Genomic DNA, 72,089 nt, shown 5'->3' with positions numbered 1-72,089 from the left:
GCCTGCTGGATCACAGGCAGGTGTTCCTCATTCCATTAGAGCCAGGTGATTCTCTTTCCCGGCTCTAATTCCAACCCCAAGGTATTCTGGGGGATGTAGTCCTGCTTCCCACTTTAAACTTAAGGACTACACTTCTCCTGTTTTCTCCCCCTACAGTGTATTATGTACAGTTACAATGTAGTTAATGTGTAAACCATATTGCCACAAATGCTCGCGCTTTCATTTTGGTGTATGGATGTTGATCAATCTGGACAACGGTACTTTATTTTGACTATTCCGGTTATTAACTTTTACTATCGTTTGTTCTGTTTTGATGAAGAATATCTGGAAGTAATGAAAAATACAGAAAAAAAGACTAAATCAAGCCCAGGGCCTTTGAAAGCAAAACAGTAAATGGTTGATTTATTAACACATTCTTTACAATTCATATTTATATGGCTTTAGGCTATATCACAATAATGTATTTTGCGCATTTTAGTTTAAGCATAAACACATACTTGTGTTTTGAAGTGGTTTCAGCACTTCTGTAAATCTTAACTATAAAATGCACGTTTGAGCTTGGTACAACTACAGTTGAATTAAACAAGCTTTTTACTAAATACTGCACTCCCTGTCTATATCTATTATATCTATCTAAACATATAGCGGATTTTATAAACATATGACTTCATACTATATATACCCTGCATATATATATATATATATATATATATATATATATATATATATATATATATATATATATATATATATATATATATTTGACAACTTTAAATTGGGGTTATGCAATCTCACAAAATATATATGCACTTTCCCTGAAGGCTGACAGGAGATCATGTTCAATTTAGTCCAGTATAATGCTGTCATGTCATGGTGTGTAAGACTGATAAATGGGTGTATGCACACAGCTAATGCTGTCTGTGCTATATGTACCGTTTATACTCCATATTGTGCCTGTGTACTAATTCTCTCTTTACCTGGGCGGTTATTAGAATAAGAGAGTCGATTTGAGAGTAGACACTAATTGGCCCCTATGGAATCATTCATGCAGCATCAATTTGTTTTTATATATATCATCAAATACTATTGAACGAATGTTCAATTATAAACTGGCTATAAATATAGATTTAGAATCTCGATTTCAAATACAGTAAATTACCAGAATAGCTATATACAGAGTGAGTTTATAGGGAGTCACCTTTCTGCTGTTTTGTTCCTAAAAGCGCTATTTGTCATGTATTTATTTAGTATAATATAATGTATTTGTCATAATACAGTGCTGTAACATTTCAACAATGGTTAGTGGACTAGAAAATGTTTTAGTAACACAAGTTGTAGGAGAGCTACGAAGGCAAGAGAGGTGACTCGCTCCTTGCTCTCGTTCAGATAAGTCAATTACTTGAATAGATTTTTTTCCCCTCAAAAGCTTTTTCCTTACTTTCATGATTTGTATGCATTTTAAATGAGGTATTACAAACGGTTAAAAGTGTCCTGATGGTACAATGAAGGGCGCTGCTGGAAGCTTGTCTGTGCGGTGCGAACAAATGAAAGTGGAGGAATAAGAGAGAATTGAATAAAAAAAATATTTCTGTAACGCTGTGATACGCTGTGCTACGCTGTGATACTATATATTAAGCCAATGATTTACATTGCTTAAAACAGGTAGCAGTAAGTAAATATTCCTGTAAATCTTAATATGTCTTGCCATATTTTCCTATTTGAAATATGCAAACATTATAATAAAATTGAATTAGATTTTTTTCAATGGTCATCTTTTGAAAGCTATTGGTGATTAAAAAAAACAACGATCAATTGATGCATTACACTTAGTTTAATGCTGCACTTCCCCCTCCCCAAATTCTACTAAGAGGTCAAATAAATACGATCAATAGGTGACTCGGAAATCTAGCTAATGCATCAAACTTCTGAAAGTTTCTGTAAAGGAGATAATGGCAGGCATTTTTTTCTGTTTTGAGGGGTTATTATTATTATATTATTATTATTATTATTATTATTATTATTATTATTATTATTATTGATGAATACGTAGTGTGCAAATATATTAGAACACCTCAGTTTTCATTTATATCCTTTGTATAACTGCTGGGTGTGAGAATTTATCAATGATGTAGAAATATTGGCATTTGTGTGAAAATGTTAGAGCACTTTGTAATTTAATCAGACCTCTTACACAACTTCTAAAAAGTCTCATGCATTTGACCATCTCTGGTTACATGTTCCTTTTCTCTTACTGTTTTAAATGAATTGCACGTGCGGCATATGAAAGTCATCCATTACATTAGACAAGGACTAATTTGCCCATTTTCTCAATTTTCCAAGACGTTCAGTTCCAGTGGTTTGATTCGATATGCACAACAAATTAAAACAGAAGCAATGGGATATTCTAATACATTAACACACTGCTGTTTTGAAAACTGTATTCTTAAGAGTGGTCATAGTATTAAACTTAAAGATTGTGAATTGTTTTTCAGTTTACAAGAGCTTGTGCATTTTCAACGTCGGAAATTCAATATTCACTTTAACATAAAGCGTGCATCTAAAACACGAAAAGGTCAGATCTATGAAACCAAGAGAATACATCATGTCAGGTAAGATTTACAGGAATCCTTTAATTGCTCAATGTACTTTCATCTCTTCCCCTTAATGTTTTTTCTTTTTTTTTTCTTTGTCTAATTATTCCTGCCAGAGGCGTATTACCCAGCAAGAGAAGACTCTTCAGGGTGGCATCACTGAAGCACAGCATGCAAAAGGTAATACAAAGAGAAAAAAAGACAACCAATACAGAATATATATCCTACAGAAGCATGACTTCATTTCAACTGAGGTCACAATTCTCTGCAATATTTCCCTGTAGTATTTCAGACATGTCAAACCAAAAAAAAAAAAACACAATTGCCTTGGGTTTTAATAGTCTCTCACGCTGAGAAGGAAATGACAATGCATTTCATCTCCAAACATAACTCCTTTATTTATTTATTTAGTTATTCCAAAGTTGGGTTTTTTTGGGGGTTTTTTTGGAGTAAATATACTTTACTAACTGCCAGTTTGCACAAAGTAAATGTATGTTTTAGAGTAAATTTACATTTTACTAAACTTACAAAGTGATTTTTCAATCTTGTTAAGGCCAATTGTCATATCATTTCAATGTGTAAATTTATACAATTTTATACAAGTTAATGGTGTACATTTACGCTTAACATATAAACCACTGCTGAGACTGGGATTTTTGATCTGTGAAAGGCAAGATGGCTTTGTTGCAAAGGAGAAAACCATACCCTGCTGAATGTTTTTTTTTTCTTTTGTTACAGGTCACCTTTATGAATGCCACCAAATAAGTTTTGAGGCATTATCGGTTTGCTAGGCAAACCCTTTATGATCTTTGTGAATTACTTAAGGTGGGCTTGGAAGCTTCAACACAACAAACCCAATTCCAGTTTTGACCAAACATTTTTGTGGCTATGGATGAGCATAGATGTTTGATGCTGCAAGACTGAGAGAATCCCAGTCTTCAGTTTGCAAGATCATTAATGATATAACTGAAGCCTTGATACAAATCCTGCTTATATTAGATTCCCACTATCAGTGGCTGAGCAACACCAAATTCAATTTAGATGTTTTAGATTATTAAGATGCAGGAATGCCTCAGATAATTGGACCCACTATTTGTACACATGCTGCAATAAAACTTCTTGCAGACTCTGAAGCTGTTTTTAGAAACGGAACAATTCCACTCCAGTTCATCAGCGACGCTCGTTGTCATACCACAAATGTATTTGCTCATTTCCCCAGATCTTGTCATGATTCCTTTAATTTTACTTATGTATCTGTAACTTAGCAATTTTGCAACGTGTTATATGTTATCTGTTGTAGGTGGCGGTGGCTATCCTTTAAAGATGTGGCTTCTGACTCTACTGACTGGTCCAAAAAAAGGGCTGAGGAGAGATAGAAGGCTGCACATAGAAAAAACATGAAGTTAAATCGAACGTACCTTTGGTATCCTTAAGAACCGCTTTGGTTGCCTAAGAAAAAAAAAAAAAAAAGAGAGAGAGAACAGAAGCCTACAATATACACCAGAAAAATGTTGCAGAATGATGCTGGTGTGTTGTACAATACAGCAACATTTTGCAGAGGAACAGAAGACAAATTCCTGCTTTGGAGGACCTAGATGTTCAGCCTAACAGAGATGAGCCACCCATGCAAGCCACGCAAATCAGACAGAGAATAATAGAACATGCATTTTCATAAAAAGCACTTGTTCACAAATAAAACCCACACAAACAACCCAGGTACGTGTACCATGTAATGGTCATTTTTCCTCAAAATATATAATTTTTTTGCCTTAAAAAAAACAAACCAAAAAAATCTCAAATTAATTCAATTGAAATGCACAATGTTTTTTGTTTTTTTTTTTCCAAAAAATGAAATCCATATGTAAAAAAAAATAAAAAATAGATGGCCATCAAACTGGCCATTAAGATTTAAATTGCAATGTTTTTCTCCTTGCAGAAAACAAGGGTGCAAACATCGTACTTTTACAATACACAAAGTACATCTCACCAATACGAGCACATGTCAGTTGTAAAGACTGCTGGACAGAAATGCTAGCAAAACTATATGAAATTATAACATTCTGTCTATTCGTTCATCATCGCTCTTTGCGCTCTGGCCTAAAGACAATGATAAATGTGTCCCATTATATCAAAATGTAATGCCCTTTTACACATGTAACAGGTATTTTATTTATTTATTTATTTTTTAATTTGTTAAATATTGTTTGGATCTATTTTACTTTTCGCGTACAGCATTTCGTATGTGGAAACATCAATCCCATAACACTATGTAACACAATTTTTGTTCCTGGGTAGTAAGTGTTATTTCCTAATTGCTTATGCCTCAAAAGTATAGAAAATGGCTATTATTCCCCACAAACTTTGCTTCTGTGACCAGGACAGTGATATTTCAAAATATCACTATTTCCAATGGGAAAACAGGCAAATGTGTATCTTTTCGTTCATATGTATGTGCCCGGGACTTTACCATTGTTGGTACGATCGCCTGGTTTGCTCTATTTTATTCCACTCCGCCATGGCACTACCATTGCTGGTATCCTAGAGGCAGCACTGTGCAATACCACCTGCCTAAATTGTGTAAACAAATCAGAGCCCCATAGGATACCCTCACCAGTCACAACCCCCTGTGACAGGCACCAGTAAGATTCTAATAAGACTTTTAGCTGAAATGTGTGTCGTAGAATTGTATCACAAGCATACATTTCAACATTATACATTTAGACATACAATATTAGCATTAGTAAGACTGTAAGAGAATAACAAGCCGGTAAAAATAGATAAAGGATTCAACATGATGATAAATTATCCAAGACAGGCCCTTTGTACAAACTATGGAAAGGTCTCTGTCCTACGACTGTAGCTAACATATATTCACATTATAACTCATCTTAAAAAATGCAGCAGTGAATCTACTGTTGAGGAAGGTGTGCAAGCCTTAGAAAAGCTCAAATTACATCCTTCCCTTGGTACGGAAATGACATTTTGCCCTCATCTTCCTCGACAGAATGCAATTCCTTTCTAAACGCAAGCAACTGTAGGAGTTCAGTTTTTGTATATTACAGTACAAGAAAGGCTTATGCAAACCCCAGCGGAAAACAAGATATCCGAAGAAACTTCGAAGGTGGGCTCCCTGACTGGTGCAGAGTAATCCCTATTTAAAAAATCAGGAATAATTGTAACCTTTGGTTCACTTGCCTCAGGCGATCCCTCTCCAACTTCTTCATTTCCTTCATGTTGTGACACTTATAATGTACAAACTTCAGAGAACCTCATTTTAATGATGAAATTTGCTAAAGAGATATACACGGGGGGGGGGGGGGGGGCATGTTTGTGTTTTAAAAGAGTATGTAGCTTCAAAAGCCATTTTAATTTCTTTTTTTTACATATCCTTTACTAATGTATGGTGTTTGCAATCATCCTGACCCATATTAAGTCCTTTTTTTCTTTCTAAATCTGCCTTTACCTGAGTTGGAGCTTGTCTGGAGAATGTTAAGTGCCAGGACTGAACAGCCACCAGGAAGTATTTTTAAGAAGAGATTGAGTTTTAATTTGTTTGTTTGTTTTATGGGATAGTTAGCATGGCAAATAAGGATCTGAGCAAAGATAACTGTAAATAATGACAAATAACACATCGAACTGGATACTAAGCAGGCAGAAAATTAAATATTAATAAAATATAGATGATATAATGCATCCATCCACCACAACTCTGCAGAAACGCTTTGAGGAGCATGGAAAATATTTCAGACATCTTCCATGTCCAACACAATCCCTGGATCTCAATCCAATTAAGCATGTTTACAATGAACTACCTTTCTGCACAGAATGTGTGAAGTATTAATATCTCTCAAGACACCTTCCAGAAACTTGTGGAATCACATTATGTCAAGGCTGTGATCAGGGAAAATGGTGGCCCAACCAAATATTAGGTACAGGTCCTAATAAAGTGTCTAGCAGTGTAGGTCAAAATGAGACGTGCTAGAAAAGTTTTAAAACATGCTGAAACATGTGTGTCTCAGTTGTAGCCAGTGTTGGATCACACCGGATCTCGTAGGGAATTAGCAAACCTGGTAAAAAGTGGATCGCGCATTCAGACAGTTTGATTAAAGGGGAGGTTAACTATATGAATCAACATTTTTTATCTGCTCATCAGATTTTCTGCAGTTCTCCGGCCCCATTTAATCTTCTTGATAGATGCTAGGAATTTTGTCTTCACATTTTCCAGAACAACCAAGGTCATTTCTAATGATACTGTGCATGACTGTGAATGACAGGTTTCTCATTGTGTCCTGAAGGCAGATAAAAATGGTCAAGGTGTCTGTGGATTATAAAAAGAGCTACAATGTTTTCGGCTATCGACACATTATTAGGTATGGGTTCTTCTACTTTACATTATGTTCTGTTTTAATTGCCTCTTAAAGACTTTTCACACTGATAAAAACCATGTAGGTCTGTTTAATAAATCTTCAGTGGTGGAACTATATTGCATGTCTAATTTATTATGGCATCTACCTAAAGCAGCAGAACTGCAAGAATTACAAACACCTTGGGAATGGAGGTTGTTTGTAAGTTTGAAATGTCTATAACTCTGAAAATCAGTTTTCAATGTTTTTACTAAATGTGTTTATTTCTGATTCGGTATCTTGTGTTTCTGAAAAAAAAACAAAAACAAAAACAAAAACAACCTGTGCTAATTAAGAGCATCAAGGCCAATGAGTTAGAATGTAGTAATTAAAACCTGCAGAATGCACTTGGTGGTCTCAGCTTATCTGTGGAACAATGTCTCAGTCTTTGTGTGAAAGCTCATTTTGTGTCACCTGTCACACATTCATAAGAACAAAAATAAGGAGAGGAGAATCACTGAGGTGTCAAAACACCCAAGAATATACTCCTTGCTGTCTCCACTGAACAGAGGAAAGTGACGTTTGCTTTGAAGAAGGAGAGAAAATGAGGAAAGGGAAATGGGGAAAAAAAAATCAAGAGGCTTTGTGAGTGAAGAATGGGGTTCGCAGAGGGTGAGCGATAGGAGTCTGTCGTTAGCCTGTGACAGACAGCAGTGTGCATCAGACAATCACAGTTCAGGGGTCGTGTGTGAGTGTGTGCAGGGAAAGAAGTGTCACACTCTCTCTCTCTCTCTCTCTCACACACACAATCCACAAACTCTCAATTAGATCTGCCGACACAGCAACACTTCGTGGAAGGAAAATTATTTTTCAAGTGAGTCTTTCAGGGGAAAAGCAGTTAATATGGCATTTAAAAATGTGCAGATTTAGTAATACAGTGATTAACTAGAGACAGGCTTTTACAACTGTACTGCTTTTGTTGGTTTGTTTTGTGTGTTTAAACAAAAAACAATACACTAAATAGAAAATAGATTCAGGGGACATGAATCTATTTCCCCCTAGCGTTTGCAGTCATACTAAGTAATTCTGTTGCTGGGGGCTTAATGGGACCCAAAGCCTTCTGCCTTTTTTCTGCCTCCCCATTTTTTCACCCTTACATTAAGTGTTTCAAATTACTGTCTATTTACAAAGTAGTTACTTTGTAAGCACATGTGTACTTACACAATTGCAAAGTGATTTACGCATAGTTGCAATGTTATTAATGTCTACATTTGTTTTGCATGACATAACCTGAACCCTAACTCTAAACCTTTTCTGATACAATTGTGTACTTGCATATTTTTATATATATGAATAATAACATTGTAATTATGTGTAAGTACACATGTATTTACTAAGTAAATACACAGTAATTGGTTCAATTAGAAGTGTTTTGAGAATCCAAGCAGTGAGAACTTCTGCATGCCAGTTAGTGAATTCCCAGGGCTACCAGACATGTAGTGAGTGAGTGAGGTGTCTGACTGACACCATTTTATTTATCCACAGTGGACCCTTGGCAACGTTTACTGCAGGCTTACTCGCTTACTCAGGTTGTCTTGAATTTGTAGAATTGGAATGGAATGGAAACCCACGACTCGGAATGCGAAATTACAAGTTCCAACAAATATGATAGGTACAGGTTTTTCAAAATAATTCAAAGCACTTTCCCTAGGTCATTAATTCCTTTATAAAAAAGACTCATGAAAAAGTAAGGGGCAAAGGCATTGGTTGCATTCAGGCTTTCACAGGAGACAACCTTCACAGCTACATGACTGACAAAGTCTCTGAAACCACATGGTGTCCTATCAATACCGATGGTCACCACTGCCTTTAGAAGCTCTGTATAATAAGGAAATGTTATAAGAAATATTCAAAGAACTCTACCCTTGCTGGTGGTGCTAGGCAACAGGGATATCTTGGAGGAGGCAGCTATATTTAACACTTTTTGACCATGGTTTGTCATTTTCTAAAATTTGCTTTACCACGCCTGGGTTTTACAATGCTTTCACTATGCGCTTTGTCATATTTCTACAACAGGTGTGTATTCAATTGTAAGGAAACTGAGGACATTCTTAACTAAGCACAAGTAATTGAGGATCAAAACACATGAGCGTGTGAAGTGTCTGGTGGTCTGTGTATCTGTACAGCTTTACATAATTCTAGAAAACCATTGTGCAATTTGTTTAGAACACTCTTAAGCACAAGTCATTGGAGGTCTGAGGGTATATGGAAGGTCCAATCTGTATGTTACACTTATTTGTACATATACCTCAGCTATTTAAAAGAGCAAGTATCTTCAAATACCATTTGAATGCTTTCCCTTGATATTTTAGTAAATATGTATGAATCCATATAAATTGAGCATCAATTCAACTATAGTACTCACAAAGATTGCGAAATCAAAGAAAGAAAGAAAGTGTTTAAATGTCACTTAAAAAAACAAAAAAAAGAGTCACCATCCTGTTAGATTGATCGATTAATCATTTAATTAAAATTAAACGGCTAGAGATTTACACTCAGTTGCCTCAACTAACATCTTCATGATCTAGAATTACATATCCCAGCAGTCTTGGCTGACTCTGGTGAATCCCTCAGGTTCCCTGATGAAAGTATTGGTGACACCTGTCAAGCTTGAAGCCAGCACTGACAGGACTTGTACCGTCCTGACCAAGCCTGCAAGGTCATCTTAGTTAGAGCTGCAGCAGCCCTTTTTGTGCATGACTCTGGAGAAACCAGCAGACCACAGCATTATCAGCAAAGGCAGCAAATACTGCATCGTGGTCCTGGTACGTTGTGGCAAAATAAAAAGTGTGGGTGGAGGTAGGCAGTTTCTGTAGCTGGGGTAATCATGAAGAGTATTCTATCCAAGTTTTATACAGTAATGCAATTTAAAATAAGCGTTAATTTCATTTATTCACAGAACGGTACACTGAGGCTTGAGGAGCCGTTATTAATATCCTCAGGGTCATTCTTTGAAGTTTCAGCTAAGATTTATTTATTTATTAACTGGAACTTAAGCTGAAAAGTCTGGATACGTGAAATGTACCCATTGCAATGTATTTTCTATCACTTACAGCAAACACACTAGCTGTTACAAATTCATAAAGTTATCTTTTTCTGTATTTTTGAAAAATCGTTGTAGTCCAATAGAAATAAGATGGTTGACTCCACCTGATCCCTAGTATTCCGTTATGGTAATTTCTTGTTATTGATAACTGGTTATCACCATAATCCCTATCAACACATAAGGCAAGTATGTATTTACTAAATAAGTACTATGAAAATACACAGTAATTAAAGCCACAATGGAAAGTGTTACTGAAAAAACATTAATATATAATTCACTGAATTGCATTTTTTTTTTAAGCAAGCATCAATTTAGCGTAGCTTCAACGCTTACTCATTTTAGTGACATTTTTAAATATTTATTTGTGATTAATGCTAAACTTGGGTGAGGTATGAATTACTTCCCATATCTGCACTACATGCTTAAGCAAATGCAATTAGTTGTGAACAAGAGTGTGCAATACATTACAATTAGAAAATAATGGGGAATATTACATTGAATAACAAGAGAACCCGCATCTCTCACAGTCAGTGTGTCTCAAGTGTATTTTTGTCTTTAAAAGTAAAATTTCAGGTTTAATCCTCATGAAATATTTAAAATGATGTGGTAGTTAAATGCCACAAGGTTTTATAGTCATCATCGAGATGAATGCTATGAATAAAACATCATAAAACTCATGGAGATATATGTTGCAATACTAAAATACATTTATCAAACTTAGAATTCTTAGAAAACTTAGAATTCTTAGAAAACATTTTGAATTATTGCATCCTGAAACTGTGGAATGGGTAAATGACACATTGTGAACTATTTTTGGGTAACACTTTACATTGTCTCATTGTCTCTAATTTAATGTTTTAATTTGAAATGTCAAATCTTTCATTTTTTGTCAGTTTTTCTGTTAGGTATATGGAAAACTACAAAGTGGTATGTAATTTAACATGTTAATTCAACATTATTCGGCAGGCTTCATTTGACTTCATGAAGCAAAATTAGTCCATTCTGTAGGGTGATGCAAAACATTTGGTCACAGCTGTACTTATGTTTCTGTACAGATCTAGACTCTCTAATTTCATATAAAAAACACAATATAGTAAAACTTCTGAATGAAGAAACTGACCATTTGTGACAAGCATGCTAAAGACACACTAGGCTGCTTATACCAGCCACATTACACTTCTTATTGGGTCACATTTTCAAAGTCTTAACTCCAGTCTTTAATTAGCTCCTACTTTCTGAAAGAGGGAAATCGTTTGTTAATTAAACAAAACTAGAACTGAACAACAAAGTTATATATTTCAGGTCTCTTAGCAGTCTATTTATGATCATTTTGATGACGATGCAGCTGCAGAATATGGCGAATCTGTGGATGTCTGCGAACTCCACGGGAGCCTGCAAATTCTGAGATTTACAAGGAATTACCCATTATCCACAAATTTGCCCAAAAAGCAGACAGATGCGCAGAAGTTGCAGTAAGCCTCAGGATTTATTGTGAAATCTCCAGGATCCTTTGTTGATTTATAACTATAGGCAGGTTGCAGGCACACACAGACAGTACCATTTACACATGACCCATCACCTTTACTGGTTGCTAAATACAGTTGCTGCAATCCATCAGCTGCTCAATGAGTACTGTTCTCATAGCGGAGTGGTTACAAAGAACACCTTAAAAGGCACAGTTCAGCTTGATATATAAAGGTTCATTACACTGTCAGCTTTTAGGAAATGTTACTTCTCACATTTCTTACCGATACATTTCTCACATCGATTAAAGTGTCAGGAGCCCTATTGAGGCCATGGGATTGTTTCAACCTTCTGAATAGGCTTTTGAGAATATCTTGAAGACCTGCTAAGCTAATGATAAACCAGCATTCCATAAATGTTACACGGAATGTCTTGGCAGCACTGTGAAGTTCTCATATCATGCAGGTTGATGGAAATATACTTCAGGGTAAGTACATCATTTACCTTTGATGTACCTTTATAGTCATTCTTTATTTCAATTTTTCCCTTTTTATCGGAAATGACTGGATAATCGTGTTATCGAGATCTTAATTACATATTTCTCACCTGGTAAAAGGCCTGACCGTATGGTATGCAGGGGAAGTCATACACAGTCAGGGGAGCACAGGTTAGCCTCCTGGCAGTGTGAAGTTGCTGATTTTCGCTGGGGATTTCAAAGGTATAGGGTTGATATTATTGAACAAAAGAAGATGTTACCATTTAAAGTTTCAACTGTTTTTTATAAATTAAGTAAAAAAAAAAAAAAAAAAAAAAAAAAAAAAAATACAAAAACTGCCAAAAAAGTTCAATATTCATTAAAAAAAAAAAAAAGTTAGAACTGGTGAAAACTAAGATAAATTTTGAGGATTCACTAGTAAAAGCAAAGATGGCAGAGCAAAATGTAAGAGAGTAATAATGTGCAACCAATCGCCATTAATGTGAAATCCGGGCCTGCCTGAGTAAGTGGAGTGGCTTGATCCAGGGTGGAACTAAAGATAAGGCAACTCTTAGGTCCTGATCCCTTGACAGGCGCTTCTGTTCTTTACATGTATACATCTTAGTACAACACAGTTTTGTGTGTGTTTGTTTGTTTATTTATTTATTTTTGCGTTAGCGGTGTTTTCCTTCACAGTCAAAAAACCCTCCCAATGCGCGGACTCGGGTTGCCATGGGCGACCATGCAAAACATAATATGGTTGGGCCTGCGTTGTGGGCACGTTGTGTTGACAAGTTTAAAGTTCTTTGATGGAAACAGAAATAAGGTACAGTATTTTTTTTTTGGTACCTTTTAAACAGTCACTTTTTATGACATTTGAACAGGTTTCCATATAATAATAATAATAATAATAATAATAATAATAATAATAATAATAATAATAATAATAATAATAATAATAATAATAATAATAATAATATTTTTTTATAGCGCAATTCATACAGAACATCTCAAAGCGCTTTACAGTTTAAAACACACAGTGATATTTAAAAATGGACACAAAGAGGGTTACACATTAAAACAAGGACACACAACAAGTTAAGCCCAGAAACATAGGGGACACAGCACCAGTACTGTACAACACATAAACAGCCAGCCCTACACAGACTCAAATGCCATTTTAAAAAAAAAATGTGTTTTTAGCTGCTTTTTAAAAATATCAACAGTATTTGAATCTTCTATTTTCTGTGGGAGAGCATTCCAGAGCTTGGGTTCATAGCAACTGAAGGTCCTATCTCCCATAGACCGAAGCCTAGATTGTGGCACTGTTAAGAGGCCAGCATCTGCAGATCTCAGGTTTCGCACAGCAGAATATACAGTTAACAAATCAGAGATATAGCTAGGAGCCAAACCATTCAAAGCTTTGTATGTTAATAGTAGTAATATTTGTAATCATTTTTTAGACTTGCTTAAATAAAGTTTATTAACTCAATATAGCTTGTTTACTTATGAGTTGCCATGACGGTCGGCCTCTGAAATTTCACGGCACACTCGGGCAGACCTGGGGCACACTGGTTGGGGACCTCTGCGTGGATATTTCATTAAAACAAAAGCAAGCAAAGCATGTACGTGTTTTACTACAAAATTGGGCCGCAAAATGAAACATTTGCTTAATATTGTACGGCTGTAAATTGTACACAACAAATTTTTGCAATTCAAATTCTGTTTTTTTTTTTTTTTTTTTTTTTTTTAATGATTTTCTTCTATAGTATGTAATATCACAGCCTTTCAATAAATTTCGTGCCAGTCAGTCATTTTACTGTGTGTCTCTTTCATTCTAACTGGAGCATTCTAAAATTCACAACAAGCTCCTGAAACTGACTTGAAAAGTCCTACAGAGGAGAAATTGGATTAAACACTGCTGCATACTTTTGTTTTAATTTCCACAGACAGTTACTCAATCAAAATCTTCAAGGCAGTGAGAAGAACAGCAAGCAGGGAACATATTCTACAAAGGAATATGCTGCAACTGTTATCTTTTACTGGACATTTTTACTCAGTCACACATTACACTTTTGTCAAACACACAACCATGCAGTGCCAAATGTGTAATTAAATCTTTTTTTGCTGCTGAATTTTGTAGCTGTCATGATGCAGTGCAGCCTTTTTCAATGTGATCTCACAACATCTGTCGTATAGAAGAAAACATAACATGTAATAACCAATGCTTGCCATATGTAAATATTCCTACAGCAACCAAGCACTCAATTGTTCCACATCAATACAGCCACATGTGCAGTTACTGTGCATTTACAGTCTAGTTAGAGACACTGAATAAAAAATATGAATCATCAAGTACAATTTATATAGTGACAAGGAGAAATTAAAAACAATGCGGCTAGCAAACCACGGTAAAATGACATATCAGCTGAAAAACTGGCAAGCTATTTACTGTTTAACTTATAAAATCGAGAAAAACAAAGATGCAGGAAGGCAGTATGAATCCTAAACTGATCTGCACTGTATGTACTGTACACAACTGTGGGGTAAGCTGAAATTTCCAAGCAAACATGCAGGAGTAAGGGATTATGAAAAAAAGAAAAGGATTCTCTCTCAAATAAAACAGCTGGCTACCTTTGTGTGTCTGATGACAGTAAGGGCTCAGTTTCCAAGTGCTTTTGTATCCATGATGTCAAAATTCCTCAAAGTTTGCTTTTAGCCCATTGAGACTGAAACTGACTTTCAAAGGGAGATGTCTCTTTTATATAGCACCTGTCCCTGTTTCATTGGCATAACAAATGAACCAGTCATATGGGAGCTACCCCTTATCACGTAGGCGTATCTGTTGCTATTGGCAGGCCATTCTGTGTGTTATACTACGTTTCTGCAACCAAACGTGTACCAGTCTGCTGTGCAGTGCAACGCTTTGCTGTAGCCCATATGCCTGCTGATTTACATTCAAAACCTTGATTACTCCCACCTCTGCTGCTGTCCCACGTAACTTGTGCTTATGTACTTGTACATAAAACCACCTTTACAGCGCTGGCTGAAAATGTAATGCCTCGCTGCTGACTTTCAGCTTTTTTACAGTAACAATTCTGTTTAAAATGATATTTTTTTTTTTTTTTTTTTTTTTTTAAAGCCATTTTATTTTGTTACCGTGTGATGGAGAGGAAAAAATACTCATAATAAGTCAGTAGATTTAAAAAAAAAAAAAAAAAAAAAAAAAAAAAAAACGATGCAGCGACTTACTTTTAATAGCGGTGTGAAAAACTGAGTGCCATAATAGCTTGAATTGTATGTGCTTCGCCGTTCTTGCCTCGGTTTGTTAATCAGTTGGGGACAGTCAGACGGTTCCTGGGAAACTACAGTGTTTTGTAATATCACTTGTGTTTTATTAGGACGGGTACTGTATAAAGCACACGTTCGAACGGGTACTGTATAAAGCACACGTTCGAACGGATTTGCAACTGCATGAAAGGGCTGCTAAAGGAAACTAAAATGGAAAAAAAGTCTTGAATCTACGGTACCTGTTTAAAAACAATACCGGAGGGTTCCTTCGGAGAAGGGGACGCATGAATCACCATATTTGTTTTGGGGAATAGCTACCACTATTTGACAGCTTGTCATTTAGCGGTATTCCACTGAAAAATACGACTTTATTCTTCAGTTGCTGTTATAAAGTTGAACGACATTTGCAACCCGTTTATTTTTAATTTTATTCGGGAACTGATGTTGAAATAATATTCAATGAAAAAAAAAAAAAAAAAAAAAATCCCAGTTTGCCAATGGAGCTGCATTGGTGCGTGTATGATTTATAATAGTAGCCGTCCCAAGACTCTGAATCATATCGCTTTTTGATTGATGTCCTGTGCACAAGTGCTGATGCTTACCATACAAAATGAGATATTAATTGCAATATGAACGTTTGTCAAGGACAAGGAGATCTGTACAGCTTCTGATACAAAATGCGCTTTCACGGACACTGTAGAGGTATATTACAATGACCAAGTCCTTGAGGCGAACACCATCGTTACTTTGCTGCTGTGTGGTGGTTAACATCTTCAAGGTACCTCGCTGAAGAACTTTCACGGATATAGTATTTTATTTTATTGCAGCATTGGCTGTCCTGTATTTCGCGATGTGTTTATTGTCCTATCAACCAGGTAGACGTCGTTTTATCCTTTCATGAGGACAGTTTTGCGGTACCTCTCGGTGTAAAAAAAAAAAAAAAAGTGCACGGTTCTCCTGCGGCTGCCTGACACACAATTCGTGTCTCGTTGAAGGAGAATATTTTACAGCAAGGCAGAAGAGCGAGAGCTGGGCGCTGTACAACAACGCACATCTGCTTATCCGTTTACAGACCTCACAGCACGACGGCTTGACAATACAAAAGGTAATTGACAAACGCATGCTTCTACCTGTATACAGAGTGCATTTGCAAAGACAAATCTCATGTACTGTTTTTGTAAAAACCGAGGCCTTAACTGTTGGCTATATTAATAACGGCGTTGTACTTTCAATGCTTATCATCTTGGGATCTCATCCCCACACTGTATTTTTCAATTGGAGAACCGGTGTTTTGAAACGGAGTGTGTAGACAAGAAAGCTGCAGTAGCCTGGTTGTAGGGAAAATACTCACAGTTAATCGTGTTACAAAATCACAGTTGCCTCTCAAAGTTGCTGAGAATTAATATTACTTTGTAACGGTATTTTTTATTTATTTTTTTTTACCACCGTACTGTACTTTTAATGCCCTTAAAATGCAAGCTAAATAGCCTACCCGATATTGTTATCCGGGAGCCAAAAACAGTTTTGTTTTTATGGCTTATTTATTTTAATATGTTTATCGACGCACTTCAAAAAGGTAATTATTTATATCGCTCAGCAAGCAGCGTTACTATTTGTTCGCACAGAATGTCATTTTACTCCAATAACACTGACTCGATTTATTGTGAGGTTTTACAGCACCATGTGCAAGCCGCAGATTTAATAATTTATGAGGGGATTCTGCAGCTTTTTGCCTATGTAAAATGTCAATATGGTATCCAATCGAACTGCACATGTACAGTGCCACATAGGCAAGTACTGTACTTATGCTCATGTTAGACAGACATTGCATCGTATATCGTTTATATATACTCATAGAATATGTGTTTTTATTCCTTCTTTAATTTAAATCGGGTGTACATATTTGTCTATGCATGCTGACTATAAGGATTTGTCTGAGCTCTTTAGCGATATCCAAAACCAATCAATACAACAAACGATGTCTCGATTTCAGATGGTGAATTTAAGCACTTGCTTAGCTTGTAAGAAACTGGTAGTTTTGGACTTTGGCTACTTTTTTATTTTATTTTATTTTTTAATTAAGAACCTATAACTGTATTGTATAATAATTGAATTACTGATGACATTTTTGTATCTAGTCCTGAAGTGCAAGTGATTGCATAGCAAGGGATCTGCATGCATGTGTGCTGCATACTAATTACAACCAGAACTGTATGGCTAGATGCTACTTCTGCTGCTGTTTTTAAAAGGAAGGACTTAGATTAAATATTAGATTACACGAGAGCTTTAAGGATCTTGTAGCTTGATATTATCGAATGTGTTTTTTTTGTTTGTTTGTTTGTTTGTTTGTTTGTTTTTTTGAAGGTCACGATTTTATATTCTATTTTTCTTTCCACATACAGCATTTGTTATTCATTACCATTCACCCACACAAACACGTGCTAGCGATTTCACTAATACATTCATAAACTCGTACTACCCATCAATTCAAGTTGCGCGTTGTCGGCTATTCTGAGTTCCATAAACTTTCACCTAATCTATCACACTTCTGACTCGTTCTCTGCCCCAGCAGTTACTTGAAGATAATATCTCGCTGTAAAGTCTAAATTTGGAATAATTTTACCCCTGTTAATTGTGTAATATCTACTTTAGCCTACACTCATCGTTTTACAGTATATAGTAACCCCGATTGTGCTCTTGTGGCGTCTAATAATACTCCTACGCTCTGTTTTGCGGTATTTGCTAAAGGAAAAAAAAAAAAAAAAAAAAAAAAAAAAAAAATCTAACCACTCTGGGTCCACTCCTTATTAACTTCCTTCGGGGTTCTAGAGCAGCTCACTGCCCACATACATTGAAAAACAATCGTGGGCAGTGAGCTGCTCTAGAACCCCGAAGGAACGGCAACCGACACGTGACAGGGTTGGTGTGTACACAAGGTTGAAACAGCCGAGTTGTTCCCTGTGCACAGAACCTTTTTTTAGCTAAGCAACTGCAACTCAATACACCCAAAAAAAGTGCTGCAGTCAAGCATGTTTTGCGTCTCAAACAGGGTGGAGACTCTTTACCCCTTGCAGTCCAGTCGTTCTGTAATCGGGTCAGCTGTTACCAACAGACTCCGAAACAGTTTCAGCACCATGGCTAGCAACCAAGCGGGCGCTGCTTAACTCAATACAAATAAAAAGGTTAAAATAGACTGGTTTTAATGAGGTGAACCCGTGGCAACCAGGCCCAATCAGTGCGTATGAACAAGCCAGGAGAGGTAAAGTTCAGGCTTTTCACACTATAATGCATTCTGGTAAGTGTAGTCTTGCTGAGACTACCAGAATGCATTGCGATGCAAGCTGGAAAGCTGTAACTGTCACAAACTGTTCACGGGTACATGGAGTCACATGGTAATCTCAAGTAAGTGGGGCAGGTGGTCAAGTCACTGAGCTGATTTGAGTTGAAAAGTGGGTAGGCGTTGATCTATTTGGAGTCAGGGGGGTGAAAATGAAGGACAGGTCTCTGCCCTTGTAACATTTTGTTTGAGTTCACTTTCAAATCAAAATTTTGCCTTGTTCAGGGAACAACCCCTCTGTCTCATTTGGGCAATCTGATTATGGAGATGTTATGTACAGTATATGAGTGCTTACATAACCTTCTATAGCAGCTGAGAACCATTGTATCATTGATCAATCGGATTGGTGGCTAATGTTAGTCCATTCACATTATCATTGCATTTTGTAAAGAACAGTCAGATGGACTGTGGCTTGTATTTGCATAGAGACACTTTGTTATCTTTAGCTCATGTAGTTGACCTTTTCGAATGACTGCTTCCAGTTATTGCTGAATAATGTGTTTGTCTGCTTTCAGTAGTTTGTGCTGGTCCTATTTGTGTTTGTGTTTTTATTATGTGTTATAATGTATAATGGAAAGGTTTTGAAGCACTGTACTGTTCTCTTACTCTGATGTCATTCATCATATTTGGTTTGTGATTCATGTCTTGTTTCTGTTTGTCATCACGTTGTTGAGATGTTTATCCTGTATTTAGGTTGCTTTCTCTGGCCTGGTTTGCTGTATCGTACACGATGTGGTCACACCTGGCCACAAAGGAACTACATCATCACATAGCAGGGAGGTGTGTGAAGCTTACAGAGGAACAGAGCAACACATTTCAAGCTGTTTTCACTTCTGCATTGTCTGTTGAGAAGTTTGGAAGAAAAAAAATAAGTCTAGCGACATGTGAGAGAAGGAAGAAATGCAAATTATTTTAACAACCTGGGCCAGGTTGTTATTGTCTGAAATCCAGACAATATACAAGTTTTTTCAATTGCAGAATCCATTGCTCGGGCAGGATTTTTTTTTTTTCCTGAATGTAGTACTGTTTCAAGTATCATTAAAACACAGCACAATACTATCCCACAATCCCCCAGTGACCTTTTCACGCAGGTAAAAACGAATCTGGTTTTAAATACCATTACGTACAGCTGTAGCAATTACTATAGTCACACAATTATTGGTTTGAGATTCAGCTTTTATTAGGGAGCTCCCATAAATCCACTGTTTAGAAAGATACAGGGCATTAATGCTTATGAGATAGTAGCCGTCTACCACGTGGGTGTGTGCATTCCCTGCTGAGTGACAGGCAGGAGATCGAGACGGTGGTTGACGTTGATACACCCCCCGCAGGCGAACAGGATTTATTTACTTATCAACACACTGAACAGCTCACGTGACACTACCAGCAATGGCAGCGCACCGAGCAATGTGCGGAAACTTATTAGGATCTCTGATCTCTGAACTAAATCTTCTCTGTTCAATAATAGACTAATGTTGTTGAAGAGACTGATCATTGCATTATAAACGGTTAGGGTGGATATGTGACGGGCAGACCACTGTATTTACCTTTTTAAGTTTAAGCTTAGCAAGATTCATAGTCACAAGCCTGGCTCTTAAAGACCATTTCAGATCCCTTTGGTTGAGTATCCCACAAGAGCCTTTTGTATCATCAAATGTCAGTCTGAAGGTTAGTGAAAGAGACGACCTTGATTATCAGTGTCACTTGTGTGAGCTTCCCTGCTGACAACTGCCAAATTCATTTCTGTGTTAATGAGATTCATCTAGTCTGATGGTTTTATTTTTTAAATATTTAACCACAAAGAAGACATTCATAAGAAGCAACCCAAATGGTCTGTGGCATAAATACAAAGCAATTATGTAATTTCTGTTTTCCTAAACATAAATACAAAAAAAAAAAAAAAAAAAATCCAGATTCAACTCATCTTGTTAACAGCTGCAATTATCAAGCTCATCAGCACACACCTCCTAGCAGGGAACCTCGCACAGGTGTTGAAAGTGAAACTAGCTATCAAGTCAGTCTCTTGCTCTAACCTTTATCCTCACATTGATGTTGCCAAATGTACTTCTGGGATAATGAACAAAAGCAGCTAGAAATGTTTTTCAACAGCAATTTAAAAACAAGTCTCAATAATGTGATGAAAAACGAGACAAGTCACGTGAAGTGTCTAACTAATTTACACAGTAGCTACTCTGTAAATACATGTGTACTCACACAATTATAATGTTATTATGCATAGTTACAATGCATTTACTGTGTACATCTTTTTGCATGACATATATAAGTACACAATTGTATCAGAAAAGGATTAGGGTTATGTCATGCATAAAGATTTACAAATTAAGTTTTTTTTTTTCCCCAGGATACTTGCCAATTGTAACATACCCAAAGATTAGGAAAGCAATAGTTTAGACTTGCTCAGTTTAAAGAGTTTGAAATTTACTTGAAAGAGCATTACAAATAAAACTGGCAGAGTGATATCGTTTGATTTGTTTTTGTGATGCGGTTACAAACATGCCAAAGTCCTACACTATATAATCCCTTATCACTCTAGCTCAGCCAGTCAGAGTTCAGATCATTTTTCCACTGAAGTATACATTTCAATTACAGCACTGCTTTCCCTACAGTGACTTTTTTTTTTTAAATTACCCCCCAAAAATAACCAACAATATCAAGATAATAGATAGTATTTTATTTGTTTCATGCAGCGTTAGTAGAAAAAATAATTGCGCAGTTATGATAGTTTTTCTTATTTTACTACTTTTTTAAAGGCAGGATAGTGGCACTTTAATTACAATATACCAGTTGCTGGATTTTATCTGCTTCAAAACAGTGGGCCTGACTGTGCTATATCAGAGGAAATTACTTCAGCCTCAATCTTTATTCCAGCACTGGACAGTACAATTTATTTTTTATTAGCACTGCTGTAACAGGACATGCAGTTGTGTCGCATTGTGCATTAGATGATCACTAAGAGGGTTTGAGTCTTTGGCTTATGTGAGCTGCATTTTCTATATGCCTGCCAGCTCAGTGCATAAGATATTAGCTGCCTGCATTTATATTAAAAAAAAAAAAACTGGCAATGAAGAACAAATGCAGTACAACAAGCTTGATCAGAATATTAAGTGATTTGAATTAGTGAGTCAATGTCCAGTTTGAAGTTGCTTACAATCTTCTTTTAGTCATTATTTTGAACTCAGATTCTTGGACTGGTATGGTAAGATGTGAACTGGGAGGAACTGTTAAATACAGACAGCAAGTGGATAATTAGCCAGGTACTTTACATAAACAGCTATGGCCAAAAGTTTTGCATCACCTATAATTTTAGAATTGAGCCATAACAATGTTACCTTAAAATTCAGCAGGCTGCATTTGACTTTATGAAGCAAAAGTTGTTAATTCTATAGAGTGATGCAAAACTTTTGGCCATAGCTGTAGTGCATCCAGGCAAGACTAAGAAAGGGCTTCAACTCAATTATGAGCAATGCTACTGATCTGTACAGTGGTTGATTAAGGTAATAAATCACAAGGGGAATGCATTGGTTCTATTAATTGAGAGTGCTCACCAGGAGAAAGAGTATTTATCTTACAAGAATCATTGCGCGTCCAGTCCATGCTCCCTCCTGTAACGATTCTGGTGCTGACTCAAAATTAATTGCGTAAAATAAAGAAAAAAATATTTTTGTTTTTTTGCTTTCAAATACAAAATTGTACACTGCAAATGTGATAACTTCCTGTGTTGTAATTAAATTAAGATACAATTAGACCATGTGACCTACAACACAGGGTGTGGTACCAGGAAGTTTACCGCTATCTTTTTTTTTTTTTTTTAACAAGGAAGGAACCAGATTTATATCACAAAAGGGAGGGAGTGATTTCGAAACATTCACAGCTCTGGCTAAAAGTTTTGTATCACCCTACAGTCAACTACTTTTGCTTCGTAAAGTCAAATGAAACCTGCTAAATATTACGTTACCATATTGAATTATATACAGCTTTGTAGTTTTCCATATACTTGATGAAAAACTGACAAAATGATTTTTGCAATATAATTTTGTAGCTTCTTAAATAAAATTATGCGCATGCAGTTTTTTGGGGTTTTTTTTGTTTGTTTGTTTTTTTATAATTAGTGTCTCATCCTAAAATTCTAGATACACTTTTGGACATAGTTGCACATGCATTGCGGAAGTGGATTTTAAAGCCATCACTCATCTTATCTGATGTTCTCAATTTTTCATAATCCAAAGGTCTATTATTTATTCCTGCCTGCCAGACTGGCAACATTTGTCAGCACATCGTTCTCAAGAAAAAGCATTTCGCGTGCAGGGAGATTCAGAACCTTTCATTCGCTGAACAGTACGAGTGAGTGACAAGTTGTGCTTGCTGTCCAATATCTATTGAAGAACCATGTGAAAAACATCAATCTACCAAACTGCCCTGCCGCGTTGTCAAACGGATTCACAGCAGAATTACGAGGCTTCAGCCCTGGCATTCATATAACCAATGATGTATTTACTACATTATTTGCAATTTAAAAGGACTGAAATTTGAATGAGATGGGAGGAGGGACGTGCGACTAATGCAATATGCAATATGGAATATACCCTGTTGTTTAAATACTATCCCTCTCTTTATTGATTTATTTTGTATACCTGGATAACTTAACAATATTGCACTTCTTGTACCCTGTGGGTGATGAATACTTTCAAGATGATAATGCACCCATCCACCGTGCCAGAATAGTGAGTGAATGATTAAAGGAGACTTCAGACCAGTGGTACAGTGCAGCCAAAACAGCGTTCCGGTACTCTTTTCTACAGGCAGCAGCTGTATTATCATAATAGGCACTTCACTCACATCTGATTCAGGCAGTAGTCCTCTTGATGCAATGAAAAGAGCATTAGGAACTTCTTTAAGGCAGCTAACAATGCTGATGAAAATGACAACAACAGCGCACCGACTATGACTGTGGCTACACACACAAACAAAGCCACTGACACACACTCACAGGCATGCAAAGCAAAGCATTCTGACAAGATGGAGAAACACATTATGCATGCATTACCTAATATTTGCAATTACATAATTATGCAATCCGTTTAATAATTCTTGTTTAAGAAAAATCTATATTTTAGTGGTGTTCCAGTGCCTTCAGGTTTAAGACTACTCCACTGCTTCAGGCCACCACAATGATCCACAGCCACCCTGATCTCAATCCAATTGAGCACATATGGGATGCAGTTTAACAACATATGCATCATCACTATCCTCTGTCTATCTCTCTGCACCAATTGCATGTAAATCAACCTACATGTTAATGAGTGAATGGACTAACATCCCTCAAAACACCTTGTACCTAACGGTGCCCATACCACATTGCGTCCAGACCGTCAAGTCAAATGGTGGCCCATCTGGATATTATGGAGAGATACTATTAAAAGGCAGTGTATACCTCCCATTACATACATTGAGAAATCTGCTTATCTAAGTGTTAACTGTATTATACATTCATCGAGACAGTTATTCAAACTGCAAATGTCATGCATTTTAACATTTAGGGTGTGGCTGTACGTCACCTACGCTTGCTAGTGACAGTGGATAATAATGTAACTGACATACTTGCTATGTTTCAGTATAAAGAGCAACAAGATTTTGAGGGGGTGGGGGTGGGGGGGGTTCTGAAGCTTTCATATTTCTACAGGAAGCTCATTTGTGGCACCAAGAATGAGGCGCGATGACAGATGTGCCCTATGTAGAAAGTGCTTACCTTGCCTTGTCAGCTGGGAACCATATTGATAATGACACAGGAGGGTCTAAAAGTGCTGCAGCTGCCTTGGTAATTCACAATGCTTGTTCAACCCTTTTAACCATTCCTGTTACGTTTGTACAAGATAAGAATGTCAAACTGAATTGGAAATGAGAAGGGGCTGCACCATTAGCCACAGGAGAGGATCTGTTTTAGCTATTATATCAAATCACCTGAAAGCCACGCTTTTAATACTTTCTTCAATAGAATTAATAACAACTGTTAGGCTTGTGTGTGTTGGTTATACTAAAAAAAAAAAAGATACAGTTGTGTGCACATTTATTAGAACACCCCATTGCTTCTGTTTTGATTTGTTGTGCATGTGAAATCAAACCATTGCAACTGAAAATCTTCGAAAAACTGTCAAAATTAGGCAAATTATAGATTGTCTAATTTAATGAATGACTTTAAATTACCACATGTTGAATTAATTTAAAAAAAAGTAAGAGAACAGACAGCCACAAATGTAAAATGCACGAGACTTTTTAGAAGTTGTTAAAGCATAAAGTGGACAAACATTTTCACGAGTGCCTATTTTTGTTATATCATGGATTATTGATACCAATAACTTAAAATGTCATGCAGGATTATAGATCAAGGACAAAAATGACAAATCTTGAGGCATTCCCATACATTCGCACGCTGCGGTATAACCGACAGGCCACAGCTGAATGACTTCTTTGATAGTTTTTCTTTTTGATAGTAGGCATTTAATTTGTGTGAAAACACACCATTCAGAATGCTTAAAAAGCCATTTTCTTGACCTAGTCTGGCAATAGGATGTAAATTTCCAATAAAGATTGCATTGCACTGTCTGCCTCACCAGCATTTTCTTTCATTTAAATTTCTACTGAGATACTTCAGAAGGTATTATTAAAACATGCATAGTCGTGATTATTAAACAGACAAAAACAAATAATTTAATTGCTAACCTGTGTTTTTTCTTCCTTTCTGCCTGTAAATGTATGTCCTCTGCATGGAAATGGATTGCTTTACATGATTCTTCCACGTCAAGGATTAACAAATATCTGTGTGTTCTGTGTGAAACTGTGGTGAAATAGAAGCATACATTTGAAATACAACACTGACAGACCAAAGCAAAACATTCTTGTTAGATACTAATGTATGCATATACGTTTTTAATCTGTGGTATAGCGTTTAATTATATACCTGGCTGGTAGTCAGCAAGCATTTGGTCAAACTATTATGCGTAATGAATACCATTTTAAAATAATGGCCACAAATTCATAATGAATTCCGAATGATTATCACAGGAACAACATCTGCATATCTTATGCGCTTCCTCAGAGTTCTGAAGTTCTAATTTTGAATTCAGCCCTGTTAGTTCATCATGATTTAAAAAAACACATTCAGGTTCCCCCTTTCCTAATTAATTCACTGTTTATTCATCACCAATTCATACAGTCTTACCTCGCCCAGCAGGGGATTGTGAGTAGTGCTAATGCATACATGAATGCATGCCTTATACATGTGATCAACATCATGCGTTGCAAAGGAACATGGAATGAATGAGGGTAATTAAATCCACACGCTTGAAGAGGGCTGTATTCAAAATGAATTACTTCCGAACTCAAACGAAGTGCAGAAGATATTCAGGTGTTATTCACATGGTAATCAGCTGGAATACATTATGAATTCCTAAGTATTGGTTCAAACAGCCAGGGTTCTTATATTTGCATGTCTGCTGTATTGAATTATAATTCTTTGTCTTTTTTTGTATATTTATTTTTTTATGTGTGTGTGTGTGTGATTTTTGATGCTTCCACAGACAAAATGGAATAAGCCAGGGAATTGTAAGCACTGGCAATCAGTCAAGTATAGGACAGGTAGATTATCTTCAAGATCATGTTTGTTTATTGCAAGCCTCATCATTCATTTACATTAGGCTGTCTTTGCACTATTTTTTTTTTTTTTTTTTTTTTTTTACATACATTGATATTCCACCCACTTGCTTGGAGAAATTAGATACATGCATTACTGACTATGTGTGTTACTAGAAGTTCAGTATGCAAATACAATGTGAATTTGTATAACAAAACCAGAATACAGGGCATGGAATAAGCCTTTGGTAAAATTCCATACAAAAAATATGCATGGATTAAGCTAGGAGATGAACATAAAGCAATCTAAAGCAAAAACAATTTTAAGCCTGCCGTGCACAGCATTTGCATATTCCTTTCATTTTTATTTCAAATGTTATATGACCCATGCATCCTTTGCATCATCCAAGCATAGTGTCCTTATTCTTGTATCATTCTTGTATAGTTCTTTAGTTTTATGTCATTTACTGCCACCTGCTATATTATTTTTTTCCTGTTAAAAGTTAATTGATATCTTTTAAACTGACTTGTATTTAAAAACACAAATTGATTAGAATTGTGATCCTACTGATTAAGCCTACATTGTTTCCAATTTCTATTGAAACCCTTCTAATTTTGAGAAAAGACTGCACATATTTTACTATTTATTTTCCTCGTACCATCCTTGTAGTTCCCGGATACATTTTCTTTTTTGCTCTACTTGTTTCCTCAGAATATGACCAAAACTATGTGTGAAATGTTATCTTCAGGTTATCTGTATAGTTTGTTTCCTATGTGCAAAAGGACAGACTGCAGCAGATATTCACAGAGGTGTTGCAAGCAAACCAGACAAGGTGTACTTGCCAAACGGACAAAGACCACCTCTTTAGGTAGACTCTCTACTGTTCTTCCCCCAAATTGACTTTTTTGTTCTCACTTTACGCCTAACAAGGGTGAAATGTATACACTGCTTAAAAACACAATCAGCATTCCAGACAAGCAAGTGACAGTCCTCAAGTGATTTGTCATTAATACTTAATTTTTTATATATATTTGTATTACACTTCCAAAAAGGCGGCAGGAAAGGGTATTTGTATTTATTCAGGAGTGTACTGACATTTTCTGATCCATCTGGGGGCAATTTGGCATTTTTTTCACAGTCAACAATTCTGCTGACAATAAGGGGGCAAAAAGCCAGCGCAATAAATTCCAGAAGCATTTAGACGGGTTGAAAGTTCTGGACGAAGGTGCCAATTGAGTTGATAATTTCATGCTGGTTTGGAACTAGTAATTTCTCCCTTGTGTTATTCATTTTTACTTTCCGGTCTATATAAAAAAAAAAAGTTAAATTGACACATGTCACATGACATTTATATAGCCAGAGAAAGACTCAATACTGGGGCAACATAACTCAGAGCCACACAGAATGATTATAAAACGCCCTAATATTCCTTAAGGGAAATTATTATATATATATATATGAACACTATCTTTAAACATCTTCAGTCTTCTCTATTACGAGACATCACATTCAGAAGCAGAAAAGATGACCTTAAAAAATTAGCAAAATATCATTGGATTTGACAAACATGGGAATAATGTGGTAAAAACTCTGCAAATATACCTTTTAGTACTTCCATTAAAGGTGAAGCAACTTCCACAGATAATATTTGATAAGGAAAACACATATGTGGACTGGAACAGATCCTGTGAGAGTTGAATACCACTGAATTAAAGAACACTGGTTCATTTTCTCTTTGTATGATCAGACACTCCTCTTGGTGTCTAGATGTCTCAATACACTGTTCTACTGTGTAGCCTTTCTGTGCATTCCACTCTGCTCCTAAGCACGCCTTGGTGGCTTTCTTTAATTTATATTCCCCTCTCTGTAGGGAAGCTACACTTATCTCAGCACGGTCGTTCCTTTAAACGACATGCAGTTATCTGAGTCCCCAGCTCCACAAATGCAGCTTCTAACCGTGAGTGATGACTACAAGAACAGGAAGCACAGTTTGTTGACAAAGAAAATACACACTGGAATGTGGATTGAACTGTTTTAGGGTGATGTAAAAAAAAATTAAAGTGAAGTCTGGGATTATCAACATGGTTGTACATACACTCTATTCATTGATGGGTTCTGAATTCAAGCTGCAAATGACATCATTTTAAATTAACCATTGCTGTCGTTTTCTTGTTCTTTTATTGATTTGAAATGTAATTTTGAATCTATTTTTTCCTGCTCACCCGCAGCAAATAGTCTGCACCAGCATTGCAGTTGATGAAATTTGGAGCCACTTTTTCAGGAACAGTGGCTTCAAATTTGGATCCAGGACCCCGAACCCAAAGTATCCCCTGGTGTGCCATGCAGTGGCCTGAAACCAAGTTGCAAGCCACAAAGCGGCTTCGCGTTCAATCAGTTTAAGAAACACTTTGAAATGTTTGTCAATAAAAGTTTATTATACCAGATTGAAAAAGGGTGGCATAATAAAAAAAAAAAAAAAAAAAAAAAGAGGAGGTTTTGAAGCTGGAGTCTCTCTAAAAAATATAAGGTCTGCTCTGATTCTCCGCAGACTTGAAGGCCGGAAAAAACAACAGTCTGCTGGCAATTTCTTTATCACAGAATTTTGAGAAATGGGTTCAGCGTCTAGGATGCTTTACTGCTGACAGAGCTGAGTAATGTGCTTTTAAAACAGGTCAAGGACATTACTTTAAATAGTAATATTTTGGCTGCCAAGCTCTGGCAGTGGTTAAAGAACTATTTAATGCATGCTTCATTGTAAGCATTACAACTCCAACTCAGAGGGTTGTGACTTTGAAAAAGCCAGCTTTAGGGTCATTTAAGAAACCTAAATAAAAAGCAGTGCTGGGATGAACTTTGTTTTATGTCTGAGTAGTCTAACAATCCAGATTGTTTTTTAGCATGACTTTTCCCAAATCAGTAAAGTTACAATCCCTTTACCCTTAAATATATAACTAGGGTTCTACGTTTTTTTGGCACAAAAAAAAAAAAAAATACTGTAATAAATCAGGTCACATTTTAAGCTGGTTCTTCATTGAAACACGTTTATTATAGAATTTAGAAAAAAAGGTTAATAACAAATGCAGTACTGTTTTAATTGCCGGTGATAATGTAAAGTTGAAATCCCCCGTCGCTTTGTCAGGACGAATGGCAGAGTCAGAGTTTTATTTGGTGTTTGTAGTGATTGATTGAGTCATTGTTATAAAGAATGCTGGGTGCATTGCCATGCTCTACTATTATATTTCATTATTCTAAGCCAATATACACACCACAGGATACTAACCATTAGTAGGGAAGCTTTTTCCTTAACTCTTTCAATGCTTTACCTTCCCGTACTAATGACGAGAGACCGCACCCTAAATAAACCAAGAATAAAAATGAGTGCAAGGAAATATTTCAGTGACAAACATGTATACAAAGTCTTTTAAAATTTTTTCAATATTGAATGATGACTTGCATCACTGGGTGATATGGACTCCACACTGAAGGGGTTGAAGGCTTCCTCAATTTGTTCCACTGAGAGGAATGTGTGTATTCCGGTTTTGTGAGTATGACTTATTTCCTTGTCGAGGTGTTGTAACTAGCACTATTCACACTCCTCTGAAAGGTTAATGGCAAATGTGTGCACAATAGGCATTCTTCTTATTGGGGCCATTAAAAGATCATTCACACCTGACTGACATTTAGTAGTTGCTAACAGATGAGAGATTAGTATTGTTAGATATACAATAGTGTGCAAATGTAAGAGAACACTCCATTGTGTCTGTAGTTTTGATTTGTTCTGCATGTGACACACACAAACACACAGAAATACCTTTTCATATCAGCTTTTGCAATATAGATTTTTTTTTTAAATCATACTGGATGTATTATGGTGAGGGAAAATATGATGGCTTTTTTTTCATTTATATAAATGATTTGGTACCCAGGGCAAAGGTTATCCAGAGTGTTTTGTTCAGAAAGGTGATTTGGATCTCGCCGATACATCTTGGAATTCCTCAGATGAATCAAAGGAAACTGACAGTGGCAATAACCTCACACTTATTCATGAGCCCTCTCAGCAGTCTTAAATAAATAAGGTATTATTCAAGACCTTCTATGCTTCTTCGGCAGGCTAAAACATAATCTTTGCAGTGATACTAAAAGAAACATATAAAATGATATGGCAAATGTTTCGACAGAAAATACAATCATCAATAGAGTGGGCCAAATATTAAAATAGTTCTTGTGACTTGTTTTATTTCGCATGTGAAGCTTAACCCATTAAGTGCCATTGTCCTCGTTTGAGGACGGTAAATTTGTAATATGAAGCATTTGTTACTGCCATCTACCTGTTATTTCAAATTTTGTTAACCGCAAAAGCAAAGTCTAAAAGTAATGGATTAAATTACATAAAACAGAGCTTGTGTTCTGATTTTTATTTTCAATGATAAAATTAATCTGGAACTTCATGTGTTGAATGTTATTCCTCTTTTTCACCACGAGTTTCTAAAATGCGTCTTGTTGAAATGGGCTCAGTTTTTCCTCAATGGTGGTTTTAATTTGAGACATAAATCAAATGAGACGAGTGTCAGAAACTTCCCAGAGAAGTGAAAGAGATACAGATGAGAACCATATTTTCCTCTGGGTTTCAGTTGCTGGAGTGGGCCGGTACTTGACGGTATGCAGAACCGCCACTTTTCAATTCCAAAGGCTTGCGTACCGGCACTTCTTATAGCCGGGAATGCATTTAACATTACAGCATATCACAAGCCTCTGTGGAAGTCTGAATGGAGTTCTGTTTGGTGAGTACTCTCTAATTTCTCTGCATACTGACACTCTCCTCCTTCTTCCTCCCCCCTTCTCCCCCCAAGTACTGGTTAGCATATCAGGAATGTCAGTGTTGAAGCTCAGTTCTCAAATCAAATCCAAAATAAATCTTAGACAAGGGTTCTAAAAGGCTGCCCTTTCGTGTTACGGTAGTGTAGGCATAAGACCTGCATTTTGTGCAGTTCCTCTGAACGACAGACTCCACCCGTGAGTATGTGTTTAAGAACATGAGACCATTTACAAACAAGTAAATCCAATCTGGTTTTATAGCAGCTGGTTTATAACAAATCCTTATCAAATCACAAAGGGTTCCAATGATTTACCATGAACAGTATGGTTCCATAACCCATTCCATACCATTACCACGTCTCTCCTCTTAAATCTGTCTCCACTTAATTCCAGCTGTGACCTCTGCTGTAGTTAATATGAATATATGATACTGTAGGTACTAAAAACTGGCCAAGCACTTGTAATAACGTAAACAACTCCTAAATACATGGCACTCATCACCTTGCTAGGTAGTGATCATCAATTTCCTTTTCCTTATGTGTTCTCTTTGGCCTGCAGATATATGGCTAAAAATAAAGGTTTAGAAATACTGAAAGAAAAATGTAAATGATAAATATTTTGACAAAGTATTTTTTCAATGCACTTGATGTTGAAATGTTGGACGATGCATATACTTACATCACTCCTAAGTGGTTACCTTGACGGTCCCATTGAGATGAATGTGGTTCTCCTAATGGTCCCATTAAGATGCATGGGCATATGCTGGTTTTGCACATGTTTGACATTAAATTTGCAGAGGTATAAATGGTGCTAGCTTCAGTATGACGCAAGAAAAAAGTAATCTGTACAAAATATGGATACTTACATCCCAAACAGAACTCACTATAAATAACATTAAAACATGTAACACTCTTAAATGTAGGCTTCTATCCCCCTACTAGAAACAGGTACAGTGTTCCTCAGTAGCACAGAAAATCTTTGCTACACCACTGAAATTCTGTACAGTGTAGCTCAAGAAAGCCAATGCAAAACCTGGCTGGTGAACAAATTCTTTGAGGCTGAATTTTCTTAGGGCAAAAAAAAAAAAAAATAAACATTTCATGTGGAACCAACCACATGTGATATTCTTATTCAAAAGGTTGTATAGTGTGCATGTAATCCCCACTTAATATTAAAACCTGCCAGAGTTTCTTTTTAATATTACAACTGGCACAGATTTAATCCACAAATAATATTGCTTGTCATGTCAAAGATGCTATGAGTTGCATAAACCTGCTTTAATCATTTGCCTTTCTGCTGTATTCTTGTCACAAGGTAAATCTGGCTTTTTAACGAGTAAGCTAGAAATAAATGAGATCACAAACAAATTTAAACGACTTTCACGGGAAAGTTGACAAAATCAAAGCAAGCAGTAAATGCCAAGTCAGCATTAAAAAATATGAAAGCTTATGAAATGTAAAAATAAATAAATAAAAATAACTGTTTTATATCGGTCTCAAACAAAGGTGAAATGTGAAAGGGAACATTCCTTCCCCGCCATGGTTGAAAACTCTAAATTAGAGCTATAACATCAACAGTATTGTAGCGATGCTGAAAGAAAGATAAGGAAACAGTGTTTAAAATAAACTAACGCTCTTTTATTAATGAGGCATACAGGACTGGAACCAACGGCAAACTCAACCAGGCCACAGCGATATCCAAATACAGTCCTAGCGGATCTGGTTTGGAGACAGGCAGGCATAAAATTGTAAAACATTGTGATAGATTTATGCAAATGAACACAGAAAACACAAACAGTCCACAGGCCTCAGTTCTGTAAAATGCTCTAAAAATCACTCTGGTGACTTATGCCTGAAACAGACAATTTTAAGTCTTAAGAAATTACAAGACCTAATAAATATATAAAAAATCTGAAAAGGTCTGTTAACTAAAGTGAGATTAGGTTTAAAAACAGGAAGAAAACCACACAAACTGATTGAATTCAAAACCAGACATGTACAGCGGTTTATGAAGTGCATACAAAAAGGTAAATTGTTTCGCAATACTTGGTAAATTAAGGAATTCCAACCTCAAGGCAACAGGGCAGCAACCCCCCTTTTATACATTACCTGTCCCTCCCCTCCTAAAAAAAAGCAATTTCCTCATTGTCCAGCCTAGTTAATGCTTTACTGTCCTTGGTGTTACAGCATTGTGATGTTTAAACAAATCCTAGCGTATAAAGGAGATAATAATCTTCCAAGTGGATAAAATCCACTTAGTCAAGGTTATTATACTAGCTAGGGTGAAGATTGACTATAGATAGACTTGATGCCTTCTCCGCTTTAAAAAAAAAAAATGGAAATAGACGAGCGCTTTCATTTTCCAGCATCCTGGATTTTAGTCCATGCAGTCATCTGTGCAGAGCAATTGATGCAGAGAAATTGTGAAGATGAATGCGCGGTGCATCTCAAATGTGTTCACTTGGATTGAGATCCAGGAATCTTGGCACACACGTCTGCATTATTGTCTTGAAAGGAGACATTGCCATCAAGGTTTAACATTACTCAGTAGACTTGATCCACAGCAATGCTTAAACCATTACGTACTGAACTTATTTTGGGGGGGAGGGGTAGGAAAAGACCAAGAAATGCATTACTCTTAAACTTCAGTTTCTTATTTTATATTGTGGCACCACAAAAGCATCTGAAAGGCTATATTTGCAGAATTCACTTTTGTGGTTAACAAAATCTGAGTAAGTTATCGTATCTAGTAAAGCGGTTTGTGGTGGTGGTCCACTATGAAAGGCACTATATAAAAATAAAGATCATTTATTATTATTATTATTATTATTATTATTATTATTATTATTATTATTATTATTATTATTATTATAATAACAAACATAGTTAAAAAGAACATTTAAATAATGGATAGATGCCAGTTACAATGCTCCAAAAAAATTACAAAAGCAGCCTGGCACTTAATGGGTTAACTTACAGCATTTATTTGGCATTCCCGAGTAATCAAGTGGCCCAGGGTCCACCTGGAGAACATGTCCCACACCAGGATGGTTCCAGATCTAATGGAACAGACAGGTCTGTATACAGATGTGGACATATATATGCCTGCCTGGAGCAACCCAGTGAATTGGTGGGATAGCGTGAAGACAATAGTCAGCCAGCCGCAGGATGCCGTCTTTATTTTTCCACGGACAGTACAGCAATTACATTAAGACTCAGGCTCTGGCACGTAGGCTGTTAGCCGACCAGGTCTCGGTCTTGGTCTCTCTGTCTCTCTCTCTCTGTCTCTGTCTCTCTCTCTCAGGCAGAGCCAAAGCAGATGGTGATACTGATGATGATAAATAATAATTTTATCAACATCACAAATTTTAGTGAAAATTTAAATAAATGCAAAATCAAACAAACAAAAAAAAAAAGAAATACATAAATGATGGTGAATGAGAGGCTCAGTAGGAAAATTATTTCTCCCAGATTTAACCACTAAGAGTTGTCCTTCTGCATTTGAACTACAGTAAAATATGCATTTAAAGAAATGATGAGTTAATTAGGTAGCTTGTCACCGACAACCCTTATGGATGAACATCTGTCTTGGAATCTTATTTTCTTAAATATATTAATTAATTTATACACATTAATTTCTGGAATACTGCACAAGTGACCAAACAACATAAGTGCAGTCTATCACTACTCCTATTACTATTTACAATTAAGCCGATATAGTGATATTCACATATACACCTTGGGGCAAAAGTTTTGCATCGCTAGAATTTTACAGAACTGTATACAACGACCAGTCATTGAAATTGATGTCTACTGGACTTTAACAGTCCATATTACATAGCACTTAATAGTACCAATAATATATGCTTTTCCCAGCTATCACGTCAGATACAGAACGCTGTGAAAATGAAACACATTCTGCTGGCTTGTTTCATTTATAAGCCAGCATCCCTCCTCACACAGAGGCTACAAAGCTGGGAGCTGCGCGAAAGTGAATCCCTGCAATGCCATTCCCATTTCAGATAACAAGCACCTGATAGGGTTGAGATGAGACACTGCCATAGACCGATAAAGTCTTATCAATCATTCACTGCGCTCAGAAAAGCCCTGATGGGAATGCCAAAAGTGGTAGGGGGGCAATATGCTAGGAGTCAAGTGTGGCTAACAAGACAGGATAAGACATAATCATATGAAAGCGTGTCGGCATTGATGTGTTTCATGCATAATGAACTAAAGTGTGTGATTCAGAAAACACCTGGTTGGGTAGCAGGTGTTGTATATTTAGTTAGGGTGAATATATTGAATTTATTTATTTATTTATACAGGAATTTAACCCATTAAGACCTAGATCTCATTTACAAGGGGGTACATTTTCTTGGTCATTTATGATATTTGTACGTGGTTCTTATTACAATTACTCCAAAAATGCTTGTATATAATGTCTGCAGCTAGGAGGTTAAGGAGCTGCTTTTGAGTTCTAGTTGCTTGCCATAGACATGTGTAGCTTAGCCTTGATCAGTCAAAATATATTCATTCATATTGGGAAATGCCAGAACCATCTAGTGTACAGCAGTGTATTGCAAGCAAAATCTGAATATTTAAGCAAGTGCAATAAGAAATAAATAAAAAAAAAAGTGTCCCTGTCAAGTCACCCTACTATCGACCTCAGTCTTGAGACCAGGTTTGTTAAGAGAAATCAGAATTTGGCTGTGAAACGTGTTATTTGCTTTACCTGTACCCAAACAAAAATACAAAATTTGGAACCCAATATCCGAGACCCTGAAGCATTGAACGTTCAGTTTTCTGAACGACCATCGTACCCGAGGAGGCCCGCTGGCTGAAACTTTCTTCTCGTACCAGGACAGTCTTCAGTGGCAATCCTAGCAGGCTGCAGGACGTTTTCACTTCACAGTATTATTGTATACTTAACCCACTTTGAAAAGTCTCTGAAAGCACAATACTATAGAGCAGCACTCTTCCATATTTGGTCTGCAGCTACTAAGAGTCCCCCCCACTGCTTTTCCCCTTTGTCTGAACACCGCTCAACACTTTTACTGTGGCTTCAGGACCCAGTACATGATAACCAGAGGTTAATTTGTAATACTAGTAGAAAATACTATACTTGTAAGTATATACTTTGACAATTTTGAAGTGCAGCAAATTGATATGAACAACCAGCATAAGTGAATGCAGGGGTTCATTTGTGCCGTATCCCAGATACATTTTTTTGTCTCACAGGCACGAATTAAACAATTTTCAAAACGATGAGCCGCATGAAAAACATAACATAGACAATAAAAAAAAATTATTTCCTGTTCCATGAATTAAATGACAAGTGCACCACAAATGGCAAAACGCTATCACTCTTAACAACAACAGTGTTGTCGCTGTATTAGTCGACCCTATCACTGGTACTGTTCAAAGCTAAAGATTATGTTAAAACATGGCTAGGTCAAAGGTCAACATGCAGCTACTGACACTAAACAATAAGGCACCTGAAGCACATACAGGAGCTACTGTAAATCAAGGACAGTACATTAGGTCTAGAAACACAAATGCTATCCCTCTTCCTTCATTGTAAGATCTGGTGCCTTTCGGGTTACAAGTTAACCCCTGATGGAGGCCAACATGGAAGAGAAAATCTTTGTTTAAATCCAACACCACTGCGTGTTTCAATGAAGCGTCCTTCCGAGTTGACTTGGCTTTTCTTCATCCTCTGTTGGGTTCCTATGAAATTGATCCCTGCTGTCTCTTGTCCTGCTTCAAATGTTGTTGATTGTGCTCCTAAGGGTGCTGGAGGACCACAAAATTGGACACAAATCACAGAAATCTTTTGAAGCCTGTCGGTATTCATTAGTAAAACACAATTAAAGCCTTTTTTTTCCTTCAAAAAACTTCAAAATTGCACTTGTGTTAATGTCACTAGCCACTGTTAATGTTCCAGCAAATGTCAGCATGCATAATTAGGTTTCGTTAAAACTAATTTCGAACTACACATTTCATACATAACTAAAATCACATGCAAGACAGGTGAAGATTTGTGCTTGAAATATTCTTACTGGTCATTATTACCCATAATCCAATTACTCTATCACATGTCAGAGCTTTTTAGTGTAATATTAGCAGAGTGAAAGCATGGTAAAGCATAGGTAAGCATTGTAAAACCCAGGAAAAGCATTGTAAAGCACAAGTAAATATGTCAAACTACGGTACTGTAAATACATTGTATAAACAAGGAAGACAAATGTGAAAACTGCATAAATACCATGCACATTTACAGTGGTAACCTTTTCTAAGGGTACTGACAGTTTGTGGCAGACAGAGGCCTATTTGCCATGAGAGAGTAACACCCTTTGCTTTCACTGTATAGGACAAGGGTTTACTTCTAGGGTTAAAAAAACAAACAAACAAACAAACAAAAAACCATGTTAGTTTGGCTAAACTGAAATATTTATATTTATATTTATATATTTGCTATTCATAAGATTAGGTTAAGGGCAAATTTAAACAGAAGTTTGTCCACAAGTGAACAGTTTATTCACAGTCTATATGTAGATACTCCTGGAGTCAAGGAGCCTTTTTCAGAAGACAAATCGGTAACCTACAGGTATTTAAGTTTTGGTAGGAGTCTTTCTATAACTTCAGCAGATCTATACATGCTATCAATACTAATAAGTTATTCCACATGTACACTGTACTGCCTGCCCATTCGAATTACAGTTCGTAACTAGGCCTAGTCTAAAGGGTATCCAGTTTGTGCAGCTTTGCTGTTTTCTTATTCATTTGAAGGCTTCCACAAGTCTACAGACCTGCCAGTGTATGATTGTTCTAAGATGTGTGCGTCTGCATGTTGTCAGAACCGCCTCAATGGGAAGATCTAAACTATTAGCCTGAGAGTGTGATGTTGTCAAGCTTAAAATTAAGGAGTCACTATCTGTCAACCAATTCCCTGTCAGTTACTGCTGCCAATAGTAAGAATGCAGCCAACCCTTGCTAGCTTTGACAGAGCTCTTATGAAATGCACTGGTGTCTACTAGAGGACAGGAATGCATCGTACTTGTTAAAAGATTAATTATTTAATTCTATATTGTGCACCTACCAGCTAAGATGGACACAGTTACTGTTGTGCAAAATACCATCCACAAAAAAAGAAAATCTAACATTTAGACCTTTATAAATAGTGATTAATTATTCTAGAGATTGTGTGTACGGTTTAACGGTTGTGTAATTCATTGTCGGGGCCCGCGGATTTAAAACATTTTCTTAACTCTTGTTCGTATAACATTCTAACAAACTCTTTATTGTTATTCTGTTCATCCTTCCTTTGGGTATTAATCTTTGGGATTTTTTATTTTGTTGCCACTTGTAACTGGCAGTGTTGTGTGATACACTGCTGTTGCGGATTCTGTCCTGTCCCCTGCGTGAAATGAGCTCAGGTTAAAAGCACCACGAATGTAGAAGAGCCCGGCTCAAAGTGTTTAAGACGCTGGCTTGCGGTGCACAGGGTCGCTGGTTCAGGCTCAGCTCTTGTTACACACTACTGTAGTTACTCTTATGCTACATCGTGAAAAGACAGTGACTGGGTCTTTCTTTGTTTCACACTGCAATGCACATACATTCTATTGCTAAATGTGCTGCATATTATATAAAACAAACTTTTTTTTACAAAATGTTGATAATTCCAGCTTGGAAGTAAATGTTGATCATGACAGTTTTTTGTTGTTGTTGCATTTTTATTTGTTTTAAATATGTTTTCTTCCCTCTTCTCAATCAAAATAAGGCAACACTTTACACTGTCTCTAATTGCTGTGTATTTACAGAGTAGTTTTTTTTTTTAGCAAGCTGGTGTCCACTTTTAAGCTCACTGGGCACCTGGCCCGCAGGACTCGCTAAGGAGTGTGACCACGCCCCTATGCTTATTTACTATTATTATTATTATTATTATTATTTTTTTTAAGTATTGTTATGATTTCAAGGTATTGTTTGGCGTTTAAACACAATGTTTGTTATTGTTTTACAGCATGGATGGGGTTAACCTTCCCCATCCAGCTAAACACGTGTATAATGTGGCCATCTCCAAATTAATTACCAATTTGTAGATGGTCACGTAAACATAAAGAGCAGATCAGCCACATTGGGGGCTGTTTGTTCAGTATGGAGGAATGAGAAAAGTAACACAAAAATAACAATTGCAACTTTTATACTAGCACGATACTTATCTGAATACATTATATATTTGTTTGTTTTGGCCATTGTGCCTTCTGTTTTTATTTAAATATTTAATTTAATCAAGAAAGAAGAGCGCATTTGTGACCCGCCCAAAGTACCTTGTCTGTGTGTGGTTACTTCCTGGTATGTGACATCACTCAACTTGAAATCCTGTCACAAGGAGAAACAGTCCCTGCCAGTTTTGCCTCCCTAATCCACAGGAGCGCCAGAGCCAATGTGACGCTCCCTTTGCAATCCCCAGTGAACTTTTGCGGTTTTGCACAGCCAGGACGCAAACCGGCACATGACTCACCTTACACACAACGCAGCTGCACGTTTACCAGGTGATCCACTCTGGGACCTGTAACATTGTTTTAAACCCTTTCAAACATTAAAAGTAACCTAACTAGTTATTAAGGTAATTAAAACTTCACCGGTCAGCAATGATAAATTAATGGTTAGTAACTTGTAAGTGGTTTGGAATGCTGCCTGCAAGCTAGGGTTTTAGGATTGTGTTGTCAGTCAGACTGGCATAATTTGATAAATTTGATTAAAATAGTTTGATAAAAATTAATTATTAATCTGAGGCCAAGCCTGCAGCTTCAAGTTCTAATTAAAGAAATTTAGCATGCGAGTAATTATGCAAAATAAGCATTTTACAGGCTTAAAAAATAAACTTGAATGGTTACACTCTGATGTACTAGCTGAAATTAGACAAAATAAATGTTTGGAGAGCCCTTTTGTGGCCATACGGGTGCTTTAAACTTTTAGTCACCAGGATAACTGAAATAGAAAATCTTATGCAAAGCGATTCTAAACAGTTATTACAGGAGGCTGTGTGGTCCAGTGGTTAAAGAAACGGGCTTGGAACCAGGAGGTCCTGGGTTCAAATCCCAGCTCAGCCACTGACTCATTGTGTGACCCTGAGCAAGTCACTTAACCTCATTGTGCTCCGTCTTTTGGGTGAGTGACTCTGCAACTAATGCATAGTTCGCACATCCTGGTCTTGTACAGCACTTTGTAATGGTGGTCCACTATGAAAGGCGCTATATAAAAAAAATATTTATTTTATTATTATATTTCATTGTGGCAGGGTGCCCAGCCCCTGTGCGTATGTTGTGTTTTCTGTTGTCTATATTATGTATGTATTGTTGCATGGAGAGTGGGTTATCACAAGTGATTTAAAATATATAGTTCTATTTAGGCACAGGGATTGCACAATCACTCCACGTGCAGATTAAAGTGAGTATTAGGATGGCAGCACGGGGAGCACAGTTAGTTCAAGTGCAGATGTACCGAGATTCCAATTGACTGATTGATTAGCAAATAGAGTCTCGGTACAGCTGCATAAAAGATATAATGTTTCACTCACTCTGTGTTTGGGTGTTCAGAGTCGAGAACGGCAGCAGAGAGAGGAGGTAAAATAAATCAAAAGAAAACAATATTTACACACGCTGGTTAAACACCAGCATGATATTTTCTTGTCCAGTGTCCATCTGTTTAGTCTGGCCCTCGTGCCTTTTGTTTTGAGAAAGTGTTTTGTTTTGTTTAAAACGCATTTGTTAATAAACGCACCACAGCGAGGTTGAACCCCAGTCTGCTATTGTCGTCTCCATTCATTTCCTGGCTTGACGTCACCACCAGCCAACCTTGTCACATTCATATTCAAAGTTCCTCTTTCAAATCAATTTTACATTGGAAAAAAAAAGTGACCAACTACAAAAACGACATACATCCATGACGTTCAGCAAAAATATTTACTGAATAATATAGAAGGATAATTAGCAATTAAAAATCACAATTTCATTATTTGATTCTCCAAATTAATGAAAAAAATCTGACATACAAATGGACGGGCAGACAACCTCACATGTTCCCAGGATAGGATAGTCTCAGTGGCTTATACAAATAATGCTACTAACAAGTTTCAATATATAAACATGTCTGATGTCAGGGGGCAATAAGGTAAAACTTAGTTTTAGTTCACTGTGATTCTTCAACGCTATAAAATGCTCTAAAAAGAAAAATCCAGCTATAGCTCCAGTAGGCTGATCAAATCAACCACTTAGTTTTAGCACATGCAGTAATCAATGATTGATTGTTTTTTTAAGTAATATTAACCATACATTCATAGTGCATTTGGTTGACATTTGCTTTGGATCAGCTGTTGATGGTGACATTTTAAAGCAAGGGTTTTTAAAAGTTCCCGAGTACTGTAATGTTGCTGCTGGCCTGTGCATGCTGCACAAAATGAAAATGCAGCTAAGAACAGGCAGCAAGCCCTTAAATGTAAAACATAAATGTTTAATTGTGTTTGCATTAAATATAGATGCTCTTTTGTACTTTTAAACTAGACCCCTTTGATTTCCATTGCTGACCCCAGTGATGATGACTAAAAGCTTAAGCATGCATCAAAGCTTAAATAGCAATTTGCTTTAGGTATATGACCCCTTAAACTATTAATAATGTCGAATTGGTACAATCAAAGAGCACTGTATTTTCCCTACTACTGTTGTTAGTCTTTTTTTTTTTTTTAATAAATTCAGAGCAATGTGGTGCAGGTCTCTTATTAGCTTATTTTTGTTATTTGGAATCCATTTATATATCATGTTGTTTCATAGCCCTTACATCCTGTTAACTTTGTTTTTCCCCCAAATGTGTCTCAGATATGACTTCTCTCTGCTGGTACAATAAACATGGGTATAACAAATATTAGTGTTTATGTAGCATTTCTTACATTCACTAGGGGTGTTGCAGGATTACAGATTTCTGTAGTTCGAACGAATACAAAATCCCCAGAATGTGACGAATTACCCTGTAAATTACAAATGCAGTTTTTATAAATAACAGCAAGACTACATTAGAAGACAGCTGTAATATTTCACAACCATCAAGTTGCTATTTTATGATACCATTAAGGTTATATTTTCTTCATGGGTATCACAGATTTCTGTGAAAGTTACCAACTGCCATGTAATACGCAGTTCCCCTGTGAAAATTCCCATTTCTAAAAGAATGTAACTATACATATTTGTCTCACTTAAAAATAAGTACAGGAAACTTTTACCTTGTTGACTGACTAGCCTGGTACGCTGCAATTAGAAACCTGACTGCTGGTTACTTTGCTTCCGGTAAATCATTTAAAGTACTCTAATTCTTGATATGTATTTTTTGTATGCAAATGTAAGTCACCCTGGTTAAGGGCATCTGCTAAGAAATAAATAATATTAACGCTGCAGAGCTGCACAATTTCTTTAAAATGCCATCAACGAAAAAAAGACACCAGCTGCACTATAAATATTTTTGCAAAAGATCGCTCTGGTCGGTTACAAGGGGACATTTCACGTGCCAGTTTTTATTTTTACATTTTTGTATGTTTTTATTTTGTTTGATAATTCACTGATGGTGAAAATACTGCACTGCAGAATGTCTTTCATAGATGGACATAAAAAGCTAAATATTCTACAAATTTAGCATTCAGGTAAGCATTAACATATTTAGGACCATTTATTGCATAAGAATTCTAGAGAACATTTTCTATGTTGAATTTCTGCTTTAATACATATGTTTAAACCATGAGATATCTTGAAATACCGTGTAAAAAAAAAACACGGCCCTAACCAATATGTAATTACTAGCAATCGCAACACAACAGATATAGCAACATACACTGTATAAGGTCAATTATCTCCTTGGTCACTAAGCATGTATTTCCTCATGGTTTATTAAGGTTTATTTAGTGCTGATTTTTCTGGATGCAATTGAAGGCTGATAATAGATACTGTGGAATGGGAGTATTGAACTGGAAATCTTAATTACATGGGTACACTGATCTATTTATTCTCTCACGATTTCTCTCATGCTTAGCAACGCATCTCTTTAGCACTTTACACATGAGTAAAGGTCGGTTAAATCGCGAAACGAAAAAACAGCACTGCTTCATGATTTAATAGCGAATGATTTTGAATGATTTTCGCACTCATAGTGTGTGAGTGCGTGTATCTGCAGTTGCTTACAGCACTCTTTAAAAGGGAATAAAGCAAGCATTACATGTTATGAAAAGACCCAAAACCACCAGCCTGGCTACACAATCATCTATGCAGTATGGCCTAGAGGGAGATTAGCTGGATACAAAAATGGGAAGACAAGACTACATAACTACATTGTGGGCAACATACAACTGGTATTTTACACAAAACAGCCCTTAGAGGTATGAATGGATACCACCAGGAGTCATATATTATTTTTCCACATTGACACATATAGATTATCGTAGAGGGCGCTCTACAATACAAGTTGATATCCATGCTTCTCTTTAGAGAATGCAAATTGGCTTGTGTCTTACACAGAACCCTAGGCTGAAGAACTGAGTATCTCAGAAATCTGATGGAGTGCTTTGTTGATGATGATAATACAGTATATGGTTATAAAAGAAACACTAAAAAACAGTGAGAATATTTTTTGTCTCGGTTTTGCGAGAACCTCCACTTTTCTAGAATCACTTGTAACCCAATCCTAATTTAAAATCAGAATTCCACCCGACTTTAATCCTCACATTAGCAGTTATCAGGTTACGTAATTAATATTCAGTCCCTCAAAGGAGACAATGCAATTCTCTACTCAGCGTGTTGCAGGAGCAAGACTTAGCGGAACAGCCTGCTCTGTATTCATTACTCATGATCTGTGGCAAAGCATCAGGCATTAACCTCTAGATCACCTGCTTTGAGTAACAAGCATTTCCCTGAGCTGAATTCTCTTTCGGAAAAACTTTAGTTTCAGTGGAAGGTAATGAAACACACACCTTTTTTTTTTTTTTTCCCCCCTAAAACCGCTTTTATTTCTAAGCATTTTTATTTAAAGACCTCTTTGTAGCCAGAGTCAATGGATAAGTCAAGATGCACCAAACCATGAAGGCATAGATGAGAATGCTGATAAGAATTTACATGAAAGCGAAAAAAAGCATTGAGATGGAGTAGCTCAGCCTGCCATGACACTGATGCAGCACACTGAGAAGGAAAAAGAACTGACAAAACTTCCATACTCTGGTGCATGCAGATGGGGCCATGTTGGCAACTCCCACTGAAATTCTCACAGATCTTGCTTTGAAAAGAAAGTCCGACAGTACTTACAAAGTGATGACTGGGATCGAGCTCAACTATTGCACAGCTGTTGAGTTGAAAAGGAATTGTTTGTAATCAAAGGTTTGTGGTAACCTTGGTGCATAATAGCTGAAAAACATTCTAAATTTTATTCGAATGAGAGAATTGTGCCAGTACCAGAAACCAGGGGCGTAGCTAACTGACAGCCAAATTATGTTTTGTATTCAGGGGACCCCTTTTTAAACACAATTTAATATAAACTATTAAGAACTTAATAGTTTAAAATTCACACCTCTGTATTTTAGGCGTTTATTAAATGGAGGGTGTGCTATTGGAGCGTGCTCTAAAAACCAGTGCATGCACAATCGCGTAATAATCACACAGTATCTTAAAGGTTAGAAATATATGTAGAAAATTGACATTATGAGATTACAGTCAATCTAAAGCATCTACAGAAGGCTACAAGTGTGTGATAGAAGTTTGGTTGTGATCAAAAGCGAGACAGTTACAGTATTGTGTTAACCACGTACAGACATAATAGACACAACAAGGGTTCCTCTCCTTTAAACAAGAACCTTGTTGGGGGGGGGTGAAAAAAGGCAGCAAACTGTTCATTAAAAAAGTACAATTATGTTTTGGGAACTTCTAGGAGATCATATTATTGAAATGGGGTTTAATTACTTCAAAGACAGGTGTTACAGTAGTACTGGTAGTCATATCTTCAATTATACCGTATGTGTGTGTGTGTGTGTGTGTGTGACCCAGTAAATGGCACAGGAGGTGACAGGTGCCATGAATCACCAGGGATTTGAGATGACTGGAGGCAATGCAGGTTCAATCAGAGCATAAACAGCTTTCTGACTGCTGTAGAAAGGTTGAGCAGTAGTTATAGGATTACATGACATGGCAGTGTGGCAAAGACCCGACTGGGTGCTGTATGCAGAGAAAATTAAATACTGACCCAAGCACTGAAGTTTAGCAATGAAATACTGTCCCTAAAACCACAAAACAAAAGAACGACGCCCAACAGGGTTGTAAAACAGATTTTTGGATACTTTTTAAAGCAGACGGGTTCAGAGCTAGAGAGGTATAATTAGCTAATCAGATACTTGATTAGGCCTCGCCACTTTTCCCATCCAGCCTATCCAATCAGTGCTTATTTCCCTCACTGCATTGTTCACACTCTCACTCTAGTGAGGAACTGTGGGACACTGTTGCTACAGGTCAAATTAACCATGTGTATGCTGGATACTGATTCAACATAAACAACATATACAAAATTCCAGCGGTTTCATGGAAGTGGTCCATCTGTAGCAATTATAGGACACAAAGTGATCTTCTACGCAGGGTAAGAGAAACACGGTCACAATGTATTACAGTGTGCAATGTTTGTCAATAAAAGATGGAAGTGAGTTTCAGTTGCTGGTAGCTTTAGAGGGCATCTAACATAGGAGTTGCTCTGTTCAGAACATTACCCAAAGTGCAGTCATGAAATATTGACTTCAAAAGGAAATTGCATGCTCTGTATGCATTTTACCATGCATGTTACCAGTCTGTGTGAATGGCGGTTTATGGATTTGTCCACTGAAATAGACTATATGGCACCCACGTTGTTCTAGTACTTGCACTGAACTGCTTCATACCTTGCTGTATTGTACTAGTGCTCTTAATTATAACTACTTCCTGTATCTGGTACTTGATGTCACTCTTTTAAGTATCTGTATTCACGTTTTTTGTATTTGCTCTTATTTGAAATCGATCTCATGCATTTATCATACTTAATACATGCTCTTAATGGACTTAACTCATATAAGCAAGTATTTTTTACTACAATTTAACTGCTCTTAGTTGAACTCGCTCTTAAAAATGCAATTATTTACTGTACTCTAGTTTACTCTTATTTGAAATTGGTCATTTTCTACTGATTTTACTGGACCTTATAACTGCTCTTATCTATAATGTGATATTCTGCAATGTGATGTTTCATGCTGTGCTATTTTGTAACAATTGTAAATTGCATAAGGGCATCTGCTAATAAATAAATAAATAATATAGGGTACATCCACTACACCAGTATCTACACACAAACTGAATTATTCTCCTTTAAGCAAAATAATTGCAACGGAATGTACTGGAGGATCCTGGAACTTCTGTTTAAATATTTTCTAACTTTCTCTTCAACTATACTGTCATGATAACTTATTTGAATTTCTAAATGCAAGACTAAATGTACTGTATTCAGTTACATAAACACAGTTCTGTTTTTTTTTTTTTTTAATAATTTTATTTGATACTTAATGGGTTAAGGCCAGTAAATACATAAATATTTCAATTTCTTCAGCCCTGATGTTTATCAGTAAAGCCTCTAGCCAAACCTAGAGAGACACATTGTAACCGTATTCATGCTTGAGGAATTTTAATTAAAAAGCAAACTCAACTTCTTATCGCTTCCAAAAAAAAAATAAATAAAAAAAAAGAAAGAATTCCTCAAATCCAATACTGATCAGAATCCCAGGGCACCAACCCCATTGTTGATGTATTTAAGCGTAGACATTCCTGGATTTGCAGACAGTGCTGTGGGTGGATCCATAACCACTGGGTGTATTTTAAAACGTACATATTCTGCTGCAGTGTTGTACGTACAGTGTGTGCTGTAGAATAAGATACAAGGTTTTTTGACAAAACTTTAATTGGGTGGTAGTTCATTTCTTTCATGCTATTCGTAATTTAACAAACGGAATCCTTTGGAGAAACTGCATCGATTGGCAAGGCTGATTTGGATATTGAATTTAACAGAGATACTGAGGCTGGACAAGCTGTTAAGAGAAAAGAATGCAACAGATTTGTTTTGAAGATAGTTTTGCAGGATAAATCCACTGAGACACTAGTGTTTCCTACACAGCGATGCTCTAGCTATACGCAATTACTGGCTTTGGAGAATCGAGGGAAATGACCTATTTTCTGCACTTCTCTTTTGTTTGTTTCTGCCACCTCCGCAAAAGAAAGTCATATCATAAATCTTTTTTTTTTTTTTTTTTTTTTTTTTTTTTTTTTTTAATGCAGTGGAATTAGAGGGTAAAAATGAAAAAAACACCTAATCTGAAATATAGGCAGATTATTTGATCAGCTGACGTTCCAACTGATCCCCTTGACCTTTTGACTGGAAGAGACTTGTGTGCAACTATTCAGCAACAAGAACGGGAAAGCAGAAAGATCTTACTTCACAGGGAGCATGATGGAGGATACATTGACCAACATGTCAATCAAGGAAAAAGATCCCCATATAGCTTGCTTGGTTGTACAAGGTTTAAGCCAATAAAATTGTTAGTTTTTCCTCACCACTATAGTGGACTACAGGGTGCCCGGTGAGCTCAAAGCAGACGCCTCCAGGTCTGGCATTTGACCTCTACTGACAGTTACTGCAGAGCTCCTGAGTGTGAAGAGGCAGTTGGCTTGGTCATGGGATCAGTGGATGACCACTGAAGTTCTCCCGAGATGTTGCGGCGACAGGGACAGTAATTTTGGGGATAGATAAGTGAGTAAAATAATTGGGCAGGTGTTCCTGGGATGGTTACTGTGGCCCAAATTGCAGAAACTTTCTGCACTGGAGACACCTCTTTCCACTCGTCCCATGAGCTAAACATTGTGGTCTTTGGTAACAGATCAACTCCAAAGTTTTTGCCAGTCAGTGTAAATGCAGTAACCAGAGAACATTTCTCAATTGGTGGATTATTATCCTATTTACAAGCTACAACTTCCTACTTGTCTCAGTATTCAGAAAGTGTACTAGCCCTCAGGATCCTTCCTGGAACAATTTGCAGCACACAATAAATATTCAAAACACAAACGCAATCCTCAAGGAAGATTATATTGAATGTTATTAAATAACGATGTTGTCAAAACAAAGTGAATATGGGTTTAGTCCAGACCACAACGATCCCGGAGGTAAATTAAGATAATTAAAACTACAACCCATCATTTCAAATGTCAGTGTCTAACTCTTACTAAATGATCTGGTTAAGTATTTGTGGCACTGAAATGGCAACACAATCGTTGCATACTTTGCATACTCATTTTTAGTAGACAGGACTGATAGGAAGCTAGCTTGAAACTTGGTAAGGACATTCCAAATCTGTAGATACACAGAGGGACCCTGTCTGTCTACCTGTATGCCACACTTACACAGAGCCAGTATTAGACATGTGAGAGAGCTGGGCAGAGGGCAGAAGGCATAAGCCCCTCTATCCTCCATCCTCCCACCCACAATTTTGGAGGACTTCTACTGTTACTTTGCTTGGAAAAGGACTTCCACATAAGAAATAAACTGAGCTGAAATAAAAAAGGGATTTCCCATTGATGTATCTACTTTCGCTCATAACTCCTGAATGCAATGCTACCCACCAGTAATAAATTGCCAATGTTGATGCTTCAGAATACTCATCACTCTGTTTCTAAAAGAAAAGCCAGTCACATGACAGTTCTCTCAACAAAAATGTGTTGTTCCCTGGGCAAGCTCCAAGCCAGGGCAGCGATAGGTCATTAGTTTGTCAATCAAAACCAAAAAACGACTATTGGAATCTACATGGATAGAAATACCTACTGGCCATATTAACCATCAAAGCAGCCAAGTCTGTTCCTTAAGAGAGTATTAGATGAGGCTGAAGTACTTGAATCAAATGCCACAAAAGCTACTTAATACATTTTTGCTACATGTGTGGGGATTTTTCTTATAAAAAGAAGTGCATTTGGGTCCCTGAGTGACTCATCTGATACAAGCAGGGGAGCGCAGGTTAGCATGTGCAGAGTTGACAACTGTCACTGGGGACTCTCGCATTGCCTTGTGTTATCGAGGCAGCGGATGAGTCACCACAAATAATATCACTTTGGTTATTGTCACGTTCGCAGTCATTAGTCATACACCAGATTTTTAATATCACTGGGAAATCAAAAGAACAAGTTCTTCATGCAAGTTAGTCCAGCATATAAAGTATGGAAGCTCAATACAGCATACAGAACCCTGCAATATATAGGTCTAAGTAATTATTGCAGACTCTGTAGTGAAAATACATTTTATTAATGGACGCTTATTTCGTATGGGAAAACCCCTGATAAATGCTGCTTATTATCACCATTTGTGCTCAGTCATTTGACGTGATATTAAAAGGTTTTGACTGTACTATTTGGAGATACTTATTCTTCAGTGGTTCTGAGTTAAATATGCAAACACATTTCAAGAAAGGAAAGCCTGGGGGCTTTGGCTATTGCGTGAAATGCTAATCTACTCCATTCTAAACCTCAGTGAATTCTGTTTTCTCTAAACATACAGAGGTTCGCTAGTTAAAACGCATTTTCAAGAGTTCTGGCTACAATCTCCAAGATTAACATTCTGTTCCATTCCAGTTGGCAATTCCTCTGTGGATTACTACGCTTATATATATATATATATATATATATATATATATATATATATATATATATATATATATATATATATATATATATAAACTGCTCATATCTCAAAACTCCTCAGGCAAAATTAAACAATACCCTTCACTTTGACTTAATGTGGCTTTTAAAGACCACCCCAGCGACCAACATGTCGCAGGTCAAAACCATAAACTGACAATAAAACCTGCACGCTCATGACAGTCACTGTACAACCAGCAAAATAAAACACACATGCACCATTTGAGGATGTAAAAAAATGGAAAGTTGTCATTATCAATATTTCCTTGCATGCACACCATTCACTGATGGGTTCTCAATTCAGCTAAATGAACCAATATTGTTGTTTTATTTTCTCTTTTACTGATTCAAAATGTAATTAATAATTTATATCAGATTGTTCAAAGTTTCCTCGAACAGCACCCCCCTCCCTCTCCCGAGAATAGTCTGGATCAGCGTTCCAGTTGATGAAACTTGGGACCTATGCTTTGGTGTCTGGGCGACAGACCTAACACTTTGAGATAATGGCTTATACTTGGTACACAACTGTATTCTATGATTCTTTAAGATCAGTTTAAATCATGGGATTTGTACATGAAAAATGTCTCTTTGCCAAAGTCTCATTCTAAAGACCATTTGATTTCATATTTACAAAGTTACCGAACACTGCATACAGGACCTGAGGCCAATTACAATTCTAATTCTAACTACAATTACAGTAGAGCTGTTTGCTGAAATTACAATGCTATTTTTGTTCAATTACAATTATGCCACAGCAATTACAATTATATTAGAAATTAACAAAAACAATTACGCACGCTAACATGTTCCCTCTATTTACTCGAAACAGTCGAGCAATAATCACAGGCACAAATACAGAAACTTATTTGTGTATTTGTTTCCATCTGCAAGTGCAGTAAGTAGGGAGTAGTAGTTATGCGGTACTTAGATTGGCCACTCTGTAAATAAAAAAATTAAAAAACCACATCATGTTACCATGTGTGTACTTAGTCAATGCTAACACTACAGAAAATAACTGACACACAACAAACAGCAACTGAGCGAAAGATGGCTGATTTTGGTTTTTAACATTTCATGCAGTGCTAAATGGTCACGTTAGCACAATGTGTCCTGGAATACAGAGGGCAGAAACACGTTTATGGTAATGGTAGGTTGCAGTACTGTACATGTAGGATATTAATTGTTTGTGGTGTGTGGATAGAGGGTAAGGCGTTCACTTGGGACACAGAGAAGGAAGAAAAACAGACAGTATTGCCTTGGACACATTGCCTGTGCCTATTAGGGTTGCTACTGTCAGGCATTGTCAATTCTGGACGACTCTTTAAATGAAGGTTCAAACTTAAATTAACCCTCACAGTGCTAGATCTTCCCCTCCATGTGTGTTTTTATTAGTTTTTTTAATTTGAAAATCACAATAAGATTTCACATGTACCAAAAGCAACCTAATTGGAATGAAGTGATCAGCTATTTAACCCTTTAAGGTACAAGGGATCAGATCACTATAGGGAGGGCAGTGTTCACTTTCTGATGCCTAGTTTGGTGTAAAATGGAATCTGGTTGTGCTTCAACTGAAAAATACACTCCTTTGTTGAGTATACATGAGAGGAGGACCAAATGATTATTATTATCATTATTATTTATTTACATATATTTGCACACAACCTCAGACTGGGACCTAGGAGTCCCGTGAGGTTCCAATGTGATTAACGTTAATATATGGAGCTAAGACAAGGAGGGATCATGAGGTCCTGCCAGGACTATAGGTGCTAAATTGCAGTCAGCTCATAATGGACAGATTATGAGAGTTTTAAACCTTATAGTAAACACAGCATATTTACCTAAGGCACTCTCTGTTCTCGTCGTCTTGTGAATGTGAATTTCTATAAAAGCACATCTGTTTTATTCAACAAGGTTGTCCAAAAAATGTCTTTACCATATATGCCTCTCTGAGCTCTCCACTAGGACTCTCTTAATATGTATCCTATATTTAAGGCTAATTGTAGCTAACAAAATAATGTTACCTGTTTTACGCTCCCCCCACCCCCCCACCCCCACCATGGGCAAGTTGTCCATGCCTGCAAGTTATTTATAATCCAAATTTATAATAAATATTAGGTCTCAAATGTGTCAAAACTTTTGAAAGTGAAAACACATTTAAAACTTGTAAATTTTTAACAAAGATTGTTTCTTGTACGACGTCAGATTACAGAAAGCTCGTGAAGGACCCCTGGGTCAGTTCACCTCAAGAGCGGTAAATATAATATATATATAATATATATATTATATAGATATATATATATATATATATATATATATATATATATATATATAGATATAGATAGATAGATAGATAGATAGATAGATAGATATATGTAAACATTGCAGAAATTCGAATTTCCTAATATGGCTATTCATGTGCGCAACAAATCAAAACTACAGAAGCTACGAGGTATTCTAATAAATGTGCACACTACAGTATGTCCTCCTGAATCCTTAGTGCTTGCATAATCTCCAGTCACACACCATGAATGAACATGAACACACACAGTAGAGAAAATTAATACTTGTGTTACTACATGTTATGAAATCTCATAAATGAGAAACAAATATACTTCCGTTCTTTACCAATCCTAAGTAAAAGTTATTTACGGAGCCAAACAGAAACCAGGGCCCAGTTGGACATGAAGTGGAAACAGACATAAGGTATGTTTTGGGCTGCCTAGTCATGTTGTTCTTGCTGAAATGACAAAATATGCTTGTAGATACTAATCATTTAGTTTAGCCAAACTACAAGAAACTGGACAGGGGCTGAATCATTTTCAAATGTACTTTTGCACTGCAGTAATCCATCTCCATCAATGCTGTTGGAGGGCATTGTAGACTGTAGATTGAATTTTGCAGTGTGATCCCAGTGTGTATGATAAATAATGTGACAGATCTTGTATTGATTTCCTACAGAACACTGCCATCTGCTGGCCTTGAAGTGTATTTTTTTTCTACACATACAGAGGTGATACGTGTTTTTTTTTTTAAATCAAGTTCTGCAGAGCTATGAATAATTTATTATACAAGGCGATTTATAACGCTTATACAAAGTAAACTGATTTCAGCTGGGAGAAACAATTCGAATAATTTTTTTCTAGAGCAGGGGAAGTTATGGTGTGTTTTATTAAGGGCAATGAGATGTAACTGCTAGTCTACACTATGGCACGCCTACCAGCTTAGCTGAATCACAGCCCTATGCAAGATAGCAGCTGATCTGTGTAATGAACTTGCTCCAGTGGATTACTGAGGTTGAGTCGTGCAATACCAGTGTTGACTTTGATCAAATGTTTTAACACTGGGGTGGAAAAAGCAAGGATCTCAGTCCAAAGTTCAATCCATCTCCAGTCAAGCATTGCTGGCTTGAGTCAAACAGGATAATGAAAAGAAGACAGTCTTTTCTAGTATTCAGAAGTGAGAAGATGGATCTGAAATTATGACAACGGGCTCGCAATAGTGGGGGGAAGAAACAGGCACAGTAACCTCCAAAAAATGTAAAATATAAAAAGGTAATGCCTTAAGGCATAATGATAAATTGCCCAAAAACTACATTGGTGAACATTACCAGTTTATTAGAACCTGTCCCCAGTATGGGCTTGGGACACTTTCCCCCCGATCTCAGCCAGGATACAATGTGACTACTCCACAGGGTCCATAGTGCCTGGAAGAATGCTAATCCATTTAGTCATTAATATTTCAAACCTGACAAGGCCCTCTGATTGCAGCCATCACTGCCTCTCTAACCTCTGTTTTGTAATTACTCCTAACCAGTGCCCTGGAGCAGCCTAGCAGAGCGTCCTTTATACTGAGCAACTTAACTGACTTGCATTCCTACACCGAATCCTGGCAGAAGCCTTTTCTCATTTCTGGTACTGTTTGCAACTGGGCTGCTCCCACAGCTTTACAGAGCTGCAAGGTTCACGTGTGACATCACAAGCTAATTTGCATCTTTAATTCCGAGCCCTGCCCAATCCAAGCAGGTAGACAGGTACTGCTTAGTGACCAGGCAGTGTATGCATGTTGGTTAGTATTCTGTATGTACAGTCAGTGAAAGTGAATTATTAACCAACTAGTAACTGTGCATCCAGACAGCTAAATGGTTGATTGATAACAAGAACAAGAGGATGTCAATACTTAAATCGCCACTGTAAATGGACACATTTGTCCTCTCTACTGTCAGAGCATTTGAGTACAGTCTAATGTTCGATCTTCAGTCAACGCCTACTGTGCCCTGTGTTAAAATAACTTCCTAGCTGAGTAAACTAAAGTGTTTACACTAACTCCGTTTTATTTTTACGCCCAGGGCCATCACCATGGAGAAGCTGTTTGTCTGTTTCCTCTTGCTCAACGTGCCTGTGTCTGCCATGCTGTGTCCCAAGAGATGCACGTGCCAGAACCTGCTGCCTTCCTACACTGTCCTCTGTGCAAAGACGGGACTCCTGTTTGTGCCACCCAACATCGACAGGAGAACAGCAGAGCTTAGACTCATGGACAACTTCATCACCACACTGAGAAAGAAGGACTTTGCCAACATGACCAGCCTCATTCACTTGACTCTGTCTCGGAACACCATCAGCCAAATCACACCCTTTGCGTTTGTGGATCTCCACGACTTGCATGCTCTACACCTGGACAGCAACCGGTTGACCCTGGTCAGCGACGAGCACTTTCAGGGCTTGATTAACCTTCGCCATTTGATCCTCAGCAATAACCAACTGCAGTCTATTTCCGAAGGGTCCTTTGAGGACTTCTTAGAAACCTTAGAGGATCTGGACCTATCCTACAACAATCTGAGGGAAATCCCTTGGGAAACTATCAGTAGACTCATCAGTGTTAACACCCTCAGCTTGGACCACAACCTCATTGAATTCGTCCCTGAAGGGATCTTCTCCAACCTTCACAAGCTCGCCCGACTGGATATGACCTCCAACAAGCTCAAGAAGATCCCACCTGACCCTTTGTTCCTGAGGATCCCTGTGTATGCAAAAATGAAAGGCTCTCCCTTGACCTCCATGGTCCTCAGCTTTGGTGGCAACCCTTTACATTGTAACTGTGAGCTGGTTTGGCTCAGGAGACTAACAAGGGAGGACGATCTCGAGACATGTGCCTCTCCACGGGAGCTCATGGGCAAATACTTCTGGACCATCAAGGAAGAAGAGTTCATCTGCGAACCGCCCATGATCACCAGGCATACCTCCAAAATGTTTGTCATGGAAGGGCAAGAGGTAAGTCTCAGGTGCAAAGCCATCGGGGACCCCGAACCATCTATTCACTGGATCTCCCCAGAAGGGAAAGTCATCGCCAACACATCTCGGACCATATCCTACGAGAACGGGAGCTTAGACATTCTCACTACCACCATCAAAGACTCTGGCATCTTCACCTGTATCTCCTCCAACGCTGCTGGGGAGTCCACTGCCCCAGTAGAACTCATTGTCAACCCTTTCCCTCTCCTCACGAACCGAACAAGCCATATGAAGGAATCAGAGCCAGGGCCCTCGGATATCTTGACCTCAGTCAAGTCTGCCAATGAAACCAGTGGCAAAAAGAACAAGAGAGTGTTAGCTACTGAACTGACATCCTCATCTGTCATGATTAAATGGACGCCCCAGAACCACATACCTGGGATTCGGATGTACCAGATCCAGTACAACAGCTCATCCGATGGTATCTTGATTTATAGGTAAGCAAGACTATTAGAATTATTACTAATGGTTGTTAGTTTAGATACTTAAAATGTACACACGCATACAGTGTTGGGGTCGATCCCAGTACAATGTGCTTAGTGTAAATTATTTACACAATATAACCCTAACCCTTTTTTGATACAATTGTGTATATATGTCGTGCAAAAAGATTTACATATTAATGAGAGGAAATATACAAACTTGGTAAACATTTCAGAGCCCCTGCAATCTGGGATCAATGGACAGTGCATGTATACACTGCATACTGCATAGGTTGACAACCATACTTCGCACCATAAAATAGAACCATAATTTTGTATTCTAATTAAACTGCCAACGAGGAACACAGAAGGGGAGTCAGTTAAAAGCATTTTTTAATCATTTCTGGCTAAAGATCCTGTTTATTTCCCTTGGTGTTTTCTATTTATTCTAAAAAAGCAAACTTCCAACTGTGCTTGTTAAACGAATTAGTTTATTTCTTTACACACACACAGTAGTTTTGTTTTTTAATCACTCGAATAGTATTTTGATCAGCTGCTGTATCCTAATTTGAATAACTTAAAGTTGCTTCTTTAACAAATAACTATCTCCCCCCCCACCCCATTTCAAAGTACATTACAGATGGAAAATTAACTAAACACCAAAAAAAAAAAAAATGTCTTTAAGCTTGGTTTCCTGACACAGATTAGTATTCTGTCATCTTTTGGGTTATATGCAAAACAAATAAATACACATTGCTTTTAATTGACCTAAAGACAGCTCTGTTTGGGATTTATTATGCTACATTAAGCTTTTGGCTGCAATCCATTACGATGAGACATTGTTGCCACTTCTTATCAACCAAATTAAGCATCCCTAAGGATAAAACACAGCAGTGACTGAGGAAGGGTAATTTACTTCAATTATGATAGAAGCAAACAGAGCATATTGCTTTTTGTGTCTGTATGTACTGATCAAATTTTGATCATGTCATCATTTTAAGGTCATGCTCCACTCATTTGATTCTTGAGGGTTATACATTAATCTCTTTCTAAATTGATGTAACAGGCAGTGTTGTCTGATGCACTGCCATTACGGATTCTGTTCCCTGTCGTTGAGATGAAAAGATCTATAAGAGCCTGGCTCATCTGCATTGTGGTTAAGACACCCGCTAATAAAAACCTGACTTAATTTGATCACCATTACTACAGTAAAAATGATAACCAATTTCAAATATATGATCGACTGGGAATTGATAATCCATAGGGCTCTGATGTTTGCAGTTTTAGCTATTACATATTAACTAACAATCAACAGAAAAATAAATCCTGTATATTAACATGTTTATTAGTTGATTGTTAATAGTTAATAGACTCTGATGCTAATAAAAGACAATAGGTTTTAAAACCCATTCTGTTGTCGTTGTTGATCATGCTGTGGTTTGCTAATGATCCTGCTAGGGTTTCGTTCAGGCACTGGGATTATAATGGCAGCTGAATAAGATGTTCAATAAATAAATAAACAAACAAACAAATAAATAAATAAATAAATACAACTTAAATAAGAAAACAGGTCTCTGAAAAATACCGGGAGATATACTGTACGTCACACATCAGGTTGTGTTTTCCGTCCGTTTGTCACAGTGTGCATCAAATTAATTCGCTGTTTTTCTCTCGGTTTCCATCTCCTCAGTCGTAACAAGCTGGCAAGCTGCTGTAATTATGTCCCTTCTGTAAAGGATGTGAGGCAGCATACTGACTAAGTCCATAAAATGCTGCAACTTGTGACAGCTCTTTTCTCCAAGATGCCCCAGATTCCAGGCACCAGCGTCTGTTTCTCAAGAAATACTTTTACGATCTATTTCACCATCTATTTTGGGATTACCGACTGTCATGGAAGCAACAGCCGGGGGTACAATAAATTGTTTTAATGCTGGCATATCTAAATGGCACCACCGTTTAATGTTGTTTTAATTAAATTTCTTTTTATTTTTTTTATTATTCTTCTTTGTCTGGAAAATCCTAAGTGCCAGGGTTGAACAGCCTTCCTCCTTCCATTCAAATCACAAGACAAAGTGATCTTTTAACCATCTTTAACCCTCCCAACCATGCATAAAGTATTCTTTTTACACAGCTGAAGAAAGGCTTTTGTCAGAAAACATCCTAAAATACACACTTTTGCAATCATTTAAACCTTTTGTGCACATCAAAACACACACACACACAAAAAATGTGAACACTGCAGTTATACCTCCTATTAACTTCCCAACGTTTCCATATATACCTTTGCTAAGGAGAAATGTGTTTGAAAACAAATACTGGAGGTACTTTTAGGCTTTTGATGCCCTGGTAACTATACTCACTTATTTCAATTTAAATCCATTAATGTGTTTATGATGTAATTTACTACATAGATAATAATGTGCATATGCATATATATATATATATATATATATATATATATATATATATATATATATATATATATATATATATATATATATATATTTATTTCTCTATCGGTAGATCAGTGTTTTTACTCCCCTTGACCAAATCCTCAACACAAACAAACAACAGGTTTGAGAGCTACAGCCTGACATCCAAACTATGCACAAATTTACCTTTACCTGAACGTGTGTCTATACGGTTGAGGCTAGTTCCCATAGGAGGAAAGGATCTAGGGGAGGGAAGAGGGTGTGGTATCAATTAAGGGACTGCTGTGATTGGTCAAATCCACACCCTTGTCCCTCCCCTAGGTCACCTTTCCTCTTATGAGAACTAGGTGAGGTAAAAGTGAGTTTTCAGGTTAAGGTGGTGTTTATACCAAGTGTCTCATTTTCCACCAGGATGATTCCCTTCTCCAGCAAGTCCTTCCTCTTGAGTGACCTGGCCTCCTCGAGGGAGTACGACCTGTGCGTCCTGGCGGTGTACGACGACGGAATCACCTCGCTGACGGCCACCAAGCTCCTCGACTGTGTCCACTTCGTCACGGACAAGGAGTACAAGCAGTGCCGCTCCATCCACGACCAGTTCCTGGGAGGGACCATGATCATCATCATTGGGGGGATCATTGTGGCCTCAGTGCTGGTTTTCATCTTTATCCTGCTCATGAAATACAAGGTCTACAACAACCAATACAAGCAGAAGCAGGCCAAAGTCAGCAACGTCTGCTCCCAGACCAACGGGAGCCAAGCCGGGACCTCCTCTGGATCCACTATGAAGTCGACAGAGAAATACGAGGTCCACTATCAGGAGGGATACGGGGCTATCGTCAAAGGGACAACCATAGTGGATTTGAACCTCGATTGTGGGAAAATGGCCACAGAGGATGACGCGATATCACAATAACACAGGGTGACTTTTTTCCCCCCACACACCTCTCCGACTGCCTTAGGAAGGATGATCAGGTGTCCAAGGTGAGGCTTTGGCTTTATATTAGTATAAAGTTGCATATTCAGTATTCAGATAATGCCCTGGCCTTTCCACTCTGGAGGAGCTCAAAATCTGTTCAAAATACAGCAGAATATCAATGCAAGTCTCAAGATATGACACAATTTTTAGGAGAATTATATGGTCAATAGCAGGTTATGTTCGAAAATACATGGTTTATATATTTTTCTAAGATTGGCCATGCCTTGCTCCAACAAATTGCGTCATACCTTGTCACTGACATCTCATTTCCTTGCCCCTATCAAATTAACATAGGTAATATATTTATTTCTTCGTAGTAGAGAATTCAAATGCAATCAACCACTAACTAAGCTCTTTCACAAGGTTACTGTGGTTAATTGTTTACCACTTTTCAAATACATTTCTGCCTTATCTCTCCAACCATTTTAACCCTAAGTTACCTCAGCAACTCTACTTGCCAAAGTCTCCCAAAGCAAACAGGTTTAACATTACCAACACACTTTCCTTCATAAGATTACCAATACATTTCCACTCTGCACCACGAAAGACCAGGATAAGAGTTGTCCCGACTGACCGTTTCCATAATGGAATGCCTCTTCTCTATACTCGTGTCACCATGGTGACTGCTGGCAGGTGGATTATATTTTTATCATTGTGACAATGATGTGCTGGTGACATCCTTAATGACCACACACACCTATACAACAGCATTTTTTTTAATTTCTAGACTTAATGTACAGTAGCTTCCATCTATGCTTCAAATTCTCATCTGCTTGTGGGTTTTGTGCCTTATTACTAGTGTCGGTAGCAGTACCGCTGCCAAAGTTTAAAAAATATGCAGGTTTGAACAATACCAGTGGCAGCTCAACTAATAGGAACAACGACACTGTTGTTCTTCAGAGTGCTCATTTTTGGGCGTTTTGACATTTTTGCGGGTGTAAAAAAATAACTAGCAATTTTCTCGCTCAGACGTTGCATCCTAAAATATACCCTTTTGCCCTTCAATCTGTGAAACAGGTAAGTGTTTTTTTTTTTTTTGTACCTGTTTTTATTGTACGTGTTATGATCATAGGTGTTAGTTTTTGTAACTTTTTTCTTCATGTGGTTCATTTGCAAACTGTTTCATTCACACCTGCGAGACAAAAAGGTACCAGATCTGAGATCCGAAGGTTGGAATTAAATCTTTCTTAAAAGGCTCTTCAAGGAGTACGTCATACAATTCAGGGATTATTACAAATCAGTAGTGTTCCAAATTCCACTTGGGATTAATGTGCCCTGTAAATTCAATTTGAATTACATTGTGCTACATTTTCCAAAAAGAAATCCAACACAAGAAATCTTGATAGGATTCTAGTATGAAACCCTGTCAAGGCTTTGAATATTTTTTAAAAGGCTGATGTTACCGCGGGTAGGATTTTGACTGGCACTCAGGCAGCTGATTCCGCTCCTGTCAGTAGCTGCACAAAACAAATTCTTAATATAACCCCCCATTTTGCTTTCTCTAAACTTAGTCAGTAAAATATCATTATTTCTTTCTTCACCCCTGATGATAAACTACTGGCAGCAGTCTTTTTGAGGCTTCTTACTGGCAGCAGAATGTGTACTGGTAATAGGAAACCCCCAAAAAACTGCAGCCAGGAGATTTTCTGCTGGTAGCAACCACTTTGATTTTTTTATAATATGTTGTACAGCAAAATTAGGGCATGCTTAATTTAATGAGGCACTTCTTCGTTTATTAACTTTGAACAACTAGCTTACTAAAATATTAACAAAATATTTTCAATTAGACGGCTACTTTACATACAGGAAGCAGTTTATGAACTCACAAATAAGGCAGGACAAATTTGTACAGCAAGCATCAGGACTGCTACTTCGGGGTTATCAAATATAAAAAATGAAATAGTCTTATCAAAAATACAGGTAATGATATCAACAACAGAATTACCAATACCAAAAATAGAATTGTGATACACAGTAAACAGTTCTATTCTGGAAATCGCATATACAGCTGCTGACACCAAATACAGAATTTATATTACTGATATCAAAAATAGAACCCTTGCTTTAGAACATCTGTTCCTTTGTCACTGGCGTTTCTGATAACAATTATACAGTTGCTACTTTGGAACTTTTTAAAAGCCACCCTATAAAAGTGTCATCATTAAAATGTAATGCAAGGGTGTGAAAAACAAGTATTTGCAGTGAGGAATGGATACAGTCGAGGCTGCTCTACATTTTTCACGGAACTGACACGTTCTTCTCCGCTTCTATTCCTTGTGTTGTGTGGCTTTCACTAACTGTAACCCTTTCATGTCTGCTTTTTTTTTTTTTTTTTTTTTTTTTTTTTTTTTTAAGGATTCTCAGGCAAATGCACAAAACTAGTTGGAGCAATCTCCACTAATTTAATGAGTAAGATTTTTTTTCACAACCCAAACAGTGAAACGCTAAAAAAAAAAAAACTAGCACTTGTTGCTCCTGTTCGTTAGATTAGTCACTGGTGTTGTTCAAACCTGAAAAATAATAGAACATTGCTAGGCAAAGGTTGGCAAGCAGCTACTAGCAAGCAGAGGAGAACTTGAAGCATACAAGGAAGAACTCTCTACAACTTTTTGTTTTTCATTTAAAAAACACATCATCTTTTTAAATTGGCACATCAGCCTATGTAGGAGAACTGCTTTTATGAATTTGTATACTACTTATGTTCTGTACACTATGTTTTAATATGTACAGTCTGTGTGATTATTTATGATTATGTGTTAGTGTGTTTGAGATGTGCTGCACGAATTGCTCTATATAAAATAGATTATTATTATTACAAGCATTCCTTAAAAAACAGCCTTTAGCATTTTATGGGAAAGTGCCCCCAATATCAATGCTTTGTCAGCATTAACTTTAAAATACTCTCAATAGATCATTAAAGACATGTGGAATACTTGAACATTAACAAAACACCAGTACAAAACATCGCTGTTAAAGGATGCATTAATTAATAATGTATCTTTTGACCGCAATGGATACCTAATATGATATTTTACACACAAGTGCATTTATGTGCAGCGCAACAAATAAAAACAATAAATGCAGTTGCTACTGAATTTTTTTGGAACACACTGCCATCTTGTGGTAACACGTGGTAACTCTCTCTCTCCTCTCCCTCTCCAGTTGTAGCTATATTTGAGGGAATACAAACAAACTGGTTTGCCAGCAAGGCTTGCTTTCTGGGGTTTAAGATTGAATATGCTTGTCTGACAATGCAGCTAATACTCTTTCTTCCCTACTCAAAACAGGTAATGAAAAGGATTGTACACCCTTGGTGTATAATGAAATTGATGCAATCAAAAAAATGACTTTGTGGATAAAGGACAGCGGATGCCGCCTTTCATTTCTAACAAAAAACAACCCTGGAATACAAAATAAACCATCCTCTGGGTGGTGCTGAACAATGATAACAACAACACAAGGACTACATTTGAGACTAAACTTTTTATACAGAAATGATATTGGAAAAAGTTTATGAAACATGCCGCACACAGTGTGTTTCTGTGTTCATCTTGACATGTCAGGAATACCTTTTTTTGCAAAACGGATAAAAGTTTAAAACTGCACCAAGTTAGCACATACTGGAACACTCTGCTGGCACTTGGACTATCTTGACTGTGGGTTCTACTGTCTGGGCACATCCAGGACCTATAAACAGTACAGTACTGTGCTATGTGTTTCCATCGGGGCTAAGCTGAAAGCGGTTTAAATTCAGTCCTGTTTGTTTCCATTGGCAGTAGACAAACAATTGAACTGGAATCAGTGCCTCTAAAATCAGAGTACAGATATCCAATATATATATAGAAGATTGAATTGAAGTTGAAGCCCAAGATTGAAATTGGAGGTTTTAAAACAAAGCAGTTTCATGGTTCAACTGGAAACATGGAATATTTTGACAATATAAAACGTCAGATTGCTACACTGGCTACAAAATGGAAATGTGTGAATTCACAGGACGATACACACAAGGAATACCCAACAATCACAAGAAAAATGTTTGTTTTATAAAAGCGGACACTCTTTGCGAACTCAAACAATGTATTAATACTGTACAGATTGTTTCCCAGTTCGTTTGCCAGACTTTTTTTGTTTTTGTTTTTAAATCGGTTTTACAAAAAGGGATCTAAATTTCTTTTCTAAAAGCTACAGATAACCAACCTACAAAAAAAAAAGGTGCAACATTTTGAAAAAATTATATTTACCATCCAAGTATTTCTATTTGATTTAGTCATTTCATCATTTCTGATTTGAAATCCATTCATTACGAAAATAAATAAATAAACCCAAGTCTAATGGCATTGTATGCTTTGAAAAAGTACTGTATACAATACAGGTTTATATGATAAATAAAGTATTTTTGTATAAGTTTTGCAGTAAACCTATTTTGCCATTTGTTGTAGGAGTACAAAATGGCTGTACAGTAATTGTATTTTGGGGTGGATTCAAAAATGTATAGTTCCATTTATAACCTGTTCTGTTCCCTGTACTATGGTGTGACTCGATCACTGAACAATAGACTATAAGATTGGGAATTTGGTGACAAGTGATGGTTACAAATAACATACTTAACTATAGAAGTTGTTTCACCTTTAACGAAACTGCCATAGGGTACAGCTGCCATATTCTTACTTTTCTGCAAAAAAAAAAAAAGAAACCCTGTAAGGACTGTTCAAGAAATTATTTTTTAAAAGGTTTATAAAAATTCCCGTCACTGATTGAAAGTTGTCATAAAGTTACCTCCTTAGTCCAAAGTCATCTTGACTTGACTGGATTCTCTTATCAATCAAATTATTATTATTATTATTATTATTATTATTATTTTTTTTTTTTTTTTTTTTTTTGCATTTAGAGTTTCCTGCCTGAAACCTTGCAGTCTTCAGTTTCTGTGTGAAAGACTGTAATTCCCAAAACATACCACCTGGTGACTCCACTTACACAGAAGCACTTAAGTATAATCAGCTGCCTTTTAGTGCCTGCTTGTATCATTGAAACGTGCATCTTGCCTCAAGCAACAACACTATAAAACACCCGTCTTCCATACTGGTCCACAAATATGGTAGTAGAGTCCCCAGTGCTGGTAATAACTACCACAAATTAAAACATATATTCAAATGGCTCTGAAGAGAGCGACAAGCAATGTTTTAATTACATTTTTTTTTAATCACTTCAATACATTAATTAATAATTAACAGTACTAAAACTGAGTGGTGATTGAACAAGTATACCTTTATGAGAAAAAAAAACGCATATCCATCTATATATCCATATATAGATCTATCTATATATCTATCTACACACAGTATTACAGTGATTACAACAGTATTCATTATTAAATTATATTTTCAGTATTATCAGTTAGTAAATACAAAAATCAATACACAGTCTATTGTACATGGACAACACATTACAATAACTAAAAACAGTTTCAAACATCTTACAACAGTTGTAAACTCACTAATCTTGTGATTTGATTTCCAAAAGCGAGGTGGCAATCGGTTGCATGATAGATAAGGGACGCTCCTGTTACATTCCAGCCAGGACAATGTGGTGAGCAAGCACTAGCAGGAGTGTCACAAAGAAGACTTGACTGTACATTCAAAGTGGGGGGAGTGATAAGGTTGCTCACACTATTAAGTGGATTTTAAAACCACTGGATACACAGAGACAACTCGTTGCAGGGCATCTGCGATGAAGACTGGACGAGGAGAGAGTGGTGAATACATCTTCCTGCATTTAAACTTTAGCCAAAGGGTCAAGACACTAATTAAGACAGCAAGGAGCAGTTTTTTGTATGCAACGGTTTTTCTGGATCAGTAAGTGCCCTGTAGCCAAACACAGTCAAATCAATTCCACAAGTAAATCCTTTGTACAGCATTTAATATACAGTTGTAATTTATTGAACACCACCCAGCGCAGGACAGAACAAGATATCCATTCATAACAATCTCCATCCTTCCTCACATTAAGCCCTTAACCATCATGAACATGAATTTGTCGAGAACGCTGGCCTTTATGTTAAACTGTGAGCACTTTGTCTACTGACTGCTAATCTCTAGGCCATGAAATATTGCTTCCTGCAGTCATTTTGATTCCGCGACACTGCATTTCAACTCAATATTGTATATGCATCATGCTTCACCATCACACTCTGTATGCATATCCCTATAAGCATGCCGTTCCACTAAACTGCTGTTCGATTTTTTTCAGCATTCATCAGTGACACTTTTAGGTATCTTAAGAGATTATAAACATTAGCCAAAAGAAGAAAAAAAAAATTAAAATGGCAAAAGCGTATAACTGTATTGCAAAAACAAAGCAGCCCCACACAACTGAGGAGACAGACATAAAGACAGACAGAGAGGCATAAAGAGACAAACAGACCTCAGAAGACAGGCAGACAGACTATATCCGTTATAACTGATTATAAACACAGCAACAAAAAACAAATGACAACTGTATAACAGCCATATTATTTCTAATCATTAACTATGCTATTAACAGTCAAGGGCACTGGAACTAGGGGTGCGGCAGCACCCCCTGGCTTTACATGGATTCCATCATATACAGGGGTTACAGTTTTGTTCAATGGCTTTCAGCACCCCCACTTTAGAAATCATTTCAGTGCCACTGTTAACAATTACAGAATATAACATGTTTATACATTGATTATAATAACAGATCTCAAAACTAAGGCGTTCCCTCTTCATCTGCCCTTTACTTTTAAAGCACTTAACAACCTCCCACGGCTCTTTGCGTCACCCGAGTAAAATCATACTACAATAAACATCTATACAAATACAATATATTCTGGGCACACTTGTGCTATACCATTTCTGTAAGATTAAACACAAACATGTCCCTAGTTACTGCATAGGATATAAAACCTTTATATGCCCTGCAATAACTTAGATTAGACACTAGAGGGAGTCTCATCACCTAGGATATTCAGTTTGATCATGTTTAGGGCTTCAAGTTTTCGTGTTTAATTTTTGATCACATGCCATCCTTTTAAACTTATTTTGAGCAGGTTCTGTTCCCCAATTAAACACTGAAAAAGCTGTCAATTACGAAACGATAGCACTTTTTTTTTTTGACCCTCATCTCTTGACTTATGTTTCGCATAATTTTTATTTCAAACAGACGTGACCAATTATGTTAATTGCTCATCGCAGATCCGAATTGCATTCATATGTCACCATGGTTATCGCTGAGCTTTTGTTACGGTCGGTCGTATAACAGAGTTCTCCTGACAGATTTTGTTTTCAGCATAAAATACCCAGTACGGCTGCAATAATTTAAAATATTGACTTGTAATAACGAAAAAACAAAACAAAAACAAAACAAAAAAACCCAGTCTTTAAAATCAGTATTTTTCTGTTCATTAGGATGCAGGGGTATCTTAACAACTACCAAATTAACATTTAAATGGAGGTAAATAAAAATTGAAAAATGTCAAGGACGGACAGGGTCACTAAGGTATAATCAAATCAAAATACAAAATCATACAATTTCATACCAGGTAGTTTGGATTTGGGTTCAACAGCCGTTATAATTGCCCGCCATTAAAAAGCAAATTACATTTCTTAAACTTCTTTAAAAAAATTAAAATAAAATGAAAAAAAAAAGAAACGTCAACCCTGTTCTACCCAGTAGAAACCCAAGCGACTAAAAGCGAACATACTTTCAGAAATCTCACCAGTCCTGCCCTTCCCTTCCCACGTCTCCAAGTGTGCAGGTCCAAAGCAAACAGATTACAGATAATACACCAAAGGAAAGTTGTCAGTTTGTTAGCCTTAATTTCCAGAAAATCTGTTGCACTTCCTTGGTCAAGTCCCGATCCTGTTTACTTCCGCAAGCTACTTATTCCTTACAGACCAGGCTGTACTTAAAAATCTGCTAAGAACAGTCACTTGGTCATTTCAAGAACTCAAAGCTATGGTTCTCAAGCTCCTTCACTTTGGAAATTCATTTCCAAGTTCCATTTGTAAGCTAATGAATATATTACAATTTTTGATTCCCCCCCAGTCTTATTAATATTTAGTCCTTTTACTAGCGAGAAGCTGACAGCTCTTTTTACTTTGTTGTACTGCTGTAAAGCACCCTGCAGTGGTTGTTCACAGAGGCTATATCAATTAAACTGGTATGGTACAATCCTAGAGCAATGCAAAGGTTATGTATAAAGACAGAGCAACAGAAACTACAAAAGGTGTAAGCTATTGGTAGAACAGAAGAACTTAAGAAGAGCCAAGATGAAGCCATTCCACCAACTTATGCAAGTGGTTGATTGATCACAGAACTTCACCCAATGGCTCAGCTGCAACACCATGGTTAGTTACCCATTCCATGCACTTAACACTGTATAAAAAAAAGTGTCTCTTACCCTCTGACCTCTGCCTGGCCTCTGACCCTGGTCTCTGTTCTGTGCGTGGAATAGTAAACAGACTCTTCGTATGACCCTAAACACATTGCAGCCGTTTCCCTTACCCTCTATTGCAGTTACACAATGCATGTATTACATACAGATGGATAAATGTGGACAAAAAGACCCCCATATAGCCCCTTATGTAAATATTCCTGACACAGCTATTGAATAAAAGGTTTTGCAGACATATTTTGCGTACTGGGGGTGTAATGATTCGTTGTGCATCGATGGAATCGTGATACTTTCTTACATGACACGTAGCAAGCAGAGGGGTGCACCATTATACTGCTTGACAGTCTACCAAAATAAATAAACAAGTTTTAAATTTAGTGAATATATTATCTCTTTGTGATATCCGTCTTGACCTTGAACAAGATAGGAAAATCGTTTGATGATGTTCAGTTCCATGGCATGCATTGTGAGCTGCATATTGTGATCTGAATCGTGTCGTGTTCTTAATGTATCATTAACCCCCTAGTACATATAGACTTACGACCGCCTCCATGACATACCCTTCACTGGGGTTTACATCCCCTGCAGGGGATAACAAACCCAAGCACTGAACGGGAGTGGTCATTTAAACAAGCCGATCCTGAAAGGCCTGAGAACCATGGTTTCAAGGCCCTGTCGAGTGGGGTTCCAGCTGATACCAGGCCCCAGACTGTCAGGGGCCCATAAAAGACCCTGTTTTTGGTTATTTTTTGGTTATTTTTTTTTACTACTTGTGTGCCTGTAAGGCTCCTGCTATTTGGATCTGTACTCGATATCCCCTTTACTTCCAAATAACAAATCCAGACACATCGTTTTGTGTCTGTGTGTTCACACCTTCTCACTAACACTGTAGAGAACTTGGAAGCAAGGCGGATAGATTAATTCATTAATTCACTCATTCCATTTTCAGAGAAGGCTTTTATTGTTTTTTGATCCGAAGGCCGGAGCACCCGTGGCACGGCATTGCATTGTGTTGCCTAGTGTCAGGGTTGTTTGAGCAAGAATATTTTTACATGTACTGCTGTTTAGTTTGGGAACAAGTCTAGTGACCTGAATGCTCCTCAGTTAGGTGTTACTTGTGGACAACACTGTACCAGAATAACAAGTTTTGTTTTTCATTGTGTACCTGACTGGTCTGTAGTGGATACCATTTGAATAGCTTCTGGGTGTGCACTGCATTTGCACTGAGAGAAAAAAAAAAAGGTTTTATTTGACATTGATGTCACTGAAGGAGGTCAAGCAGATAGATAAGCCTGACGAGAAAATGTTATCAGACACTTTATCCAACACTGGCTATTTTTAACACAGAGCCCTTCCAACACTGTTAATAATGCGGGGTAAGAATATAAGAAGCTCTGTGCCTTTATAGCAGGGGAATCCAACCCTGGTCCTGGAGAGGCCCAATCCTGTAGGTTTTGTCTGTGTCTTAACATTACCAGTGGCATGTTAATCATGACTAATTTGAACCAATTATTGAATTATTTAAGCAACTGAGAGTTTGGTTGAAACAAAAACTAGAGGATCCTGTAGCTCTCCAGAACCAGGGTTGGAGACCCCTGCATTAGTGTGACACCCTTTTTTTTTTTTTCTAAAATTTTTTTTTGTACTAATTTACTTAAAAATGAAACTTTACAGTTATAGGCTTACATGGCAGAGGCATGACCGTGTGGTGAGCAGGGCGAGTCATACAGTCAAGGGAGTGCAGTTTCATGTCCTGGCTGTGCAAAGTGGCTGAATTTAGCTGGGGATTGCATAGAGAGCATTGCATTGGCACAGCAGCTGCTTACTCTGAAAGCCTAAAACGAATTAAAAACTGCCTAAAGGCCATCTATAATACATTAATCAAATTACTTTTAGAAACACAGTAAATCACTGAAACAGATTTGTCAGACTTCCAGTACATCTCATCCTGATGTCATAGAGCTAAAGTTCTAAAGCTTCTCTTAGCGGTCACCCAAACTACGCGAGATTACATATACAGTACAGTTAAGAGATAGACATGAATTAAGAACTTTTAACTGGGAACATTTTGGTTCATTCTGAAAGATCTTTAAATGATTTTATAAAAACTAAATGCTGATGCCAGGTTAAAAAGTCCTGAAAGGAATAAAACTGTTCTAACTGGAATACCTTAGCCATTGGGCTAACTCGAGCAGCTCACACTAGTAACATAATTATGACAAAGTTTCCCCAGTTTCTGAACAGGACTGATAGGGACTTGCACACTCCTGGGTGCCAAATTAATTTCCGATGGATCTTGTTCTAATACTAAGCTTACTCATATCCTTGTATCTACTGCGATGAAATTTGCAAATAAGTGTCTGGGCATGTCTCTAAAGGGGTAGGCCTGCATTGTCTTTGATCCTGTTAAAACCATGTCAACCAGCTTAAGTTCTGGCCATGCTGAACCACATCTGTCACGTTTTCTCTGGATGGAGAGGGAAAGTTCACTAAAATAATGAGCACCAGAGACACATGTAGGGAGAGTGGGGGCCTGTTACACTTCACTACACTGACTCTCTCTGCTTCGCTTTAGATCAATGGGCCCTCGTCCATACAAAGAGACCCCTACCTGGCCCAAGACAAAGGAGGGATTAGAAGTGCTTTTGCTAAATCATCAGATTTTCAGCAGGTTTTACTGATTTCAAACATGCAACAGGGCTTAATACATTTAAATTACGGAGGTCTTCTGTGTACTATATATATAAATTAAAGTATTACTAAAACTATATATCCAAAGTATATCTGAATCAGTAGTGTACCCAATACATTAGGGTGCAAATTTATTACAACACCCCATTGCTGCTTCAGTTTTGATTTGACCTCAACGGTCTCTTCTTCAGGTGAGAGAGACCTGTGAGGTCTTGAAAGCGCGCGATTAATTTTTGTTTAGTTAGTCCAATAAAAGGGATTGCATCTCCTTCTCTTGATCTATCATCTCTCGACTGACAAGGCCACCATTTAATCTATCAACACCATTAGAAACACTGAAAGAAACTTTGTAAATTCAATGGCAAGCATTGTCTCTTTTTCAAGAGTTCAAAAAAATATTGTTGAACTGTTTGTCTTTAAATTAACCACTACTGAGTGCATTATAGTGGAGAAATATAAAACAAACAAGCATTGATGAGTTGATAGATTTCTGGATATAATACCAATAATCTACTCCCTACAAATTGATGTGTAATTAATTACTAGATGGAATAGCTCATTAGTATTTAATTACTGGAATTTTCAATTGAATAATGTGGATTAAAAGTTAGGGTGACAGATCTTGGTGGCCAAGCTATAAATCACTATAACATAACCATTATTTTTGGAAATACTCCCAAAGTCGTCCCCTTGTACAGGAGTGTTTTGTCTGCAGAGGGAATGCTAAATCCCCCCCTCTGTCACGTCCCTACATAAATAAAAATCACTTTCGGAAAAGCAAATCGCTCCAAAGAAAAAGCCTGAAGTGGAAGTGAATAAACTCTAGTAGAGGAAATTTTAATTACCTTAAACAAATCCTCTTAAAAAATGAAACACTTGATTTCTTTCTTTGCTTTTACTTTATAAGAAAATCCTACAACCCCTATTCTCTCCACCTAAAATCCCAAAATAATTAAAAGAACCCCTTAATGCTTGAAAAGAAACGTTATTGTCCTGGCCTTTATTGTCGAGAGAGGGAATCAAGTCTTCGTTATAGCTGGGTACAGGAAAGGTGAGGGGCTAGGCAATCAAGTCTTCGTTATAGCTGGGTACAGGAAAGGTGAGGGGCTAGGCAAAACCAAAAGTAATAAAACATCACGCAACTTTGCAAGAAACCACTCAAAACGTTTAATAAACACTCCTAGTTTACTTTGAACGAAGTTGAACATTACTAGCATGAATTATAAAACTTTTTTTTATTCTTCCTGTGCTACTGACCTCTTACAGTACCACAGGAAAGATAACTCCACTCGAAAAAGACCAGTAAAATAACCTGTATTTATAGGGCTGTTTACACAGTACTCGATATAGCCCATACACAGGTCCTTGCTTTGTTGTATCCATTGTTCTGGGGTAATTTAGTAGCAACGCACCCATTCGCCCACCAGCTTCTTGAAATGTTGTTTTGGTTTCTTGTAATCTTACACTGGTGGTTGCAGACTGCTGGGAGCCTTTGGAAATTCCTTGTTCTCAAATGTTCTCTTCCTGGTAAAGGTTGATAGTAAAACTAACCCCGTAATAAGGTTCCAGGCATTCAATGAGTTTACAATCCGAATCCAAGATTCTTAATTGAGACAATGGTGCTTGAACTAAACCAAATTAAATACGTGTTTTAAGTAGGGGAGCTGATTGTAGACGGTTAAGTGTGATATCTATCCAACTCACTTTGTCATTGAAGACCTGCATAACTATTCTAGACATAAACCGATTGTAATGACACTGTTTTGTATTGACTTTGCAGTTCAAGTAAATTCTGAGAGGTGGTTATTTTCAAGAAACTCGATATGGCACGGTTGACATTGTTAATGGAGTTTATATGCAGCCTTTCTGTAATTTAAAATATATATATGGTTCTTAGCTGAAGTTTTGGGAGGAATTTCCAAAAACAGTACATGGTACATAGTAACGAGTGGTAATATCGTTAACATGAATTACAGGATTTTATAGACAGAAGTGGTTCTGGTGCCGAATATACAAACACGATGC

The 72,089-nt window shown here is 37.1% G+C and overlaps 1 protein-coding gene across 1 annotated transcript; it reads left to right on the top strand.

The window, feature by feature from the left end:
- The first annotated feature begins 15,923 nt into the window (after positions 1-15,923).
- LOC121303787 (leucine-rich repeat and fibronectin type III domain-containing protein 1-like protein) lies at positions 15,924-63,253 on the top strand. Its single transcript, XM_041234568.1, has 4 exons — positions 15,924-16,375; positions 54,188-55,567; positions 58,396-58,965; positions 62,248-63,253. Exons 2-3 carry the CDS (start codon positions 54,198-54,200, stop codon positions 58,895-58,897), a joined length of 1,872 nt encoding a protein of 623 aa, XP_041090502.1. The 5' UTR covers positions 15,924-16,375; positions 54,188-54,197; the 3' UTR covers positions 58,898-58,965; positions 62,248-63,253.
- Positions 63,254-72,089: the final 8,836 nt, after the last annotated feature.

This window comes from Polyodon spathula, chromosome 35, assembly GCF_017654505.1.
Source record: "Polyodon spathula isolate WHYD16114869_AA chromosome 35, ASM1765450v1, whole genome shotgun sequence".
In the NCBI taxonomy this organism is placed as follows: Eukaryota; Metazoa; Chordata; class Actinopteri; order Acipenseriformes; family Polyodontidae; genus Polyodon; species Polyodon spathula.
This window is presented reverse-complemented; position numbering and strand designations above follow the sequence as displayed.

Coding starts and splice junctions, on each gene's coding strand:
- LOC121303787 (XM_041234568.1), top strand. CDS start 54,198: ATGGAGAAGCTGTTTGTCTGTTTCCTCTTGCTCAACGTGCCTGTGTCT. Junction 55,568..58,395: donor GATGGTATCTTGATTTATAG/GTAAGCAAGACT, acceptor ATTTTCCACCAG/GATGATTCCCTTCTCCAGCA.